This window comes from Saccopteryx bilineata, chromosome 4, assembly GCF_036850765.1.
Source record: "Saccopteryx bilineata isolate mSacBil1 chromosome 4, mSacBil1_pri_phased_curated, whole genome shotgun sequence".
NCBI lineage: Eukaryota > Metazoa > Chordata > Mammalia > Chiroptera > Emballonuridae > Saccopteryx > Saccopteryx bilineata.
The window spans coordinates 227,598,290-227,670,378 of record NC_089493.1 but is presented as its reverse complement, the minus strand read 5'-3'; the positions used below and the strand labels follow the sequence as shown (position 1 = coordinate 227,670,378).

The 72,089-nt window shown below is 39.7% G+C and overlaps 1 non-coding gene and 1 pseudogene across 1 annotated transcript; one reads left to right on the top strand and one right to left on the bottom strand.

Moving 5' to 3' along the window:
- The first annotated feature begins 46,295 nt into the window (after positions 1-46,295).
- LOC136335653 (zinc finger protein 596-like) lies at positions 46,296-70,539 on the top strand (annotated as a pseudogene).
- Positions 60,910-60,985, bottom strand: TRNAA-UGC (transfer RNA alanine (anticodon UGC)). Its single transcript has one exon. It is a non-coding gene; the product is annotated as a tRNA-Ala (tRNA).
- Positions 70,540-72,089: the final 1,550 nt, after the last annotated feature.

Below are 72,089 nucleotides of genomic sequence, written 5' to 3'. Positions count from 1 at the left end.
TTTTGGACATACCAGGACTTTTGATTCAACACCCACTTGCTCAAAACTCTCCCTTTACCCTATAAAATTCATCCCCCCAGCTTGTACTGGTGTCCTTCTTCCCGGAGAAGTGCCCCGGCAGGTGTTTCTCCTCTAATAAAGCCTACGCATCTGGTATTTGAGTGCCATCGCATTCTCACAAATATATTTTATCTGCCCACAAAAAAACTTCTAGTATCAGATATTAAACAAACATAAAAAGAATAGAACCTAATAGAGCTGGGGGCCTGACCAGGTGGTGGCGCAATGGATAGAGCGTCTGACTGGGACGCAGAGGAAACCCTGAGGTTGCCAGCTTGAGCGCGGGTTCATCTGGTTTGACCATAGCTCACCAGCTTGAACCCAAGGTTACTGGCTTGAGCAAGTGGTCACCGGGTCTGTTGTAGCACCCACCCCACCCCCACTGTATGGCCTGTAGTCAGGAGGCACGGCCATCATCACATCCACCTGGCCCATGCAGGTTCGCATTAAATTCGGACAGACAGTAATGAATCAATGGAGCCAAATACTGGTGAGCTATCTATCACCTTTAATCCTAGCTTGCATCCAGCGGGCAAGTAAAAACACACACTGGGCTCCAAAACCCACTCATTCAGTGCTCACAAAGCTACTGACTTATCCGAGTTTCCTAGGATCAAAGGCTTCTAGCTCACTAGCCTTATTCACCTATGTTCCCCATCTTCTTCTCTCTGCACAAACTGGCTTCTCTTTCAGCATTCTGCCATCTTGGCTGAATGCTCTCCTCTCCTCCACGTGGCCTTTATCTGCTCTCCTCTCTAATGCTAATCTCAGGAACTGAGAGAGCAAGCTTCCGGTCTGCCCCACTTATAGTGTAGAAACCAAAACCTTTAATCCAATACACAAACAAGGAAGTCTCTAATACAAAGTCACCTATCTGAGGCAGATGGGATTCCTCATGAGAGTGTACCACCCCACATCAAAAAGGGTGGGAAAGGCTTAGTCCCAAAACCAAGCCCCAGGCTACAAGGATCCTGCCTGCCCACAGTCCACCCCCAACATACATTAATATAATCACGCCCATCCCAAGCAAGAAGGGCAACCAATACCATCACCTGGGTGACAGGCTTCCACATGGGCAGCGCCATCTTTAACAAAGTGAGCATAATATATTTTATCTGACCAACACTTAGTCAAAGCACATATGAGAAAGCAATCAATGAATAACCAAGGAGCCACATTGAAGAATAGATGCTTCTCATCTCTCTCCCTTTCTGTCTGTCCCTAGCTGTACCTCTGTCTCTGTCACAAAGAAAAAAAAAAAGAGCTGGGGGACTTATAAAATATTGTATTTTTTTAAACAGTCAGTTATTTACAAAAAGAAAATACCTATTAGCCAAACACAAACGCAGCTACTTGAGCCCTAGGTCACTGGCTTGAAGCCCCAAGGTTGCTGGCTTGAGCAAGGGGTCACTTGCTCGCTGTAGCTCCCCCTTGCCCCTCATCAAGGAACATATGAGAAAGCAATCAATGAACAAGCAATCAACGAATAATTAAGATGCCGCAACAAAGAATTGATGCTTCTCATCTCTTTCCCTTCCTGTCTGTCCTTCCCTGTCTGTCTCTGTCACAAAAAAAATGACTTTTTAAATGACAAATATAAACATTTTCCATATTCTTATTATTTCTGAATGATTGTCAACTATCAGAAACCTCACGTTATAAACTCTTAATGTTTACATGTAAGATTTTGCATTTGCTGTAACAAATAAAATATAATAAAATTCAGAGCTTTCTAATTGAGATACGGACTGTCAATATACTCTAAGCTTTATGCCTCAAAGATAAAAACTATTATATTGTCTTTCTATTCTTTTTTTTCTTTTTTCTTTTATTATTATTATTATTTTGTATTTTTCTGAAGTTGGAAATGGGGAGGCAATCAGACAGACTCCCGCATGTGCCCGACCGGGATCCATCTGGCATGCCCACCAGGGGGTGATGCTCTGCCCATCTGGGGCGTTGCTCTGTTGCAACCAGAGCCATTCCAGCGCCTGAGGCAGAGGCCATGGAGCCATCCTCAGCACCCGGGCCAACTTTGCTCCAATGGAGCTTTGGCTGCGGGAGGGGAAGAGAGAGACAGATAGGAAGGAGAGGGCGAGGGTGGAGAAGCAGATGGGTGCTTCTCCTGTGTGCCCTGGCTGGGAATCGAACCCGGGATTCCTGCACGGCAGGCCGACGCTCTACCACTGAACCAATTGGCCAGAGCAATCTTTCTATTCTTTTATCAGAGAACTATAAAGTAAATAAAATCTTTATGTGGGCCAATGGTATTTAAAGAAAATAAAAATATCTTTTGGCAAAGGAAGCACTAAACTCTTATCAATTCGACCTTCTGAGCTATTATAATGCAACTTTATCGATTTCAAAATACTTCACTAGTCTAGGAGGATACAGTATTTGACCTTTATTATCTTAGAGAAGGGATAGCACAAGGCTAAAAAAGCATAGGCAGGCGATTGTCAGACTCTTGAAAACACAGAAAAGAAACAAACGGGAGTGTCTGAAGGCAAGGATGCATCCAAGCTTAAAGTGCTAAAAATAAGCCAGTGACAACAAATGAGTAATTGCACCACATTTCCTTATATTCAGTGGCACTTGATACATGGTAAGTAAAAGCAGCAGCACATTTCAAACTATCTTGAAGGTCAAGCTGGGTCTCTGCTACATTTTAGCAATTCTAAACACCCAGTAACAGGAATACTTCTCTTCCCTTATCATGTTTGGGGGCATGCTCAAATACCTTTTCGAAGATAACAGGAACCCTATTCATCACTATCCTAATCATCAGATAAAATAATTAAGAATCTTCTAATTTACTTCAATGTTGTATGTTAATTTTACTGTAATGAAAGTGAATAGCAGTCTCCACCCCCAGGCTTCAGTCTTCCCATCCTAATTGATTTTTCATAATCTGTATAAAAGCAACATCTCAAAAACCTGTAAAAGCCTGAGTTACTTTCTAGTGATCAAATGTAGATTTGTGTATGTAAGAAAAGGATCTCAAATTAATTTGGGATGAAATCAGTATTTTTATGCATTTCAGTTCTTCCTAGAGAAATCCACCCAAGAATATGTAGTTTGCAATGGCATGTTCAACTAATCCTATTCTGTTTGTATGTATCCCATTAACAAGACACCTAAATGGAAATCCCTCACAGAGGTTCAGAAAAAGCAGAGGAAGTAGCAAAGTGAGTCAATTATCAAGAAGTGTAGTAGACAGCTCCCAACTACAAAGCAGAAGGCTGGGCTTTTCAGGTTGTTTCTTAGATTTGTTTTCCTGAAGATTTTCAAGTTAATTACAACCTCAGGACCTCAGCTGCCTCATTTGTAAAATAAAACCTCTGATACTTTCTAATGTTTCTCCCAACTCTGAATTCCATACTTTTAAATTAGATAGACTTTGTAGTTCAGAGGTGTTGGTCAAATAAGTTTGTAAATATGATATATATGTTTGTTCGCTTGTGACTTATATTGGGTGTGGGGAACAGGCTATAAGCAGGCCAGGTAGTTATAGCCTAAGGTTTGGTTTTAGGACTGAGCTTTTCCCCACATTCTTGACTGATTGTACGATCTGGGTGGTGCACTCTCATGAGGAATCCAATTATGCCTTGGATAAGTGACTTTGTATCGGAGACTTCCTTGTTTGTATATTGGATTAAGGGATTTTGGTTTTCTACACTATAAAGTGGGACAGACCAGGAGCTTGCACACACAGTTCCTGCTATCACAATTGCAGGGGCTTCCCTGATCCCTTGCCCTTCATGGGAAAAACTGGTTTTCTGCTTTTCCCTTGTCTTCTTTTGTGGTTTGCCTGTCTTGGTGAGACACCAATAAATAGGATGGCCCACCATCCTCTGACTCCGCCATTTCTTTATCGTCTGCCCGAATCCAATGGAAACTCGCACGTGAATGGCCACGATGGCGGTTCCTGGCCTTACAACTGGCGTAGTTTCCGGCAGGATTCAGAGATTGGTATGGGGCCGCCACCCTTGATGGGTGGGATAGAGTACTGGTTGCTGCTCTGGCTCCCCATGGCTGTCCTTTTAGGGGCCATGGGCTACGTGTGTTTTACTCAAGAGGAAACCAGGAGTTCTGTGCGAGAAGCTGCCTGAGGTCAAAAGCTTCAGTATGAATTGCAAATAGAACGGCAGGAAAGGCTGGAATTGGAGTGAGCACTGGAGAAGGAATTACAGGTTCGCGAGTTGCAGTTTACCCTGGAAGCTGAACGTTTTCACCGGCAGTTGTTGGAGAAACAACTGCGGATTCAAGAGCTCAAGTCTCAGCTTCTGGCCAAAAGCCAGCAGCCACAGGAGCCTAAACGGTCACCAAAGGAGCAGCAGCATCCGTGCCGGTGGATTGGCTTTGAGTCAGCGGGAGCAGGCGCTTGCAACTCCTCTTCTGAGGATGAGAAGGCTCAGGCTGAAGCTGCCATATGCACACTGAGAGCCCGACCAGTTGTCGCCAAGAAGGTAAAAACCCAGCAACAAAGAGTCCCTCAGGGGCAGCCATAGCCTCCTGCCCAGGTAATGGAACACTCTGTGGTCTGGCCCTATACCCAGGCAGAGCTGATGGAGTTGGGGGCACAATTTAGGCAGAAACCTACTGAATCCCTGGTAGCCTGGTTACTACGATTATGGGATATAGGGGTGGATGGCATCATGCTCTCCGGAACAGAGATGGAGAAATTGGCCGCCATTACCACACACTCTTCCTTGAGGCAGCGTCTTCAGAACTGCCAAGGCAACCCAGGAGACCATACCCTATTAGAATGGGTGATGGCTGCCATTCGTATGGTCTGGCAGAATGCTGGAGAACTGCCGGGGGCAATGAGTCGGTGGCAGTGCTACAGTGAGTTAGTAAAGGTCCTTCGGGAACTAGGTATGAAGAATGCTGTTTTCAATCCTGGGTCCCATGGGCCAGACGAGGAAGTGTTTACAGCAAAAATGAGGGAATTTGTCCTTGCTAGCGCCCTGTCAGCCCTTTTTGGGTCACTTATGGCTATCTTGGGCCCCTATGTGGGGCAGCCCATCAATGCAGTCACACAGATGGTAGCAGATTTGGGAGAGCTGGAGGCCGCTCGGGATCATAAAGCAGTGAGGGTTGCTGCCTATGTTTCCCCCCAACTAGCAAGGGAAATGGGCCTATAAAGGTTACCCGAATGCAGATGTGGGTAGACTTGATTGCGGCTGGAGCAGATAAGGGGAAATTGGATGGCCAGTCTAATAAAATTCTTTTGGAGCTTTGGCGGCAGCTTAAACCAGACAGAAGTTCCAGCCACTGAGACGAAAGGCCCCAGCAGCTACCAATAAAATGTTTGGTGCACGCACAGCTCGGTTACAAGATTATATGATAGAGAAGGCCGAGGGACCCATCTAACGGGGATGGGCGGGAACCGGAGGCCACATGTGGAACTGGCTGTCCACTGGTCCCCTTCCAATGTACAACGGGTGTTGGCCTTGGTGGATACAGGTGCAGAATGTTCCCTTCTCTATGGAAACCCAGAGCGGTTTGCTGGGACCCCAGTGGCCATTGACGGTTATGGTGGCCAAACTGTTCAAGTGAAGCCAATAACTATTCCATTGGGGATAGGGAGACTGCCTCCTAAGCCATATAAGGTGTATGTATCTCCTATTCCTGAATATATTTTGGGGGTAGATGTCTTGCAAGGACTGTGGTTGGAAACTACAGCTGGGGAGTTCCGGCTGCGGATCAGGGTTGTGAAGGCAGTATTGCGGGGACATGCATCACATTCCCCTTTGCAATTACCCGTCCCTCGGCATGTGACTAACACCAAGCAGTATCGCCTGCCAGGTGGGTATAAAGAAGTCACAGCGACAATCCTTAAACTAGAAAAGGTGGGGATCATCTGGCCAGCACACAGTCCTTACAACTCCCCAGTATGGCCTGTGCGCAAAGCAGATGGAACCTGGAGAATGACAGTAGATTACTGGGAACTTAATAAAGTTGTTCCCCCTTTGCACGCTGCTGTTCCCTCGATAGCTAACATGATGGATCGGCTAAGCCATGAGTTGGGGACATACCACTTTGTGGCAGACTTGGCCAATGCTTTTTTCTCTATTGATATAGCCGCAGAGAGTCAAGACCAATTTGCCTTCAGTTGGCAAGGGAGACAATGGACCTTTACAGTGTTACCCCAGGGCAATTTGCATAGCCCCACCTTGTGCCATGGGCTGGTGGCTGCTGACCTGGCTAAATGGAAACAGCCAGAGGTAGTTTGCATGTACCATTATATTGATGATATTATGCTAACTAGTGATTCTCTTTCAGAATTGGAGCAAGCAGTCCCTACCCTGCTATCCCATTTGAAAGCATGTGGCTGGGCAGTTAACAAGAACAAATTACAAGGACCTGGGTTATCTGTTAAATTCTTGGGAGTTGTCTGGTCGGGTAAGACAAAAGTTATCCCTGACGCAGTTATAGATAAGATCCAAGCATACCCCGTGCCCACTACAGTAAAACAGTTACAGGAATTCTTAGGTTTGTTGGGGTATTGGCGAACATTTATACTGCATTTGGCTCAGTTACTACACCCCTTGTACAACCTTATTCGAAAGGGGGTTCGCTGGGATTGGACTGAGCAGGTGCAAGGTTCATTTGCAGCTGCTAAGAGAGCTGTCAAGGTGGCACAGGCCTTGAATGTGTTTGATCCTGCCAGGCCCTGTGAGCTGGATGTTCATGTAACCTCGGAGGGGTTTGGATGGGGCTTGTGGCAGCGGACAGAGCGCCTACGGCAACCTATTGGATTTTGGTCCCAATTGTGGAAAGGTGCTGAAGTTCATTACTCATTAGTAGAGAAGCAGCTGGCAGCTGTGTATGCTGCCCTCCTGGCAACTGAGAGTATTACAACCACAACACCAGTTACAGTCAAAACAACATACCCTATAACTGGATGGGTGAGAGATTGGGCAACTAAACCACATAGTGGTATGGCCCAAATGTCTACCCTGGCCAAGTGGGGTGCCTACCTGCAACAGTGCTGTGCTCTTAGCACCAGTCCATTGAGGGCAGAACTGCAAGAAGTCTTGGGTCCAGTCACCTATGCGACCTTAGAGTCAGGTGCAACTGGGGCTCAGGAGGCAGAACCTGAGGTCAGTCCCTACCAGGAGGGACGGGTTCCCATCCCCGAGGATGCCTGGTATACTAATGGGTCCAGCAGGGGCCAACCTGCCAAATGGACGGCCATAGCCTTCCATCCGGCCTCTGAGACTATTTGGATGGACATGGGTACAGGCCAAAGCAGCCAATGGGCAGAATTAAGAGCTGTTTGGCTAGTTGCCCATAATGAACCTTCACCTCTGGTGATCTGTACTGACAGTTGGGCTGTCTATCGTGGACTGACCCTTTGGATTGCTACTTGGCACATTAACCAGTGGATGGTAATGCACCATTCATTATGGGGTCAGGCCATGTGGCAGGACTTATGGGAAATAGGACACCAGAAGCAGGTGACAGTATATCATGTCACAGGGCATGCCCCTCTAGCCCATCCTGGGAATGATGAGGCAGATACGTTGGCAAGGGCGCGATGGTTGGAGACTGCACCTGCAGGTGATGTGGCACAGTGGCTCCACCCGCACCTGCTCCATGCAGGACAGAAAACTATGTGGGCTACGGTTAAGGCTTAAAACTTGCCTGTGTCCTATGCAGAGGTACTTGCAGCCTGTGAGCAATGTGCAGTATGTTCCAAGGAGCACCCTCGGAGACCACTGATGTCACCAGGACAGATCCAGAGGGGTCATGTCCCACTGACACGATGGCAGATAGACATCATTGGACCCTTACCAAAGTCAGAAGGGTACCAGTATGCAGTCACTTGTGTAGATACTGCCACCGGGCTGCTTGCTGCTTACTCCGCTCATAACTCTGACCAGAGGGCAGTCATACAGGCTCTGGACCGCCTAAGTGCTGTATTCAGGTGGCCACGAGTCCTTGAAAGTGACAATGGTACCCATTTCACTGGCTCAACGGTGAGGCAATGGGCTCAAAAGCTGGGGGTGGACTGGAAGTACCATGTTCCCTACCACCCCCAGGCTGCTGGTATCATTGAGCGTTATAATGGACTCTTAAAGCAGGGACTGCGACAGGAGGGGGGCACCGGCTCTCTTACTGGATGGACACGCCGCTTATGGACAGTACTTCGGATTTTGAATGAGCGACCTCGACGGGGAAGCCCAGCTCCAGTAGAGGCCCTCTTGCATCGGACAGCTGCCCCTATTCAGTTGCAGATGCGCACCAAGGACATTTTACTCAAGCCAGGTTTCGGACAGCAGGGCAACGTGCTCTTGCCTGCTCCAACAGCCCTTCTTAAAGGACAATGGCTTCAATGGACTTGGCCCTGGACTGTACAGGCCCCCCATCTAAGATGGGTGGCCTTGTTGGCACCATGGGGAAAGAGGTTAGAGGTGGACCTCCAGTTAACTCCTTGGGCAACCAGCACCTGGCCACCTAAGGTAGAAGTGTATTATCCCTTGAGTGCTCAAGGGGACAGCATTTTGAAGGGCACCTTTGTAATTTCTTTATGGCCAATAATGAGTTCTCCTATTTTACTACACATAGAACCAGCAGATGCTGGTGTATTGGCCAATAAGGTTTGGTATGCCTGCTCAGGGCGGCCTCTGGTGCCAGCTACGGTGCTGTCTGCAGACAAAACTCTGGCCTGTATTCTGCCAGAGGGAAAGGATTTGCCTCTCTTGGTGCCACTGACAGCTCTCTCATTTCGCCCATAGTTTTTGATCTGTTAATCCTATTGCTGTAGTTGGTACTATTTCTGTTTATGCAATGTATCCTACTCCTTGCACAGTGACCATCATGGAAGATGCCTGTGGTTTAGATTGTAAAGCGAGCAAAAGGGGTGGAATGTTGGTCAAATAAGTTTGTAAATATGATATATATGTTTGCTCGCTTGTGACTTATATTGGGTGTGGGGAACAGGCTATAAGCAGGCCAGGTCGTTGTAGCCTAAGGTTTGGTTTTAGGACTAAGCTTTTCCCCACACCCTTGACTGATTATATGATCTGGGTGGTGCACTCTCATGAGGAATCCAGTTATGCCTTGGATAAGCGACTTTGTATCGGAGACTTCCTTGTTTGTATATTGGATTAAGGGATTTTGGTTCTCTACACTATAAAGTGGGACAGACCAGAAGCTTGCACACACAGTTCCTGCTATCACAATTGGAGGGGCTTCCCTGATCCCTTGCCCTTCATGGGAAAAGCTGGTTTTCTGCTTTTTCCTTGTCTTCTTTTGTGGTTTGCCTGTCTTGGTGAGACACCAATAAATAGGATGGCCCACCATCCTCCGACTCTGCCATTTCTTTATCGACTGCCCGAATCCAATGGGAACTTGCATGTGAATGGCCACGATGGCGGTTCCTGGCCTTACAAGAGGTTACATTAAAAACTATGAAAAGTCATTTCTGATTATACAACTGTTAAAGTAACTTTCAGTTCTAATTTTATGCCAAATTTATAATTTGTTTATGTATTAGCTATAATTACTGATTTTTGTGCTTTCAAGTATCACACTCAGGTCAAAGAAAAGAATGGAAGTAAAAATTTTAACTAAAAAAATACTAAAATAATGTCCTATTAAAATATAATTTCAAACTGTTTATCAAAATAGATAACTGTTGGTCAAATAACTTTGTAAATATGACATATATGTTTGCTCGCTTATAGTTTGCATTGGGTGCGGGGGACAGGCTGTAAGCAGGCAGGGTTGTTATAACCCTAAGGCTTAGTTTTAAGACTAAGCCTTTCCCACCCTAAGTGACTTTGTATCAGAGACTTCCTTGTTTGTATATCGGATTAAAGGTTTTGATTTCTACACTATGTAAAGGAGAGCAGAAAAAGGTCATGTGGAGGGGAGGAGAAGCAGCCAAGACGGTGGAGTGCTGAAGGAGAAGCCAGTTTGTGCAGAGAAGAAGATGGGGAACAGAGGTGAATAAGGCTGGTGAGGTACAAACCTTTGATTCTAGGAAAACGCAAATAAGTCAGTGGCTTTGTGAGAGCTGGAATGAGTGGGTTTTGGAGCCCAGGGTGTGTTTTCACTTGCCCACCAGGTGCAAGCTAGGATTAAAGCTAACAGCCCACCAATTTATGGCTCCGTTTTATTACCATCTCTCGGAATCAAATGCGAACCTGCACGAGCCAGGTGGCTGTGATGGTGGCTACTTGCTATACAATAACTCATTACCTAAATTGTGTTTTAACTCTTGTAATAATTCCCTTTCCATTTCCTTGGAAGACAAATTATATATGCATATACATATGCGTGCATATATACATACTATAAATATATATTTAGTTTATTTAAAGGTTCACATATATAAATATTATTTATATAAAACTACATACAGCCTGACCAGGCGGTGGCACAGTGGATAGAGCTTCGGACTGGGATCCAGAGGATCCAGGTAGAAACCCCAAACTGGCCGGCTTGAGCGCAGACTCATCCAGCTTGAGCGGGCTCACCATCTTGAGTGCATGGTTGCTGGTTGTCCCAGCAGAGCCAAAGTTCTACGTCGATCAGGCGTCCCTGATTCTACTTCCCCATGCAGTGGGACACTCCTGCTTATCAGCAGGCGGGCAGTCTCTTCGAGACTACTCTTGAGGCAGCTATGAGGATGCTACTAACCAGTGCTGATACTAACTGCCACCAGAGGAAAAGCAGGAGACGGACACACAGAGTTAGTTGCAAGAATCACACAGGCAATTTATCACTCACAATCCTTTTGGCGTGCCTGGGTACAGCTTAAGGGGTCCCTGTCAGCGTGCTCCTCTTGGCTGTCTCTGGTCAGAGCTCGGAGCAGCATGGAGACAGTCCATGTTCACGTTGGAGTCTGGGAGACTACCTCAGCAGGGGGCCCCTCAGCTTTAGTAACTTTTCTGGTCAATGCCTTCTAACAGGTGTCAATCTACAAGATTATCACCTCAAACCACCTTTTTGGGAGTTCCTTGCAGGGAACCCCTTTTATGTTAATCTACTAAAATGTTACATCAAACCACTTTTTACGATGTTCCTATGTACGTTAACTTACAAAGTTATGACATCAAGCCCCTTCTTCTCTATGTCTAACTTCACACACACACTCACTGGGCCCTGCTCAAAGTCAGAGTCTGTTTATCACATCTGCACCCATTATATCAATTCCTATCCAGATGGCATAACTTTATTTAATTTCCTAATTATTTTTAATATACCTTAATTACTTTTATATATCTCCCATATTTCTGTTTTTTATATTTCTTTTTTTTTAACATGTATGTCTTTTTTTATTTATTTATTCATTTTAGAGAGGAGAGACAGAGAGAGAGAGAGGAGAGACAGAGAGAGAAAAGGAGGGAGGAGCTGGCAGCATCAACTCCCATATGTGCCTTGACCAGGCAAGCCCAGGGTTTCGAACCGGTGATCTCAGCATTTCCAGGTCGACGCTTTATCCACTGCGCCACCACAGGTCAGGCTGTTTTTTATATTTCTATATATTTAATTACTACAACATTATATTACTGCAACATTCCACCCCATGATCCCAGCAAGCTATATGCTGCAGGGATCATTATAAAACTATTTTTTATTCCTTTTTAAACATATATTGCAAATGGGATTACACACCTTTAATCTAAATACAATCACAACAAACAGGCATATAAGTATTATTATTTCCTTAATTCCCATCCATATAGATGTAAAGGTATGAATACCTAGTTCAATATAATATACTGGATTTAATAAATTCCATGTTGGATAACAACTCAGGGTTGAAAATATAGATCCTATAGTCTCTATAAAATGACATGGTTTACCCTGTCTCTTTGCATCATGGGTTAAGATGATGCTCATAGGTGTCTCAGTTCCTTTATAACGTTCTGTTCTTGTCCAGCTTTTGAGATAAGTCTTTTGTCTCATTATGGAGTACTTCAAGTTTTTTGAAGGTTTGTCCATAATATTTTTCCCTGTTCATATGTTCTTCCTGCAGTTCGCTGAACGTGGTTGTTGGTAAATATTTCAATGTGCCGTGAATTGCATATGATGAGTATATGGTTTTTCCATTAATTGTCACGTTCATGGTGTCGGTGATTAGTTTGCAGGTGTCCACTGAGTTGTCTGCGATGTTATCCATTGTCTGACTCCCCGAGTTCGCAGTGTGGTCCCAGTAGGTCAGGTTGATGTTGCAGTGTACGAAGGCGAAGTTTCCTAAATTATGATATAAAGTGCTTCCCTCAGGGTGGTTTCCACCACAGGTAGATAAAAAATGTTTATGACTAGCTGCTGTGTGGTTAGTACATTAGGAAATTTAAAGGTAGTCACAATATTAGTAGCAGTAATAGCATTATTATTGTTAGCATTATTAGCATTATACCCTAATATTACATTGACAACCAGGATGAACCACCTCGTGATCATATTGGATGATTTCATTCTGGTTTGGCCAGTTTCTGGGTTGTCTCCTAGGCACTCTATACAAGTGTTCTACTATTTTGCTTTCCTACTATTTTCTCCAGAATGTCCTGTGGTTTAAAATGCAGAGTATTATTATTAATTTGAGAGCAACAGAATAACTGTGTTCCGTTACTCAGGCGATTTCTATTGGCACACCAGGTTATATGTAGAATTATAATCATATAAGGTACGATCATAAGAATTACTAGGATCCAGATTAACACTTTTACTAAATTACACATTCTCAGTCATTTGATGTGAGGTTATCTATTTACTGTCCACACGGTGCTGTATCCTGTGTTGCAGATTATTTCCTGTTGGGATAGAGATGCACCCTTAGGGGACTTTACTATTATTTTATAGGGTGGATTTTTCTTAATTTTAGGTGCACTTCCCATTTTAATTTCTGCTTGTTCTAAATGGGGTTTACTCAGTTGTTCCAGGGAAGAACTTCTGTTTATCCTTGGTCTACTATTTAGGGCAAAGCATGCTTCGTTAAGAAGTGCTTGTAATTAAAATTAATAAATTTTTTTTAAAAAGTGCTTGTAAATTGTTAAGTTTTCTATCTGTTAATGTATGACATTTGGCTTTTAATAGTCCGTTATGTCTATTATTCCTGATGTTGTTGGGTTATATGGCATATGAAAATTCCAATCTGTATTATTTATAGCAGCAAAAGATTGTACTCGGCTGGCTGTAAAACGGGTTCCTAAAATCTATGATTTTAGGAGTTCCCAAGAATGTTTTCCACATATTTAATGTCTTAATTGTAGTGGCTACTGATCGGTGTTTTACTGCCAAGGCAAACATTATTCATGTATGTACGTCAACCATTGTACATGCATACTTTTGTTAGAAAGGCCATGGCAAGGGTCCAATAAAATCAATTTGGGCTTGAAAATTTGGTATTTGGGGTCTATCTAACCCTGGTGGCTCTGTTGTCCAAAATGTATATACATTTTTACAGGCTATACATCTATTAATGCCTCTCTTTATGTCTTCTGTTTGCCTTTAAATTTCTGGTTCTAAACAATTCTATCATTGCTGTTTGTCCTAGATGTCCTAATTGAACATGAATTTCCTTTATAAACTCTGGTGAGAAATCTAAGTATTCCTCTTGTATTTTATATTTATCTCCTTACCCTTTTAACTTGAATGTAGGTATTGGGGGTATTTTAAATTCTCCTGTATCTTCATCTTTTTCTAACCTTAACTTTATTCCATATGTTTTTGTTGTTTCCCTAATATTAATTTCTTTGCCTACCTTAATTCCTCTTGCTAGCTTATCTGCTTAATTCCCTAGTATGGTTGGAGAATTATCTGTGGCATAAGCTGATATATGGGTTACATAGAGCTTTCTGTGTGATGTTAACTCATCTAGTTTTTCCCAGTATTTTCTGGACCAGAGGTCCCTTCCATTAATTTGCCAATTATTTTGTTTCCATTTTCCTGACCATTCTGTTATTCCCTTATATACTGCCACTGAATCAGTAAAAACATATACTTTGGGTAGCCCCTTCTCCATAGCATATTCCACTGCCAGAAGGACTCCTATTCGCTCTGCACGTTGAGCTGAGTCAGACTTACCTTCCCTCGTGAGCACTGTATTTGTCGCCGGATTGAAAGCTGCTGCTCTCCATGTGGTCGAGTCACCGGCTACGGGGGCTGATCCGTCTGTAAACCAGGCATTTTTCAGTGAGGGGCTATATTTAGGCCCTACCACCCCTAGATTCTCGGGCACCCTTCGGTTCTCGACAATCTGTCTTGGGGGGTCTATCTCCAGTCTGGAGACCTCCTCTGTGAGAAGGGCTGGTTCGCCAGTGCTCGTTATTTCTCTGGAGTTTATGTACCATTTCCACGCCAGCACTTTCTCCTCAATTTGAGTACCTGCCAATTCTTCGGCCGACATTTTAAGCCATGCTTTGAGGAGTAGTAAGGATCTGACTATTACTGGTTTTTGTCCTGTTAGTGGCTCTGTATGGAGAAGCGCTGCATATAGTACCCATATATGTTTTTCATAGTGAATATTGTGGCAGTATGGAAATCTTTGGGACCAGAAACCTAATGGTGTTCTTTATCATTTGATCCTTTTTTATATAGGCCCCAACATCCATGAGTTCCAGTGAATATTATGTCTAATGTGATTGAGTCTCCTGGTTTTGTTGCCACTAATTTTTGATGGTGCTCTAAATATTCTTTTAATTGTTCCAAGGCTTCTTGTTGCTCTTTCTCCCATGTAAAATCTATTGCCTTCCTAGTTCCTTTATATATTGGCTCTGCTAATACTGATATGTATGGAATGTGATTTCTCCAGTATGCAAATAATCCCATTAACTTTTGGGCTTCCTGTCTATCACTGGGGGCCTTAATGCTAAGTATTTTGTTTACAACCTTTTCTGGTATTTTCCTACCATCTGAGCTCCATTGAATTCCTAAAAATTTTACTCCTGTCCCTGGGTGTTATATTTTTTCTGGATTTATTGTCCATCCTATTCCTTTGTCTAAATTTCTCTGGAGGTTTTCTTTGTTTTCACTATATATTATTTTATCATCAATATATGTAATAAATTTGGATTGGTAATCCTTTGGATTTATGCTAGATGCTAATAAATTATGTGCAACTGCTGGTGAATTTTTGTATCCCTGTGGCAGCTTTTAAATTGATATTGCTTTCCTTGCCACGTGAAAGTTGTAATTGGTCTGGAATCTTCATGAATGGGTATTGCAAAAAACATATCCGAGAGATCAGTTGCTGCCATAAATTTTGGATTGTCCTTTTGTAAAGTGTTAATTACTTCTTGTGCATCAGGTAAGGTTCTAGCTATACTAGAATTTTTGTTGATATTTCTATAGTCTATGGTAATTCTATAGATCCATTTGGCTTTTTTACTTGCCACACTGGGCCATTATATATATGTGATCTCCCTACCTCAATTATGTCTTCATCTATTAATTTATGGCCTCTATCACCTCTTGATGTCCACCTTTTAATGGGTACTGTGGGGTAAAAGAGGCTTTTAAAGGTTCTGGTAAAAATATGGGTTTTATTTGCAACTGTGCTAAATTTGTTTGAAATTTATGTAACCTTGGTGTATATATTTTTAAATCTAATAACTATGGTAATATATCCATTCCTATATATTTTGAAAATTTGGGTTTACATAAAATGTTACTTCCTTTGTTAATTCTTTATAATATATAATTCCATCTTTTGCTGCTGCTATTAGTAAATCTCCTGTTATTCCTTAAACTCCAGTTAATCTGTTTGAATTATATATTACCCTAATAAGGAGCCTTGGGAACCTGTATCTATGAGGAATTGTGTTTGAAATTTTTTACCACTATCTGGGAATTTTAATTCAAGGGTAACATAAGGTCTTTTATCTCCTGGTTTCTGTATAATTGGACTGCTCAATTTCTTTGCCATTGCTAGTATTCGCCCCCCTTGTTGTTCCTCGGGGGGCCAATCCAGTTTTTTTACTGTTTTTGTTGGAATGGGTTATTTATATTTTCATTTTGACCAGAGAAAGGATTATTCTTGTTGTTTCTCCAATTTTGGGTTTGATTTCCCTGTTGTTCCCTAAATTTGAAAGGGTTATTTTGATTTTGTTGATTAAATGCATTATTTCTTTTCGTATAAGGGCCTTGGTTTTTTAAACAGTTGGAATTTCCCTGTTTAATAGGGCCCTGTATGATTTAAAGTTATTATTTTCACTATTTATTCTCTTATATTGGAACTTGTGGTTCTTCTCCCTAGGTTTGACATGGTTGTGTAATATGTAAATTGATTTTTTCCATTTAAATCCTCATGTAATTGTATCCTTTCTCTAATGTCCTCTGCTATGGATGCATGCCCCTTGTAACAAGTTTTGTAAAGGTATTTTATAATTCACGGGGGCTCCATGGATGAGTGCTCTGATAATCCTTGATGTCTTTTATTTTCCCATGGGTTTTCTAAATCATCCTCATATATACTTACTAAATGTACTAGCTTTCTTAACTGTATCTTTAAGTCTCCTATTTCTGTCCATCTAGCTGTTATTGAACCTGATGTTAGGTCTATTGTAGGGTATGATGTTTTCCATGCTTCCCTAATCCAGTTTCATAATGATGCTATTCTGTTCTTATTTTTGTCTATTAGCAATCAAAATTGGTATTTAATTTTTGGGTTTTCAATTGCATCTATAACTGCTTTTTTTTATTTATTGTGTTTATATAGATTCTACTATCTCCCTGAATGAACCGCCCTCCATATTCCACTCAACATCTCCCTTGCCCCTCTCTCAACTGCTCCCTCCCCGTTCCCTTCAGGTTTAATTCTGTTCCTCAGTTCACATTGTTCCTTGGATTCCTCAAATGAGTAAGGTCATATGATATTTTTCTTTTCTCTGTCTGGCTTATTTCACTTAACATAATAGTATCCAGGTCCATCCATGTTGTCACAAAAGGTAAGATTTCCTTCTTTTTCATGGCCCCATAGTATTCCATTGTATATATGTACCACAGCTTTATAATCCAATCATCCACTGACGGACACTTGGGCTGTTGCCAGATCTTTGCTATTGTCAGCAATGCTGCCATAAACATGGGGGTGCATTTCTTCTCTAAAACCGTGTCTAGGCTTTTTTCTTAGCCAAATATAGTCTGTCAGCCCCTTCCAGGCCTCAGGGCTCTAGGCTGGGATTCTAGTTTTGGGGCTAAGGACCTAAACCTTGCTGGACAACCCTCCCTGTCGCGAAAGTCCCTCTTGGCCTCCACTCACTCCCAGGAGTGAGGCAGCCCTTTCTGCGTCTCCGCTTTTCCTACCAGACTCAGTGTGGGTTCTTTGGTGGTCTTTGGCTGTAGAATCCTTTTAGTCCAAAGTTTGTCTTTCACGATGAGTGTTCTCAGATTTATGTTGTAATCCACCTTGGTTCTTGGAAGTGGGAGTTGGAGCATCTGCCTACTCTGTGGCCATCTTGAAACTCCTATAAATGCTTTTAATTCATCTGTAGATAGGATATGTATTCCCTGTTCATAAATTTTTATTAGCCAGTCTACATCTGTATTATTTCCTTGAATTAAAGTTTTTCTTAAATTTGCTAGCTCTGTTCAGGTATATGGATTAAATTCAAGTTTCCTCATTATTAGCATCTTCTTGTTTAATAGTTTTCTTTCTTATTACTGCTGGGTCTGCTTTGACTCTTGCTAATACATTCCCTGCTAATTCCTTGCCTATGTGTCTATCTGCATCTATTTGTTTGATGGTTGGGAGGAGAATTCCTGTAACTTCCTTTCCTTTTTTCCCTCTCTATAATAGGGTTTAAGTTGTTTGGGTTCTTAAGGTTGCATGAGATATTTTTTGTGACTGGAACCTTAAACCTTTTCCTTAGGGAGTCCTCTGTCCTCCTCCAAGGACTTTCTGAAGCAGTGTTATAGGGGTTCTTTTCTTTCTTAAAGATTTTTCTAAAGAAAGTTCTAATCTTTTCCTTCTTAATGCTAATTCCTACTCCATATCTTCCAAATAGGTAAAAATTTTTGGATTAGTATGTAGATATCTGAAACTAGTTTCTACTCTATAGTTCCTCCAGCACTCTCTTAGGCCTTTAGTTAGTTTTAGCTTTAAGCAATATAATATTTCATTAATTTTCTCCAGAGCTTATTTTGCAGATCCTCTTTTTAATATTTTTTATAATTTGTGGGCTTTAGAACGGTTTTCTCAGAGTTGTCTTTCAAGAGTGACAATCATCTGCTGAGTCCACCTTGGGATATTCGCTCTCCTTAGTATAGGCCAGTCAGTATACACCCCTGACTAGGTAAGACTCGAAAATGGGAGAATAAATTTTTGCCTCTTAGTATTGGCCAGTCGGTATACAACCCCAATTAAGTCAGACCTGGAGATGGGGGAGGTTTCCCTCAGCTTCCAGTGGACGACCTTAAAACTGTATGAGGTCAAAAGATTTATTCAGCTTTCGATGGGCGGCCACTAAACCATATGTAGTTTACAAATTTCCCTTTACTTCTGCCCTCTGGTTTTAAGCCAGAAATTTCCAATTGAAACTCTTTTTAAGGCTAAGTGCTCACTCCGCCAGTTGTCCCAGTAGAGCCCAAGCTCTACGTCGATCAGGCGTCCCTGATTCTACTTCCCCGTGCAGTGGGACACTCCTGCTTATCAGCAGGCGGGCAGCCTCTTCGAGACTACTCTTGAGGCAGCTATGAGGATGCTACTAATCAGTGCTGACACTAACTGCCACCAGAGGAAAAGCAGGAGATGAACACACAGAGTTAGTTGCAAGAATCACACAGGCAATTTATCACTCACAATCCTTTTGGCGTGCCTGGGTACAGCTTAAGGGGCCCCCGTCAGCGTGCTCCTCTCGGCTGTCTTTGGTCAAAGCTCAGATCAGCGTGGAGACAGTCCACATCCATGTTGGAGTCTGGACAACTCCCTCAGCAGGGGGCCCCCTCAGCTTTAGTACCTTTTCTGGCCAATGCCTTCTAACAGGTGTTAATCTACAGGATCATCACCTCAAACCACCTTTTGGGGAGTTCCTCGCAGGCAACCCCTTTTATATTAATCTACTAAAATGTTACATCAAACCACTTTTTAAGATGTTCTTATTTACGTTAACTTACAAAGTTATGACATCAAGCCCCTTCTTATCTATGTCTAACTTCACACACACACTCACTGGGCCCTACTCGAAAGTCAGAGTCTGTTTATCACATCTGCACCCACTATATTAATTCCTATCCAGACAGCATAACTTTATTTAATTTCTTTAATTATTTTTAATATTATATCTTAATAACTTTTATATATCTTCCATATTTTTGTTTTTTATATTTCTATATATTTAATTACTACAACATTATATTACTATAACACTGGCTTGAGCATGGGATCATAGACATGACCCCCATGGTCACTGGCTTGAAGCCCGAGGTTGCTGGCTTGAGCCATGCATCACTCGCTCTGCTGTAGCCCCACGGTCAAGGCACATATGAGAAAGTAATCAATGAACAACTAAGGTGCTGCAACAAAGAACTGATGCTTCTCGTCTCTCTCCCTTCCTGCCTGTCTGTCCCTATTGTCCCTCTCTCTTACTCTGCCTCTGTCACAAAAAAAATAATAAAACTGTATACACATATCTATTATTTTGTGTAAAGTGCGACATGGCAGAAAAATTAAAAATTAAACCAGTCAGTCGTAGAACCTCTATGGAAAGTTCTATCTGAAGATATTTAGAAATATTATATTACTACCTTTTATGCATCTCTATCGTGGTATACATCAAAGTGCATTGCAGCTTTTTCTATTAATTTTCAAAATTCTTGAGATCAAAAACCATGTTTTACTGGGGGCAAATACCCAGAAGAAACTCATTAAATGTTCATGGAATAAATGAATAAATAACTGCATCTGTATAGATATGCAGGCACTCTCGTAGTTATAAATATTCAATTTACAAACATCTGGATGCCTACTGATTCTCTCTGTTCTTCAGAATTATCCAATTACCTTTTTAAAAATGACACACCGATTCAATTTATGTTACTGATATTTACTGAGCACTTATTAGGTGCCAAGTATAGTTGTAGGTGCCAGAGATTCATCAGTAAATAAACATAATAAATCACTGAAACATATGCTATATTAGAAGAAATACAGGGATGTTTCAGAGAGACTGTGCCACTGAGGTTGACATTAGAGAGTACATGAGGAAATCAGGTGTGCTGAGTGGGTACTGAAATTTTTAGAAGAATGTAAAGAGAGGCCTCATTCAGAAGATGGCATGCAAGCAAAGACTGAAAGCAAAACCATTTCTGTTGAATTTCCTTAATATTATTCTTTATAATCTCTGATTTTCAGTGTTGTGATAGAAATTTTAAAATGTCTTTGATAGATGCACAAGTCTATAGAAGTTCTATCTATATAGGATTCGTCACCTGGAAACTGACAGGTGTTAACTACCTACCCATAAATTGTTTTAAAACTTTCAGGAAAATAAATTTTAAGTTGTTTTTATTATTTTGGAAAATGGAAAGTTAAAAACAATTACTAACCACTTGATAATAATATTAAATTTATTTTTATTTCTTAGATCTGATTTAAGCTTTTCTCTGAACTTGGAAGGTTATATCTAAATATTTCCATATGGCTGACCAGCCTCTAAATATGGACACAAGAAAAGTAGTGTATCACATAAACAGTTTAAATTTAATCATTTAGGGAAGGAACAGGAAAATCTTAATTATCCCAAGTGACTTTTATGGATAACAAGAAAATTTCTCAATTCTCATGTCCCTTAAGCATACGGAACACAAGTCAGGTTTAAACATACTTATCAATTTCTCTTGACTGGCAATGGCTCCATGAAATGTTGTGTTGAGAAGAATTCTGAAGCTGGATCTTAAATCTCTGAGAACAGGGTTGTAAGTGTTGGAAATGCCTGCAGCACAGGACGTGGAAAGGGTCGCCCTCATGCTGTACATCATTGGCTTGACCTGCGTTATGGAGAGCAGCTTCCATGCCGCATCAAATCCATGTCAAACATAAGTCAGGGTTTTCTAAAAGGGCTTGTACTTCTATACTGGTAAAATTTGAACTGTGACTCAATAAGCAGAAATGGATTAAGTCAGTAATCTAAAAGGTTCACTCCTAAAGAAGCCAAGGTACAGCCTACTCTCTACAGCAGGGGTCGGAAACCTATGGCTCACGAGCCAAATGTTGGTCTTTTGATGGCTGCATCTGGCTCGCAGACAAATCTTTAATAAAAATAATAATAATGTTAAAAATATAAAACATTCTCATGTATTACAATCCATTAATTTCCTACCGCTCATGTTCATGGTTGCAGGTGGCTGGAGCCAATCACAGGTGTCCTCTGGGACAACACCAAATTTTTATTGGATAATGCATAACGTACATGGGTCATTGTATGGCTCTCATGGAATTACATTTTAAAATATGTGGTGTTCCTGGCTCTCTCAGCCAAAAAGATTCCCGATCCCTGCTCTACAGCCTATGTTGTAAGTTGAAAACATGGAATATTTATAGGCAAACACAATATATATACATGTATTAGAACCTGTGAAAACAAAGAAGGCAACAATAAATAGGGATCTAAAGAAATGTTTATTAAATGAACCAAGTGGAATTCTGCCAGCAGGCGTTTCCCAGTCATAGTGTCACTTTGCATGTGGCTCTTATACCCTTTCCCTTGCTCTCACGTCTGAGGGGCTATGCTCAGTATCAGGCACTAACTTATTAGAATTGCAAAATGTTTTTCACGTGTGATTTTGATTTACACACCTCATCAAGTCTGCTTTTTTGAACCTAGTTTATACATATATAAATTCTTTTTTGTTTCCCATTGATTTGAAAGAGGCAAAGGTAGAGTGAGAGAAACATCAGCTCATTGTTCCTTTTATTTGTTCCATTTAGTTGTGCACTCATTGGTTGTTTCTCACACGTGCCCTGAACAGGGGTCAAACCCATGACCTCGGACACCAGTACAATGCTTTATCCACTGAGCCACCTGGGCAGGGCCTGAATCTAGTTTAATTTTTTAGAGGACAGAACAAATATGTTGTTAAAGAGTGTGTTCCTGTCATAATAAGTCCATGAAAAAACTATTATGTTCAGCTGCAAAGTAGGGCATTTCCAAGAAGGTCTAGGAACAGGAACAGAAAGGCTGGGAAGTGATGGGACTATGCCAGAGTCACAGTAATTAGAGACACTAAAGCAAAACACAGCATGTTCCCTTTGTGGGCAAAGAGACAGGAAAGTGATTATGGGTTTCTTAAGTTAGATGATGAAATGTATTTTGACATATTTTTAGAGAACAGAATCTATTCTTTTTTCAGCCTCAGTCCTCTTGCCAAGCCTAAGAACTGGTAACTCCATCTTGTCAAATCTAAATGCTCCTTCTTCAAAATCATCTTCCTGGATCTCTCCATCACATTCACTTCTATAGAGAAAACATGTTGTATTGTTTTGTTTTGTTTTGAATGAGATGTCTGGTTCTCCTGCCCTTACCCTTTAGAGTCCTGCCCATTAGAGTCTCTTTAAATTAACCTTCTCCTGCCCTTTATGTTATTCAAGGCCTAACCAGCTCTGGCCAATGCTTAGGACTTGAAAGAATTTCAGTCTTGTTAAGGGTCTTATTTGGTGTTTTATCTTACCAGCTCTAACTTGTTTAAAGACAATAATCACAACTTCTCATTATAAAATATTCTGACAATTCTAGAAATGGAAATAGTACCCAGATCACAACTTCAGCATAATTGATGATGATGAATATACAGAAAAGAGATCCCCTCACTATCTCTGCAGAAAAGATATCTTGTTTCAGATCTCACCTCATTAAAAACTTGCCAATTAATACTAGAGCTCAACATGTAAATTAAAGCTTTGCTCAATAATTTAAATAAATGTTAATAAGTGAATGTCAGTGACTATGATGAGCCAGATATTCTGGCTTATAATTTCCCCCCCCCAAAAAAAATGTGTTCATGTTTTTAAGCTGGAGCTAAATATATAATCCCAGTGGGTCCTCCCTTGACAGAATTTTCATGTCTTTTTAAAATATTTTTTTCATGTCAAAAGCCAAAATGACAAAATTCAAAAGTCCAGTTATATCTTCCACAATATAAAGAAAGACAAAGCAATGTGAATAGCATCTTCCTCTTGAAACAAGCTAAGCAGTTTCCAAAGACTTCTTTAAGAATTACGGCCCTATTTCCGCTTGCCTTTATGTGCTGTTCTAAGTGGTCTTTTCCATGAATCCAAATGTTATTTCAACCTGACCCATGATTAATATAAGCAGAAGATGGACAGTCTAGAGCAGGTCGATATGAAACTGTTTTAAACTTGCCTACTGAACATATACCCATTGCTCCAATTACCTAATGCTATATAACAGTCCCCAAGTTTAGTAGCCTAACAAAAATTTATTTTTATGTCTCATAACTCAGGGAGCTTACTGGGCTTTGCTGGGGGGTTCTCCCTTGGGATCTGTCATGCTTTATATAGTAACAGTCAAATGGTGGCTGGGGCTGAAGTCATTTGTAGACTCAGTCAGCCTGCGTGTCCAAGAAGGCTTCTTTATTCATGTGTCTGCCACGTTAGCTGGGACGGCTGGGGCTATTAGAGGCTGTCCAGGCCACTCTCTCCTGATGGTATCTCTTCATAGCTAATGACAGTACTTTTATGTGTTCCTTCCACCAAAAGCCAAAATGAAAACATTCTATGTTTGTATGTGGTTCCAAATATAGAAGAAAATAAAGCAGTATCAATAGCATCTTTCTCATGCTCCCTGTGGCCACTGAGCTTCCTTACAACATGGCAATCTCTATACAGTTATTTTTTATTTATCAATTTTTTTTGGCTGACTTCCTCAGAATGCACATTGCAAGATACAAGAAGTTTGGCCTAACCTTGGAAGTCATGTAGTGTCTCTTCTGCTATTTTCTATTGGCTGCAAAGAGACAGCCTAAATTCAGTGTGGGTGGGGCAGCCCAAGACCATGAATATCTGGATGTATAGTTCACTAGGAAGCCATCTTTGGAGACTTATTACCAACCTGATGCAGCTATGCATAAGGCCATAGCCAAAGAACAATCTTTATCTCTAAATGTCATATGAAGCAGGTAGCTTCATGTGGGACTTAAATCCAGCCAGTGAGAGACACTGAAATGCTTGGTGATCAATAGGAGTTACAAACCACAACCAGCATGGCCTCACACCCTTCAAGGAATGGTGGTATGTTTGATTTACTGAAATGTGTGTGGAGGTTTTATTTATAAGCATGTTTGTTGCATATTTATGAAGGTGAAAAATTGAAAATAACCTTTTTGCCCATTTATAGTAGCTTAATTATGAAACATCAATATAATGGAATACAAGCCACCACTAAAACATCCTTAAGATAATTAAGTACATGGCAAAATAAATGCAATACATAACTAAGTAGAAAAGGACTACTATTGTCTAATTCTATAAATATATACAGTGTGTCCATAAAGTCATGGTGCACTTTTGACCAGTCACAGGAAAGCAACAAAAGATGATAGAAATGTGAAATCTGCACCAAATAAAAGGAAAACTCTCCCAGTTTCATACCTATTCAATGCGGTTCGATGTGGGCTCATGCACAGATTTTTTAGGGCTCCTTAGGTAGGTAGCCCATATAGCCTCTACAGACTCATCACTGACTGATGACCTACCAGAACGGGGTTTCTCCACCACACTACCAGTTTCCTTCAACTGCTTATCCCACTGAATAATGTTATTCCTATGTGGTGACACTTCCTTATAAGCGCACTGATATTCACGTTGCACTTTGCTCACGGATTCGAATTTAGCGAGCCACAGAACACACTGAACTTTCCTCTGTACCACCCACATCTCGATTGGCATGGCCGTGGGCTGCTCCGCTGTATACACGGTGTTACGTCATCATCTGCGCATGCGCACATGCTGCCACATCATCCTACAGAAACTGGGAGGGTTTTCCTTTTTTGGTGCAGATTTCACATTTCTATCATCTTTTGTTGCTTTCCTGTGACCGGTCAAAAGTGCACCATAACTTTACGGACACACTGTATTTATGTGTTTATATGTACACACAAATATATACATGCACACTTAAATGTACAAAAAAAGACTAGAATTAAATATCTAAATATGTACAGTAATTCCATTTGAGTGATAGAATTATGGATTGTTTTTAATCTTCTTCCATGTACTTTTCTGTATTTTCTAAATTTTCTACAAATGTTTATTACTTTTATGTACTCAAAGAACTCTTTAAAATAATTCTTTATTGCCAGATCTCTTGATGTCAAGAGAAAAGGAAAAAATAAGGCAAAAAGCTCGATCTTAAAATTTGTTTAGAATTTTTTTTTCACAACTGAAAAATTAACATTTTATCAAAGTTTACCTTCTCTTTCAGTCTACAATAGAGTATAATTTGGTAGACTGAAATGATGTTATGCCTGAAAACATTTAATACATTTCAAAATGTGAATAAACTTTCTAGAAAGCAGAATAAGACCTCAATTCAGAGTTTCTGGCTTCATGACTAGGATGGCAAGCTGTTGACACTCACCCATCTCTCCTCCCTCCTAAAATTCCACTAAAATGACTGAATATTTACAGGGAAGAGATGTGGAAAGAATAGAAAAAAACCCAAGTTTGGCATTGCAGACCCAAAATTTTGATATCTCATTAATAGGAAGAAATTAAAGGAAGTCTGAGGAAGCTCAGTCTAACACATCAGAAGCAAGCAGGACAGAACAGAAAGTACATGGTATAGAGCCTGAGCTATAGTAAGCAAATCAATGCATGACAGAACTATTATGGCTGCTATTAGTGCATTATGTCATTGCTGTTCACTCTTGCAAGTATCCTACTGATATGTAATTTCCTCTTAGACATCTCCAATTGGAGGACACCTAGATATCTCAAATTCAATATAGTCAAAAAACAAACTCATCAGCTATCCTCCCAAGACTAGCCTCTCCTCATGTGGTCCTGATTAGCCCAAGTTAAGAACTTTTTGTACAATCCTTGCCATCCCTCTCCCTTAGTTACCACATTCTACCAATTGCAACTTCCTAATTACATATGTTTCCATCTTTACTTACCCATTCTTATGACTAAGTTTAGGTCAACGTTACCTCATAGTAAGATTAAAGTATTCTCCACACTTGTTCCACAACAGTCTATTTCCTATTTCTTTATTTTTTTAAATTTCACCTTTGCTCCTTATATTTATTTTTCATTTCACAAGTAAAATGCAGACGCATCTCATATTAAAATTAGAATAATGTAAATGAAAGAACAAAACTTTATTAAATTTAAGTTCATGGGAGGAGTTTCCAAAGCAGAGTCAGCCACAGAGAAGTCAGAGGTTTTGTGTAATGGTGCATCCGTGCCTAGCTTCATTACACAGAACTCCTTGCATGAAATTGAAATTTGATCTTTCATTTGTATCCCAGGCCACTTTTGCCTGGGATATATCTGTGAGTCCCACTTTGCGTTAAACCTGCTTCTGCAAGCCACCCGACCTCCACTTCCACATTGAATGTCCAACCACAATTTATGAAAATCACCTAAATTAAACCTGAGGCTCAACAGTTAGCTATATTCACCTTCATTTAACTAATTCAGAACAGACAAGTCAATCACTTTTACTTGTGAGTATAGGTAGCTATTGCCTTTATAAGCCCTACCCCTAACCTTGGTCTGAGAAACTGTCTTCATGGATTATTTCCTTCTTATAAGCCTACACCAAGTAAATCCTCAACGTTTTACACTAATCGTGAATTGTTGGTTGCATCTTAATCACTAAGTGTCTTTATTTTCTTTTCTTAATAAAAAGCTCTGATTAGAGAATCCCTTCATATGTTTTACAGAGCTGTGAACATTATAAACAGACTTTAATTTTCAGCCTCTGACCACTTCCCATGCTAACCCTTGTCGATCCCCAGGTATCCATTAACACTTGATTTTTATGGCCATTGATTGCTACAATATCACTTCCTCTGGTTTCCACTAAAACCACTTAGCTTTCTCAGTGTGAAAGCAAGCAGTTTCTGGAGTTATACTTGTTGCTGTCTTAGTATATAGCACTTTTAATTAGATCAAATTAAATATTGTATATAATAGTATTTAGAGAACTGTAAAAGGAATATGCAAATGTACTATATTACTGTCACAGTTAAGTTTTAGAATCCTACTATCAAGTATAGAGAAATAAGAGAAAAGGTGAATAAGTAACTAGAATGCTATCATTTTAATTGTGAATACCTTAGCTCTATGACACTGCTGCATTTGTTTCCATGGCTTTTCCAATATGACCGTAGTCACACTCTCAGCGGAATCTCCATACTAACATTATGAGCGATCTATTGTCCTTCCTCCAACCCACAATTATGTAGCAGATGGTAAAAATGACTCGGAATAAATTTGTTGGATCAATTTTCAGAGGACAAAAACAGTTAACCAGACTGTTGACTACTTTGGCATTGAGCCTTGTGGATGGTTAGGAGGAATTTTCACTGCATGAATATGCAAATAATTAAAATTAAACTATGCAAGGGTGGAGAGGATATTTTGAATCATTAAATGTCTCCTCCAAGCTTCTATCAATATCTTAATAGTGCCACTTGACTTCATTAAAACGGAAGAGTTTTTGCATTCCAATTTTTCTTACTTTCTTGGTCGCATTTTCCTTTAACAGGTTGAGCAATGACTGTCAGCATAAACCAACAATTTTTAGAGCTCTAAAGTACCGCAGAGATTATTTTATTCTAATACTTGTAGAAGATAAAAATCAGCAGGCGAAGGAAGATTAATAAGATGAGGTGACTTGCTCACTTCACACAGAACCTTTCCATTCCAAAGGTCTTTCTAAAATCATCTCTACCTAACTTGAATAATTTTTATTAAAAAATACTAAGTCACCATGGCCAGATAGGTCAGTTGATTAAGAGTGTCGTCCCAATACACAAAGGTTGCCAGTTTGATCCTTGTGAGGGCACATAGAGAAATTTATCTTTCTCTCAATCTCTCTCTTCCCCACCCCCTTTCCTCTCTAAAATCAATAGTTGAAAAGTATATATATTAAGCCATTCTTTTTAGCAGAAACATAGCACTTAATTTCCAACCTTTATATCTGGGCTCTATTTACCTATAATAAATATAATTAAGAAATGTATAAAATATAGTTATTGGTTAACTTTTTGAAATTATCTTCAAAGTGTGACCAGATAACTCCAAGATAATTTAAGGTTTCCATACATATGAATAACCTAGGAAAGGAAACAAAACTCTTTAGTTCTTGAGTGAATAAGCTATGGGAATTTCCAGGAATCTACCTTCTCACATCCAAGATCCTTAGGATCACAGGTTTTAGGCCTCAAAAGGATTACCATCTTGATGCCTAAAGCCCAAAGCCATAAATGTACAACACAGTTTCTTCTCATTTATATTATGGTCAACTCTGACAGGTACAGAGTAGAAGTGTAACAGTTATTCCTTAGGAACTCTATGTCTCCTTTAAAAAAATAGATCCGCCTGACCTGTGGTGGCGCAGTGGATCAAGCTTCGACCTGGAATGCTGAGGTCGCCAGTTCAAAACCCTGGGCTTGCCCGGGAGTTGATGCTTCCTGCTCCTCCCCCCTTCTCTCTCTATCTCCTCTAAAATGAATAAATAAATAAAAATTTAAAAATTAAAAAAATAGATCCTACATGCCTTCTTATTAGTTTCCCATTGCTTCTATAACAAACCACAGATACAGTGGCTTAAAAGAACACAGATTTATTTACTTACAGTTCTACAGAGAGTAGTCCCAAATTAGTTTCATTGGGTTTATTGTAAATGTGTCAGCAGAGCCAGTTCCTTCTGGAGGCTCTAGAGCAGGGGTCCCCAAACTACGGCCCGCGGGCCACATGCAGCCCCCTGAGGCCATTTATCTGGCCCCTGCCGCACTTCCAGAAGGGGCACCTCTTTCATTGGTGGTCAGCGAGAGGAGCACATTGACCATGTCATTAGCCAAAAGCAGTCCCATAATTCCCAATGAAATACTGGTCAGTTTGTTGATTTAAATTTACTTGTTCTTTATTTTAAATATTGTATTTGTTCCCATTTTGTTTTTTTACTTTAAGGTCAGATATGTGCATAGGGATTTGTTTATAGTTTTTTTATAGTCCGGCCCTCCAACGGTCTGAGGGACAGTGAACTGGCCCCCTGTGTAAAAAGTTTGGGGACCCCTGCTCTAGAGGAACATCTATTTCCTTGTCTTTTCTCATTTCTGCAGGATGCCTGCAAATCCTTGACTCATGGCCTCTTCCTCCATTTTCAAAGCCAGCATAGTAGCTTATTCTATCTTCTCTGACTTCTGCTTCTACCCTTGTATTCCGTCTAAATCCAATTCTCCTGCCTTCTTCTGAGAAGGATCCTTTTGATTACATTTAGTCCATCCCATAATCCAGGTCAATCTCATTTTAGCATCCTTAGGCACAACTGCAAAGTCCCAAAGTAACAGATACACAGCTTTGAGGGATTGGAATATGAGTATCTTTGCAGAACCATATTGACCTGACACACATGCTGATATTCTTAAAAAATGTTTGTCTTGATTCTGGAAAATTATAATCTGTATTTTCTAAAAGAATGTGTGGATCTTGACCTTAAAACTATCCTGCCCACTTTCATCCTTCTCATGAACCAAATCAAGCCAAGACAATATCTAGGAACTTGTATGTCAGAGGACAACACGGAATTAGTAAGAATAATAGTTAAAAATCCTCAAGAAGTGGGAAGAGCGAAACCAACAGTCAGAAAGGGGAGTCAAGTCAAGAAGCCAAATGGCGCACTGGCCAGTTTGCTCAGCAGTAGAACATTGGCCCGGCGTGTGGATGCCCCAGGTTCGATTCCCAGTCAGGGCACACAGAAGTGACCATCTGCTTCTACACCTCTCCCCCTTCTCTCTCTCTTCCCATCCTGCAGCCATAGCTCAGTTGGAACAAGTTGGCTCAGGCACTGAGGATGACTCCATAACCTAACCTCAGGTGCTGAAATAGTTCAGTTGCGAGCAATAGAGCAACGACCCCAGATGGGAAGAGCATCATGCCATAAGGGTTTGCCAGCTTGATCCTGGTCAGGGTGCATGCAGGGAGTTTGAATCTCTGCCTCCCTGCTTCTCACTTAAGAAAAAAGAAAAAAGCCAAATGGCTTTTCAAACCAAAGGGAATGTGTGGTGGCCTAATCAATTGGAAGAGATTTATGATAAAGGTACAACAGAATCACAACATTGAGCCCAACTTGGGTCAGATGTGCAGAGAAGTTGTATGTTCTTTATTCTGTTTAAAACTCTTTGTCTAATATAATGAAAGCTGAGACCACATTAAGTCTTTAAACAGTAGCCCTATATGAAATGCTCAGTCCTTCAACACCACCTTTCACTTTTAATTATCTCCTCAAATGATATACAGACATATAAAATATGGAAAAGGTGGTCAAAATCACCTTCTGAAGTTTGAGGTGAGAACTTCTTGACCTTGTACTAGTCTTAGGGCACATAATGGTGGGCACACCCTCCTATCCATGATAACCATTTTTGCTAGCAATCTTGGTTAGAATTAGCATGTGAGGGGATAATTTTCTTGCTTTGTCATAGCCTGATAGTGCTGTTTGCCTAACCCATCTTGACCTTACTCATCCTGGCTGGAGGCCCCTCTGTAAGCCTACAACATTCTCTAGTTGGCTCTCTAGCCTAAGAACCCAACTGTTCTCTGTCACTACTATGACATATCTGCTTGGGCTTCACTCACCACCTTGCTAGGCAGGAACTGAGGGCAGCAAGCAAAAATCCAAACCACAGGTCTCTTTCCATTTGGCCCTACTGCATAACTCAGTTTAATATGGCTATAACTCTGTGTTCAAAGTGGCTTCTGGTTAGAGTCTCAAATAAGAACCTGCTGTCCTCATTCATCTCAGCTCATCTGGTATGCACAAACACATACCTCATTCTGGGCTGAAGGTGAGAGGAGGAAATTGGGAGACAGGTATCTAATCATCTCATCCCCCCCCCCCCCGCCACTCTGCAAGGATAGAAAAGGATATATAGTTTTGTTGACTTCCTCTACTTAATACCTTTACTTTTCATGATGCCAGTCAAGCCTTAAAGATACACAGGAATAATTTCTTATATGCATGGGAGTCTTACATGACATGAGTATCAAAGTTCAGTAATCCATGTTATAACTGATGGTATATAAGTTTAGAAAAAATCTTTTTAATATCCTAGTTAACATGTCAGAAACTAAATGTTGTTAGTAACATTCTTCTCATTACTTTTGTAACAAATGCTGATAGAAAAAAGGCTCAGTGAAATAGTGTCTTAAAACACTCGAAAAGCAGAAGAGAATAGATGAACTTTTTGTACATTAAATTTCAAAATCTACTGTCTCTAAAGTCAAACAGAAATAAAAACAAACTCATATTCTCAAATGCTTATCATTTTCCTGTTTTCCACAAAGGAATATCATTTTAGTTAGGAAAAAAAGTTACTTTGGGTGGTGGGCACACAATGCAATATAGATATCATGTATCATAGAAATATACACCCAAAATCTATATGACCCTATTAACCAATGTGACCCAAAAAAATTTAAATAAAAAAAAATGGTTTCAAACTTGATCCCTAATAAAGGATGTTTTTATTTCCTCTGAAAATTTATCAAAGTTCACGTCCTCTGTGAACTGTCCTTTGATATCCAATACATCTGCTATAATAGGATGCAGAGGGTAGTTAAGCTGTGGTATTCTTCCCTAAAACCAAAGTTACAGTCTAAGCATGAGAACTGCAGACAAACCCAAATGAGGAGTACTGAAAAGTAGGCCATGAAATTCTCAAAGTCATGAAAAAGTGTCACAGACCTGAAGTGACAACTAAATACACTACAGTGGCCTAGATGGAACCCTGAAACCAAGAAAGGAGATTAAAGAAAAAACTGGTGAAATATGAGTCAAGTCTTGAGTTTAATAATATTATACTGATATTTGTGTAGAACCCATGTTTCAAGGGCATGATATCACCAGTAGACAGCAATCAAGGGCCTAAGGCCTACCAGCAGTCACACAGATAAACTTGAAAGTGGATTTTCATCTAATTAAGCCTTAAGATGACTACAGTCTCAGCTGACACCTTGATTTCAGCCTTGTGACAGACTAACTCTAAGTCAGGAGCATCTAAGTTACACATAAATTCCTGACCCATAGAAACTGTGAGAAAAATGCCTATAGTTTAAAAAGAATTGAATTGTCAAATTTAAGGGCCAATCCAATGAAGGTGACCAATAAATTCCTCAGTTATCATAAAAAAAAAAAAAGAAGGGGAGTTATTAGAATAATAGCGCATGTATAGAAGGTACAAAACAAGTAAAACCTGGTTAGGAAGAATAAATATAATCAAGATGGCCATATTACCCAAAGCAATATACAAATTTAATGCAATTCCCAACAAAATTCCGATGACATTTTTTAAAGAAATGGAACAAAAAATCATCAGATTTATATGGAACTATAAAAAACCCCGAATAGCCAAAGCAATCCTAAAGAGAAAGAACGAAGCTGGGGGCATTACAATACCTGACTTCAAACTATATTATAGGGCCACGACAATCAAAACAGCATGGTATTGGCAGAAAAATAGACACTCAGACCAATGGAACAGAATAGAAAGTCCAGAAATAAAACCACATATATATGGTCAAATAATTTTTGATAAAGGGGCCAACAACACACAATGGAGAAAAGAAAGCCTCTTCAATAAATGGTGCTGGGAAAACTGGAAAGCCACATGCAAAAGAATGAAACTCGACTACAGCTTGTCCCCTTGTACTAAAATTAATTCAAAATGGATCAAAGATCTAAACATAAGACCTGAAACAATAGAGTACATAGAAGAAGACATAGGTACTCAACTCATGGACCTGGGTTTTAAAGAGCATTTTATGAATTTGACTCCAAAGGCAAGAGAAGTGAAGGCAAAACTTAATGAATGGGACTACATCAGACTAAGAAGTTTTTGCTCAGCAAGAGAAACTGATAACAAAATAAACAGAAAGCCAACTAAATGGGAAATGATATTTTCACACAACAGCTCAGATAAGGGCCTAATATCCAAAATATACAAAGAACTCATAAAACTCAACAACAAATAAACAAACAATCCAATAAAAAAATGGGAAGAGGACATGAACAGACACTTTTCCCAGGAGGAAGTACAAATGGCCAACAGATATATGAAAAGATGCTCATCTTCTTTAGTTATTAGAGAAATGCAAATCAAAACTGCAATGAGATACCACCTCACACTTGTTAGATTAGCTATTATTAACAAGACAGGTAATAGCAAATGTTGGAGAGGCTGTGGAGAAAAAGGAACCCTCATACACTGTTGGTGGGAATGTAAAGTAGTACAACCATTATGGAAGAAAGTATGGTGGTTCCTCAAAAAACTGAAAATAGAATTACCTTATGACCCAGCAATCTCTCTACTGGGTATATACCCCAAAAACTCTGAAACATTGATACGTAAAGACACATGCACCCCCATGTTCATTGCAGCATTGTTCACAGTGGCCAGGACATGGAAACAACCAAAAATCCCGTCAATAGATGACTGGATAAAGAAGATGTGGCACATATACACTATGGAATACTACTCAGCCATAAGAAATGATGACATCGGATCATTTACAGCAAAATGGTGGGATCTTGATAACATTATACGAAGTGAAATAAGTAAATCAGAAAAAAACCAGGAACTGCATTATTCCATACGTAGGTGGGATATAAAAGCGAGACTAAGAGACATTGATAAGAGTGTGGTGGTTATAGGGGGTGGGGGGAGAGGGAGAGGGAAAGGGGGAGGGGGAGGGGCACAAAGAAAACTAGATAGAAGGTGACGGAGGACAATCTGACTTTGGGTGATGGGTATGCAACAAAATTGATTGACAAGATAACCTGGACATGTTTTCTTTGAACATATGTACCCTGATTTATTGATGTCACCCTAGTAAAATTAATAATAATAAAAAAAAACAAGTAAAACCATAAATTCTGGCATTTCATTATAATTATCCAAACCTACCTTTCAAGGACAGGAGATATGAATAGATACTAAAAACAGAAGCCTGCTCCCCAATTAGTACCCTACAATAATCATTACTTTAAGAGGCATAACTGGGCCCTGGCTGGGTGGCTCTGTGCATAAAGTGTCGGTCTGGTGCATCAGAGGTCGCGGTTCAACCCCTGGTCAGGGCACATACAAAAGGCAATGAGTATACAACAAAATGGAACTAAGTGAAACAAGTTAATGCCTTTCTCTCTCTCTCTCTATCAATGGAAAAATAAACAAATAAATAAAAGAGGTATAAATGGAGAGTAAAAGAGCTAACAAGAATTTAATGCTAACTATATCTGTACATTATGCAAGTGCTGTGACAAACCTGACATTGTTTGAAGACCTGTTTATATACAAAAAACACTTAGAAAAAATGTTATACCAAATACTCTTTATACATTTTTCAAAAACATATTTATTATTCAAATATTCTTTATAATTTTTTGAAACGATATTTCTAGATTTAGTCTTGCCATTTACCATTAAGCTTGATCTTATAGAGTTATAACAGAGGAAGTTGAAATTTAGTGCAATTTCTTTACATCAGTGGTTTTCAACTTCTTTATACTTGGGGATCAGTGAGAATAGGAGAATTATTTCAGGGACTACTAAGGTAGAAATTACCCTGAGCATAAACAAATTCAACTAAGGTCCACGGCTCTATAATCTTCATAAAACATCAGCGTGGGTAACTCTTTTTCAGACCAGCAGGAAACTTCTGGCAGACCTCACTGGTCTGTGGATGAGCAGTTGAAATACACTGCTTTACATAGTTTTTACTTTGCAATAATTAAAATTGTGCCTTTATAAATACTGATGAGACCAATTTATTTCATAAAAGTTATAACCAAATCAATACTAAATTTGAAAGTTTAAGTGTTCTGGTGGAAAGTTTTACTTTATTCCTAATTATCAGTGCCCAGAATAATTTAGTCTACCCTAAGAGTTAGTTCTGTTCATGATGTTTAATAAATGGTCCCTTTTCCTTTAACACTAATCTAGGTTCTATGTAATCTCTGGCCACAGCAAGTAAGAAAAAATTGAATTCTTTAATATAGAAAAAAGTGAGCCTGATCTGTGGTGGCGCAGTGGATAAAGCGTCAACCTGGAAATGCTGAGGTTGCCGGTTCGAAATCCTGGGCTTGCCTGGTCAAGGCACATATGGGAGTTGGTGCTTCCAGCTCCTCCCCCACTTCTCTCTCTCTCTCTCTCTCTCTCTCTCTCTCTCTCTTTCTCTCTCTCCCTCCCTCCCTCTCTGTTTCCCCCTCTCCTCTATAAAATGAATTAAAAAATTTAAAAAAAAAGTGAGCATAGATTTAATAAGAAATTAAATTGGAAATGTTGTGATTCAAGTAAAAATTGAAACCAGGTATTCCCAACTTATCAGGAAAGCAATTCAGTATTTTGGAAAATAGTAGAAAAACTGAAGGTCTATCATCAAGAACATAATGACTCAATGGGCAATTTTATAATCTGCATCAAAAATTAAAATTCACTAACACATTGAACCAACAATTAAATGGAAATTAATGCCAAAGAAGCATACAAATCATATAAATTTACATATAGAATGACACATTTATTGCATTAGTTGTACCAGAAAACAATGAACATAACCAACTGTCATGAATGAGTCACTAACTGTGCTACCTATACAAAGAAAAAGTTAGAAGACTCAATATTTACATTTATTTGACCTTAAGTTATTGCCAGGTAATAACAGAGCATGGTTTGTAAGTACCTATATGTTTTTAGTGACTCTTTATATTTCATTTGGGTTTGTACCTTTTTTAGACCTGGTTAACTCATGTTTTTAAGATCTACTGCCTGTTCTGGGAAGCCTTGCATACATTTGTGAAATGTCACCAAGTTTGTATCTTTTATTATTTCAGTCCCTCTCCAAAAACAGGATGCCCAGAAAACCATTCCCTCACCAGCCTTAGCCTTATTCTTACTTATCCATTGTAGCAGAAACTTTTTTTGTGTGTGCTTACTGGGATCACAACAACTCTTGGTGATTTATCTGATAACACATTTTTCCAATTTTCATTCTTTAAATTTGGTTGAGAGTAGTTCACATACTAGAATGCTTTGTAAATCAGTTGGGACTTTGCTGACAGAGTTTAGAAAACTGTGATTGTTTGTACAACTTTATTCTGTCAATAGAATTCAGCCTTGACCTGCAAAGCAACGTTCAAAATAGTACAAAAGTCTAGTCCTCACAACCACTTAATCTTTGGCCTCACTACTAAGGCAACTAACAAGGTCACCAATTAGTGGTAGATCTGAAAGTGGATTTAGACAGCTTTTACAAACTCTGTAAAAGATCAGAGGCAGAAATAAAAGAAGTGGGGAGAATGTCTCAAGGTTATCTCTTTGATGAAAAATAACAAGTTTTCTCCTTCAGGCTTTTTACTTTCTATTACAAGAAATAAAAATAAAGAAAAAGAAAACTGAAAGAGAAGTTCCCAGTTAGTTGTACACTACTTCTGTTTTGTAAAATACTTGTAGACCTCTTCAAATGACTAATGTTATCTATATTTTATCAGTTATTAGTAATATTATAAGGCTATATCTCTAAGTCTTCCTTCTAAATATCTTCTAGTTTAGGGTGTACAGAAAGTATTAAAAAACCAAAACCACTGAAATATTTTACCTCAATCATTATCCTATAACCAGGTTGTGAGTTCCTTTACTTTCTTATTTTCTATTCACTAGAAGCCTGTTTTGTTGTTTTATGAAATATATGTCTTTTTATGGACAAGAGTGTGGTGGTTACCAGGGGTGGGGGGAGGGAGGACATGGGAGGGAGGGAGGGAGAGAGTTAGGGGGAGGGGGAGGGGCACAGAGAACTAGATAGAGGGTGGCGGAGGACAATCTGACTTTGGGCGAGGGGTATGCAACATAATTTAATGACAAAATAACCTAGACATGTTTTCTTTGAATATATGTACCCTGATTTATTAATGTCATCCCATTACCATTAATAAAAATTTATTTAAAAAAAAAAAGAAATATATGTCTTTTTTCTTCTATGAGAACCTCTCTTTGATAGAGGCAATTACTATAATTATGAAGTGATGAAAATATATCCTGAAACTGAAGAGGCTAGAAGTATGGACATTTTATTCATTTTTCCTTCTTGCTTTTATTTCAAAATAGAAAAATTTATGTGGAAAAAATGCTTCTTCATCCTAATTCTACTATGTGTCCTTGGGCAAATCATCTACTGTCATTCAGCCTCAGTTTGTTCATTTGCCACTCCTGGGCTGAAATATTATCTTGTCTCTAGGTCGACTATAGCAGAAGTAAATCCTTAGCAGTGTTATAAAATTAAAATATGAATAAAATATATAGAAAAGTAAATGACTATAATGTATTAAAGCAATTGTAAAGTAATGATGCTAATAAAATATGATAGTATACTATATTTTACAACCACTTCTTTGTATTATTATGACACCTATTAATGTGGTATCTCAGGTAATAACACAAGACTGTAATATTTCCTTATGAACTCTATTTTTCTCTGCAATTTTCTGAAATGACCAAAGGTGCTTAAATTTTAGTCTTGTGCTACATAAATATGCAATAAGAATATTGCAAATTAGAGGTAAATAGAAGTTATGATTTTCTTAACTACCTTATACCATCATAGACAGGATAATTTTATATAAAAGTATACATATTATTTTAAAGAAAATACCATCACAGCTAAAAAACTGCAAAATTTTTTCAAAGAGACATATATGTCTTTGGTTTGAAATCTAAAATTAATGATTAAGCAAAGAAATGACCCTCCAATAGAAAATTAAAAGTCTACTTATGATGCATTGTTAGAATGCACTACTCTAGTTATTATTTTTGTAAGGTAATATCCCTGCCTCTCAACATCTAAGATATAGAAAACTTTAGGTACAGGGTTTATTCCCCCACAGCTGCCTTTTCTGAATCAAGGAAAGATGTTGAGGAGAGAACTGATATATAACCCATGACATATCTTTGGTATTATGATTTATCTAATGTCCAGCCTCCATTTCCCCTTGAAATCCTTGTGATAGCTTTCCTTATAGTAACTAGTGTTAAATTCACAATACCTGTGTATGCAATGAGATAATTTACTGATTTGTGTTTGCCTTTTCAGGAGTCCCCAATTCATTTATATTCTTTTGCCTCACATTTTCCCCTGGTCTCTTAAGGCAGAAATCAGAAGTTCTTTGAAACGAAAGAATTCTCCTGTTTTAAAATGTTTATAGTATGTTCCCAAAAAAGGGAGAGAAAGAGAAACGTGTGTTAAGGTAGCATATGTGGGCAGAATTCAAGACTGCAAGCAGGCCTGCAGTCAGCTGGTCTCCAGTACCTCAAGACTCACATCCCATTCTGCGGAAAAAGCTTAGGGAGGACCGCAGAAACTCACAGAAGGATTGGATCACTTAGAGATTCTGGACACCAGAAATGAGAGTTTCCAGCACAGCACAGCATTTTGTCAACACTTGGGGATCTTTGCTCAATCTGGGAAACATGGGGTAAGAAGTCACATAATGGCTGAGACTGACTCCCTTCATCCCCAATGAGGTGAGATGAGTACTTGGATTTGGATTATATTTAAAGAAAAAACAATTCTCCATACATCTGTGACTTCAATATCATACTTACTGAAATTTCTTCATGTTAAATAATAATCTCTTACTCCATCTACTGGTTAGCCTTCTATTCAATTTCATTTCTTTCTGCATTGGCTCCTCAAAGGACAGTCTTGTTACTACTGCCCCTCTTTACACATCCCAACAATTTCTTTCTTCTCTCTCTTAAAATCAGGTTCTACCTCAACACCATAATGAAAAAGGCATTTATGATGTTCACCACTAATCTCCTACTTGCCAAAACCAGTGGCTCTTCCCCAGTCTCTAACAGATTTTTTGTTGCACTGAATCCTTCTCCTCCTTGTCTTCTTTCTAGAACTTCTCCCCAATGACTCTCACTCTCCTCCTCTTCCTCTCTCTGCCCCCTATTTGTTGCTAAGCCCTAGGATCCTTAACACTTTTCTTATGTGCACTCACTCCATATCTGATCCCATTGGTTTCCATGACTACTTCAAACATTACTTAAGTATTGATATGCTTAAGTATGTAAACACATAAAATCTTCCTGTTTCCTCTCAACATCAAATCATATATGTATACTACTTCCAAAAAGATATCTCCAATTTAATCCCTTTCTGCCTTGTCAAAAAGAGCATGCTCCAAATTGAGCACATGTTTCTCTTTTTGGAGTGGCTTCTTTCCTCTCTTCATTCCATTCAGTTAATTAGAAAGGACCTTCTAGTGAATGTCATATGTAGGGTAATGTGCAAGGCATATAGAGACAGACTAGAGTGAGCTTACTGCAGGTCAGTCCAAGAACTATATTCTGGTTTTCTAACTTTCATACCTCCACAACTTGTAAGAACTTGTAAGACCCTCCATTCTTTCTCTTTCTGCCAACTAGAAGTCAGTTCCCAGGGCGACTTGATGAGGCACTAGCTAATGGTTGCGCTGTTCAATAGCAGAGACACTGTCAGCTCAGGTTCCTGAATAACTCTGTGGTGACTCTCCCATCTTTATTATGCTAAACCCACTAAAAGTCCAGGATTTATCCATTACAGAATTAGTGTTAGCCTAACAAATATAGGTAATAGAAAAATAAATACTAAGCACAATGAAATAACTTAAAAGATCACGTAGCTAACTGAATCAGAACTTGAGTTTGTAAACAGGTCCCACTGATTCCAAAACCTATTTTCCTTCCACACTAAGCAGAATGACTCATCAATTTACATAACAGATTTTCACATTGCTACCTACATATATTTCATCCCAGTACAGGATCCCTTTAATCAGAAAAATACAGTAGCTCTTCTCCCATTTTCTGATGTTCTAGCACCTATTAAAAGCGAGCAAACAAAATAGGTAAAACAAAATAATTAAAGTACTGACATTAATGAAACATGAACAATGAAACATACTATCTACTTGAGCTTAATTTTCAAATATGAATGACTCTATATTTGAATTATTTGGGATGCTTATTTAAAATAGCCTTCTGGGCATCATCCTAAACCCACTGCTTCACAATCTGTGTTTCGTTTGTGTTTTTAAGTCCACATCACAGGTTATTCTGATACCAATATTGGTGTCGAGGCCCATGTTTCAAGGGCGTGATGTCACCAGTCGACAGCAATCAAGGGCCTAAGGCCTACCAGCAGTCACACAGATGAACCTGAAAGTGGATTCTCATCCAATTAAGCCTTAAGATGACTACAGTCTCAGCTGACACCTTGATTTCAGCCTTGTGACAGACTAACTCTAAGTCAGGGGCATCTGACTAAGTTACACATAAATTCCTGACCCATAGAAACTGTGAGAAAAATGCCTATAGTTTAAAAAGAATTGAATTGTCAAATTTAAGGGCTAATCCAATGAAGGTGACCAATAAATTCCTCTGTTATCATAAAAAAAAAACAACAACAACAAGGGATCTGTGTTTCATTTGTGTTTTGAAGTCCACATCACAGGTTATTCTGATACATACCAAAGTGTAAGAACCAAAACTCTAAGTAGCCTAAATTTCATCCCCTTATCTAAACAGCATATGCCGGGTTGAACCTCATAAATCTAAGCAGCCAAAAAAAATTTTTACTTTTACATTTTAAATCTTAATCCTCACAAAATTTGAAATTTAATGGAAGTGTTAACACAATGAATTATTTTAAAAATGTTTCTTGCACCAGAATTGAGGTGCCTATTTCCTGCAGTACCACATTTCTTGTATTTTATTTTCTTATTAGCTATTTATGCATTAGTTAATAACTATTAAACATGTGATATATATATATCCATGTGAAGAAACTTGCCCCAAATGAAGTTAAGAAGAAGGTTTTCTTCTGGAATTCAACCATCCATTTAGCAATATATTTTTAAGTGAATATATTTGGCACAATTTAGATTTTGGGGTTCTTTTTGTGTGTCTTGTTTTCTGTGAAGGTAACCTAGCTAACACATAACATAAGCAAACATAAATATGATTAGGATTTTTTGTTGTTATTTATATAACTAATTTAAAGCCCAGGTTGTTCATTTGCAGTATATGTGCTATACCTTAGATATATTTGTCTTCACTTTTCAAAATGCAAAGAAAATAAGTGCCTTTTGCATGGCTGCTAAACCATATACATAAAGAAGCACAGTCCAGCTGCCTTTCTGCTCAATTGCCACAGACCATCTGGTTGGCATTTATTCCACATACAGAATGCCAGCACAGACCCTAAATAATAAACATTCACATAAATATATTTTTTTGCTCTGGGGAAACTGGAATTTTAGATATGCAAACCAACTAGTCTCTTACAAAAGTGTTAATCTATGCAAACTGGAAAACTTTCACTTAGATCTCACAGAAGCTGGATATGTTATAGAAAAGTTTACAGAAAGAGGTTGGGGGCTGGGTGTAAACGGTGAAAGGATTAAGAAAGCAAGCTCATAGGCACAGACAACAGTGCGGTGACTCCTGGAGGGCAAAGGGGGAGGTGGGGTAGAAGAGGACAAAGTGGGAAATAAACGGTGACGGAAGAAAACTTGACTTGGGGCGGTGAACACACAATACAGTGTACAGATGATGTCTTATGGAATGGAACACCTGAAACCTATGTAATTTTATTAACCAATGTTACCCCAATAAATATAATTCATAAAACAAAAATAGAACAAAAATTTTTGTATGAATTTATTTTTCTTGACTTTGAGATGGGGGTGGGGAGAGGAGAAGCGGGAAGCATTAACTCATAGTAGTAGTTACTTCTCCTATGTGCCTTGACTGGGCAAACCCAAGGTTTCGAAACAGCAACCTCAGCATTCTAGGTCGACGCTTTATCCACTGCGCCACCACAGTTCAGGCAGAACAAAAAAATTTAATAGTGTTTAAGAGTCATGATCCTCATGGATATTTAAAATAACTGCCTTGCTTTTTTTGGGGGGGGCAATTTGTAACAAAAATATAGATTTCTCAATCTAAAAGTCTAATAAACTGTTTACATTGATACTATCTGTTAATCAAAGTTGTATAAGATTGCTTTCTGAATAAAAGGCAGTCATTTTTTCATAAGTAGTTTATTTACATAGGCTAGATATGGACAAACTTGAATTTATTAGAATATCCACATAAGACTCTACATTAACCAAAGGGCGAATGTAGAATCCATCAACAGAGGCACAGAAATGACCATGTTAGCATGATCCAACCACGCTTACATCAGGTATCAGTCATGTTTACTTCATTAACTGAGAGGATACCAGAATAACATAGTTTGCTAACACTTAAGTTAGCATTTGTTTGGGGCTAAAAATTAACATAACTAAGAAATAGCAAGTATTTTCCTTTTATTGAGGAGCTACAACAACTATAGAAAAGGAGTTTTACATTAGGGGTTTTACTCACATGTCACCTACTTTCTATCAGATTATTTTCCCTATATACTAGTTTAAAACTCTTTTAATACACTATCCATATGCCATTAAAAAAAAACACAACGAACAGAGAGGCACCAATTGGATTGTATTTCACAGTCAGAGTGCTTAGAATTGGCCTACTCACATATTATCTGCCTTCACTTTTTACCATCTTCGCATGTTCATCTGCGTGGTTCTGTCATTCACACACGTGTGACCAGATGAAGACATGATTCCAAGTGAATGTCAGCCCATTATATCATGTGTCATAAAACTTTACTTGGCCTGATTCAACCAAGTGAACTTCAATCAATTAAACTTGAAAAATTAAATTTGTATTGAATACAAACTTTTAAAATTTATCAAATTTTCTTCTAAGAAATAAAATAATTTGTTCCTAATTATAAAATATATACAGTATATAACTATTTTTTCTCTGATCAAACAAATGAGACTTAACAGCAGCATGTGTTCCCTATATATGTAGATGTTTGGCGATTTGAAAATGACTATAAAAATATTTATATGGAATATGTGATATGATAATTATTTGGTAATGAAAATTTGTGTTGTATATGGTCATTCAACTAGCTAGAACTGGGAGTATTTTAAACACTGTGGACCTGAGTTTTGCCATCTCTAAAACAAGAATGCTGAACAAAATCTCTCCATTTCCTTGAAACATTGATATTCTAAATTTAAAGATGTCTAGCTATAAGATCTCCAGAAATAATATTTATCATGTTACTTAAAACAATGCCTGGCATACTAGAGTTCAAATTCTAGTTTGAATCCCAATAAAGAAATCTCTTACTCCGTAAATATATATGAAGTTATTCTGAAATACTCAATTGAAAGGAAAAAAATTAAAGTTTAATCAAACATTCAAAGTTCTACTCTTTTAACCATCTCTACCCTCTGACACACAAAGGATTAAACATATGTTCAATACCAGAATTTATGACCAAGTATACTATAAAAATGTGGCACTTCAGAATTGAGTATGTGAGGACTCAAGAAATCTAAGTCATTTTTTTGGCTTGACAACTGTCTTACCCATGAAAATAACTGAGCTGCCATATTGTATGATGAAATACACAGACTCTTCAATTATTGTTTTTTTCTAGAAAAACTCATTTTTTAAGAAGTGGTAGATTGCCAAAGATAGCATCAAAAGGCTCTTGAAAATATTGCCCTTAAACTCTGCTTCCCTTAGCTCTGCTGGTATGTGCTACATAGGAGCTATTTGTAAAGTACTCACTTTTTATTATGTACGTTCATAATGCTTTATCTAAACCAAGATCCATGAAATGCTTAATACGAGTCAGAACTGTACAAATCTGGCTGTGATTTAGTGGAACTAATTATAACCCACTTCCCCCAGACTATATCACTCAGCCAGCAATGGAATCTTTTTTTTTTTTTTTTTTATAATTTATGCTACCCAAAAATTTGGGGGCACTAACTCAAACTCATTAGATATCCTTATGAGAAGTTATTTCTTTTCTCAGTATCTTCAATACTTTGCTTCCTTAATAAAAGATAAAGTTCAGCAATGTATTTATAAAGATAGGAAAGAATGCAGCCCTCTAGGAAGAAAAATGACCTGATTTAATGCGCAATATTCTGTCATCTCTGGTTGCAACAATTCAGTGACACTACTTGGTGAAAATTTCCCTTTTATACTTTGTTTGTTTACTTCCTCTCCCCACCTTTTTTTTATTCAGCCCCAGTTCTACCAGGTGTAAAGCAGTCATGTGGAAAAACTCTAGCTTTACAATCCTCAGACCTGGTTTAAAAATCTCAACCTAATCACTTACTTGCCAACTACAATACATTGGCTATCTAATGCATGGCAAGTATGTAATAAAAATATTATCATTGTGGGATTGAATTATTCTTTCATTGGGTATAAATCTTAGGCCATATTCTCAGATGTTTTAGAAATATTTACTTCTAGCTTTTCAGTCAACGAAATTAAACTTGAACCCTAAACACTGTCCAACCAGAACAGCAAGAAATTCAATCTCAGGTTGTTGTGACTGCCCTGCACTCCTTCAGGTTCACACAGAAATCCCTTTAGGATCGCACCACAATTATGCAGTTCTGGAAGAAAATGGGGAAAGAGTTTAATTGTCGTTATATCACAGACTTCACTGACATTCTCTAAGGTTTTCACACAGTTTCTTGAAGTAAACAGTTTTCAGCTTTTCTTCTATGTGCAGAGAATACTGGAATCTGTTAAATTTGGGGGAAAGATGCCCAGTTTCCACTCCAGCTACTGTTTCATAGGTTTTGCACCTTCCCAAAGCACTATCCTGTGCTGCGCAGGTCCCACGGGACTCTAGAAACCATGGCTGCAGACCTATTCACTCTCATTTCGAAACTTATGCTTTTCCCCTTCATTTAAAGATGCTACGACCTTCCTTTCAGGACCCCTAATATTATCTTTCAATGGACTTGCACTTTTACATTAGACCAATAGTATTATTGCCTTTACATTAAATGGTTCTCTACCCTGAAAGTGTGCCCGATACAAAGAGAGTAGTTGCCTGCCTATAACATGAAAGGAAGGAAAATAAAATCCAACAAATGATTCACACAATTTTTTTTTTAGTCCTGTTATATAACAGTCTTGGAACTTCTTGTAATCAAGAAAATATTTTTAAATTTTGTGAGTGTTTGTATCCAAGCACATAGCACAATGTCTGGTATATTGTGCTGAGTAAATTAATAACTGATATCTGAATCAGTGAGTAAGCAAATGAATGAGTGAAAGCAAGACACTATTTTGAGATTCTACATTGAGTGGTTGTTTTCCATGAAAAAATATTAATGTGGTTCTCAATCCACTGGATTTGTGGCACTTATTGCCTCAAAGGGAAACTTGAATAATCTAAAACAAAGAAGCCAAATACACTAAAGAGTTTTTAAAACTCATAGCAGGCACATAAAAACAAGGTAACTTATTTAGAAATTAAATACTTAAGATATAAACGGATATGTTATAAATTTCAAAATCTCCTGACTTGGAAGATCAAACCTAAAGGTCTACAGCAGTGTAGTCCACAAACATTTCCTGTAAAGTAACAGTTACAGACCCTATGACCCACAAAGCCTAAAATATATCTATCAGAACTATTCAACTCTGCCACCGTAGCACAAAATCACTCATAAATAAAACATAAATTAATGAGTATGGCCCTGTTCCAGTGAAGCTTTACAAAAACAGGCAGGAGGCCAGATTCAGCCCACACACTGTAGTCAGCCCAACTGGTCTAAAGCATAGAGCTTATAAACACTGACCATAGAAGAAAGAAGGAGGTAAGACTAATAGAAAGAAGGAGTTCCACCTCAAAGGCGATAAAAATAATCGCTTCCTGGACTGTGGACGTGCGTAGAGAGAAAGGGAGAAAAGAAACTCACTTTAAAAATACTTTTTAAAATTATTGCAAAATTAAGAGATGAGTGTCCTTAAAGGTATTTTTGTGACCTCAAAACTCAAAGAAGATCCAGAGAACAGAGGTATTTCTCTCATGAAGCTCTAAGGCAGAGATGCTGCTATATACTCCAGGCCCCAAATTATGAGGCTGCACTAAAGTGCCAATGGCAGAAGCTGTTGCTGTGACGCAGGTGGAAAGGATTCCACAGCACCCACTTGACCCCACAGGCTGGGGCTGGGAATGGATGGCGATGAAAGATAAGCAGTACCTGTGAGTGCTGAAGTCTCATGAGCAACCGCCATACACAGCCAGTTCTGAGAGAACAAGCCACAAGCCACCTAACCAGGACACAAACTGCAGAAACAGGATTATATACAATGGGAAAGAGGTGTCCCTCAGCCTCAGTGCAGGCCACTGAAGATCAGACACCTCTTCCCGCTGCCCTACTGTATTTATAAATTACTGCTGCACCCAGGGGCCATCTTGGGAAGGAAAGGAATATTCAAGACAAGACAGCTGCTCTGAAAGGGCATGGTATTTGGAATTGATTGGGTACAAATCTTAAGGGTAAAAATGGGAGCTTCTGAAACAGAGCTGTTTACAGTTATAGAAATAATAAAATCAACACCCATGTCATTTACTGAAAGAATGCGCAGTTAGACTGCTGCGGTTTGCTTTCCCAGCAATGCTGCCGGAGGCCGGCTCAGGGCATCCTTGCCAACCCTCTACTGCAGCTACAACAATGCCAGCTACGAGTTCTTATATGTTGTCCACATAAGATATACTAGTACTGCTCTACTGTGTGTATTACACATTCATTCGTGTAACTGGCTAACAGCTAGATGCGATGAATACTAGTATTATGTCCCTTTATTAGGGATAATAATTTCAGGCATAGAAAAGTTAAAAATGTTTGCCCAAGTGTTGGGGACCGAATAAATGAACGGTATTTTTGCAATCTGGACAGAGATGCTGGGCCCAAACTCCACCCCATTTGCCTAGTTAACAAAGAGCTACACCTGATTCTCATTTGTCTCGCCCATGTTCTCCGGAGGAGGCTGGAAGCTAGTTTATTAGTGTAAAGTAGATTTGGATGGTATGGTGGGGGTTGTCTTTGAGTTGCCTTGGAAATTTAATTGAATTGCTGATGGACCACATTTTTTCTATGAATAACAGTGGATGTGTTTCTGGGAGCAAACACGTTACAGCTAAGGAACAGTCGAGACTGTTTGCCGTGGCGTCCTCCTGAACCCATCTGTGTGTATATATCTTTAAGTCTCTATCATTTATTTCAATTCTATACCTTTTCTGGTTCAAAGACCCCATAATAGACTCATCGTAGCTGGACTGTGACACGCAAGGTCACAGAGCTAGTGAGTGACAGAGTCAGGATTTCACCCAGCAGTCCATTATTAAAACATCTCCAGAGGAGATGCACCTCCTTCTTGGAGGACCCACGGGAGAGCTCTGTTTTCTTTCTCTTTCTGATTGTTCCAAGAACAATGCAGCTTTATACTGACCAGCATTCCTTGCAGGTCCCTGAATTCAGATAGTCACAAGAATTAGAAACCATCATGAATTTTGCTTCATATGCCCCAAACAACAACTTTTATGCAAGTCAACCCTTAGATTTAAATGATTTAAATTGTTAGCTTTTAAGCAGAATAAACTAAATCTAGTAACAACCCTAAGTTTTCCATAAAACTTACTGTATACTTCAGAACCAATTGCTGTAGGATATGAGTGATGAAATGAGACTCAGGGAAGCAAGCAGACTTCCCCCAATCTGTCTCACTCACAACCACTCAGAGCAGAAAGGGAGGCTGTGGCCACATGGTAACAAGTGCATACCCTGGCACACAGTCAGCTCCTTGGAGTTCAAAACCACCACTTTCCTACAGTGAGTGAAGTGTTAAATGAGGTGCAAAATATACGCAATTAGTACTGATTCTGTTACTCAGATCTGCTTAGTGTAACTCAATCTATATAGTAGGCCTTAGTGGCCCCTTAAAATTTCAGTATGGCCTTACCCATTCCCTAGTCCAAGCAGTCTGGTCACTGCTGGTAATGTAAAGCTCACCACCAGGGTCAGTTTGCAGGTCTAGTTCAATTTTAAACCACTGGCTCTGTCTTAGAGCAGGGTTTAGTTACTAAGAAACCAGGAAACACAAATTTCTATGAGCCCTTGGATATTACCCTAAAAAAGAGCAAACAAACTTCATTAATGTTAATTCCAAAGAAAGATATCAAGTTCTAGTTTCTGAGTAGTTTTATCATCTCATAGGATGAAAATGGTAACTACTTTTAATTGTACTTATTTTTAAAGCCAAAATATTTTAAGGCCCAAGGACTCTACTCATTTCAGTGAGCTGACCATCTTAACTTCACAGATCTAAAATAATGCTAAAAAACAAAACAGTCTCATTCAGTATGTGTTTCTCCAATGAACATCACAATCCAGTAGAGATTTCATTTCCAAAGGAAATTAAGCAATCGTTTCTGATCTATGTATACTGTGTATCACCACTAAACACCTTTTATAGACATCATCTTCAAGCAAATTATCTGGTAGTCGTCATAGAAGGCTCTTCCTAGAAGGATTTAGAATCAGGTTAAAAAGAAAATTAGAGATGAAAGAATAATGCTATGCAGTGGGCTAAAGAGACCTTTTTAAAGAATATGCTGTCTTTTTTACATCACTATAACCCCTTTTATGAGTGGCAATGGCTCTGTGAGTGCTACTCAGACAAAAGGGTACAGTAAATCTCACTATTCTGAGGTCCTACAAGGGCTTACAGAGATCCACATGAAATATGAGCTACAGAGGAAAGTTCAAAGTGCTCACACTGGGAGGGTAGAATAGGAGCATCGTGGGAAGGCATTGCCTGTTCTTATGTAAGATTGTGAAAAATCCTGCAACAGCCTTATCCATTGCACTTTTACATGTTTTCTCTTCATAAACTTGTAGCATAAGAAGTGTCTGTGCATTCTATTATAATCAGACCTTTTCCACACTTATAAAAACAAAAATAGATAAAAATATATATGCCTATATAAAAATAAGCATACGGGAAAGGCAGGTGTTAACTTTACTAAGAATTTAAGTTACCTACAGTTCATAAAACTAAATTGTTAGGTTAGCATTTATTGTTATTAAAGTAAGTACCAAAAAATAATACTCTATAAACATAAACCAATAGCCAATTACAGATTGGTCTAGCAGGTCAGGCTATGGATTGAGTTAGTCCTAGTTAGATTTGAATCATAGTCTATGAGGTGTGATGTCAAAGAGATAGTGACACTCCACTTGTTTATAGAGAAAGAAATAAAGAACATGGGGGAAGGAAGAGGAAAGCAGGAAAAGAGGAAGAAACTTTGGAATTAAAAAAGGTGTTTTTAATAAAATACGTAAGAGAAATTTGGAAATAATCATGTTGTATTAGTTGAGATTCTCTAGAGAAACAGAACCAATAGGTTGTGTATATGCAGAGAGAGGTTTATTTTAAGGAACTGGTTCACGCAATTATAGAAGCTGACATACCCAAAACCTACAGGGTGTGCCAGCAGGTTAGAGACTCAGGAAGAGCCAATGTTGCAATTTAAATCCAAAACCATCTGTTGGCAAAATTTCTTCTTTTCTTGCTCAGGGGAGGTCAGTATTTGTTCTTTTAAGCCCTTCAATTGATGGGATGAAGCTCACCTACATTGTAGAGGGTAATCTGCTCTAATTAAAATTCATGGATTTAAATGTTAATGTCATCTACACACACACACACCTCTCAGAAACATCCAGAATAGCGTTTGACCAAATATCTGGGCACCAAGGCCCAGATAAGTTGACACATTAAAATTAACCATCAGACACTTGTTTTAAGAATAATTTTATACCTTCTAGTTATAGGTATCACATATATGAAAATAGTGGTATGTGTGTGAAATAGGTAAAAAGGTTACTAGAACTTATGATTTTTTCTTCCAAAAATTAACTTTGACTTGTGTTCACTTGCTTCTTCATTTATATTAGAAAATTATTATAATTAAATGTTAATTTGAAAATATACTCTTCTTTTTCTTTTTGAGGTTATTATTTCTAAAATAGTATAACTTTGCCAGCAGGGATAATTTACTGATCTACATGAAATATTTAGAATCCCTGCAACTGTAAAATGACATATTGTCAAGATCAGTAAGGTCCTTCATCTTTCTCAAGTATGCAACATTCATGTGAACATGTTTCCAGTGACTTAACTTGAAATATATTTTTCTGGGTATTTAAGATGTTATCACAGCCCAAATTACTAGTTAGCATTCACACTTCATCTTATTTTTACATTTAGCAGCAGGCTTTTTTACATGTCATTATTAATCAACTCTAAGTGTTTGACATTTGTCCTTAACAACACCTTGTGAGAGGTCAGCTCTGTTACTGTCATTCCTATCTTCCCCAGAGCCTAAAAAGTATTCCTCTTGACACAGACTACAGGATATCTCATACATCACCTTTCAAGCCAGAATCACACCTGCCTGTAGTCTTAGCACTTACAATTGACACTATCAAAATCTAGAAGATGTCTGCCTACCACAGTTGAGGTTGCCAACCTGAACTATAAATGGAATAATTACTTAGAGTGTCTTTAAAGACTTTATCACAGATTGGGCTAGCAGGTCAGGCTATGGAATGAGTTAGTTCTAGTTAGACTTGAACTTCCCTGATGTCAAGGTGAATCATAGTCTGTGAGGTGTGGTATCAAAGAGATAATGACATTACACTTGTTTGTAGAGAAATAAATAAGGGACGTGGAGGAAGAGGAAAGCAGGGAAGGAGGGAAAGAGGAAGAAAAAGAAAAGTTGGTTGGAAGAAAGGTCTTATCTCAAGATTGATATTCTGTCTAAAAGCTACTTTTTTTATTCATTGAATTCATTGGGATGATGTTGAGTCATAAAATCATACAAGTCTCAAGCACACAACTCAACAAAGCCCCACCTGCACATCACATCGTGTGGCCCTCCCCACCCCAAGCAAAGTCGTTCCGTCCTTATTTCCCCTCCGCTTTGCCCACCTCCCCCGACCCCTACCCGCTTCCCTCTGGCTATCACCACACTGTGTCTGTATCTATGTTATGTATACATGTGTTCTGGCTAGTCCCTTTACCTTCTTTCATCCAGTCTCCTTCCCCTTCCTCCTCCCCTCTGACAGCTGTCAGTCTGCTTCATGTCTCCATGCTTCTGTTTCTATTTTGTTCAGTATTTTATTTTTATTTTTTGTTCATTAGATTCCATATATAAATGAGATCATTTGGTATTTGTCTTTCTCTGACAGGCTTATTTCACTTAGTATAAAACTATTATTTTAGCATTTCAGATTAAAATTAAAATCTCCATGGTGGAAAGTAATATTTACTGTCATTTAAAAGTAACTGTAGCCTGACCTGTGGTGGCACAGTGTATAAAGTGTCAACCTGGAACACTGAGATTGCCAGTTCGAAACCCTGAGCTTATCCAGTCAAAGGCACATATGAGAAGCAACTATTAGGAGTTGATGCTTCCCACTCCTCCCCACCCCTACCTCTCTTTCTCTCTCCCCTTTCTGTAAAAAGTTAATAAATAAAATATTTTCTTTTGAAAATTATAAACTTACAGTATTAAGATTTTGATTACAAAAAGCTATTGGGTGCCCAATGAAGAAGTGCTGAGGAAGTGTTGGGCAGATAAAATGTATTATGCTCATTTTGTTAAAGATGGCACTGCCCACGTGGAGGCCGTCGCCCAGGTGATATTAATGTGTGTTGGGGGCGGGCTGAGGGCAGGCAGAATCCTTGTAACCTGGGGCTTGGTTTGGGGATTAAGCCTTTCCCACCCTTTTTGATGTGGGGTGGTACAATCCAATCATGCCTCAGAGAAGTGACTTTGTATTAGAGACTTCCCTGTTTTGTATATTGGATTAAAGGTTTTGAATCTACACTATAAAATGGGGGCAGAAGGGGAGCTTGCGCTCTTGGTTCCTGAGATTATCATTAGAGGAGAGAGCAGAGAGGAGAGCAGAGAGGAGAGCAGAGAAAGGCCACGTGGAGGAGGCCAGGAGAAGCAGCCAAGATGGCAGAGTGTTGAGTGAGAAGTCAGTTAGTGCAGTTTATGCAGGGAGAAGGAAGGAGATGGGGAACAGAGGTGAATAAGTCTGGTGAGCTAGAAACCTTTGATTCTAGGAAACTCGGATAAGTCAGTAGCTTTGTGAGCACTGAATGTGAGTTTTGGAGCCCAGTGTGTGTTTTTACTTGCCCGCCGGGTGCAAGCTAGGATTAAAGGTAATGGCCCATCAGTTCTTGGCTTCGTTGTTTCTTTACTGACTGTCCGAATCCAATGCGAACCTGCATGGGCAAGGCTGCTTTGATAGTAGTGGCCCTGGCTGCTGGCTTTACAGGAAGAAAGAAAGCAATTCAGAGAGAATAGTAAAGAAAAATTTACTCATTTCACATTTATGGTAGGAGAGGAAGTGAATTCTCTCTAGACATGCAGATTCTCACCAAGTGTCAGTTTGTACTGAAAGATATGCAGGATCAGAAGGTTTGACCCGATGGCAGATTCCATTCAGGGTCAGTCTGTGTAAGTTAAAACGAGACAAGGATATACTAAAACATAGGCACATTAGACATCATCAGTAAATGAACCAGGTAGAGCATTTCTCACTATATGTACTACACTTCAAAATATATGCAACTACCTTAGCAATTAATACAAATTAAAATTAATATTTAGGGTGGCAGTATGATATAAAGAGGTAAAAAAAATAGTTTGAAATAAACCTGGGTTTGAATTCCAGCTTCATCACTTACTGTGTGGTTTGGGGCACATTATGATCCCTCCTGTTCCTCGGTATTTTAGTATTAAAAATGAGTATATTAGTGTTGAGTATTAAGTGTTTTAAGGTTGTTCATAATACTATATGAATGCAATCAATTTTTCACCACTATTATGTATCTCTCAGTTAATAGATATTAAAAGCACTACTATGAAAGAAGATATTTTTATAATTTTAAAAATCCCATGTTTATTAAAGGGTTGTAAACTACTAGTATAGAAAAAGAAAGCTAAAAACAGACATACACACAATTTATTGATAATTTTTATACTGTACAAGCAGCGCACACGTTTTGAAGTCTGTACTTAGTATTACCTTGCTGTCTCTTTGCAGTGATCTTTCACTATATAAAGTAAACCTCGGGCTGTCAATTATATGAATATAATTTCCTTTACTTTAAAATAGAAATGAAGTTATATGACTGAGGAAAATTTAATTAATCATTATAATTCTAAGATTTATGTTTGAGTCTTTCGCTTCTGCGACTTCAAAAATACTCTCTCCTTTTGCCTTGAAATTGGGTAAAGGGAATCATTTTAAATTCTGCTCAAATCTTGAGTTTCCTCCCAGTATGCTTAAAATGACTTCAGATAATGAAATTGGAGAAAGAGGTGAAGACAGATTCACCTGATATCAAACCATTCTCATTTTTAACTGCATTTTCTTTTTGTCTCTCACTAGGAGGGGAGGAAACTTAGGTTAAAACGTGTCTGACTTCGTATGAGATTGTTAACGGAATCATTTTGAAGAGATAAAAGAGAGGGGTTAAGCATTTATGTAACAGCAAAGGTTATATGATCTTCATTTAGAAAAAGGGAGAACTTGGAAAACGGAGCACATGTCATTCACTGAATTTCTATCCTGAATAGGAAAAGTGTCCTTGTTCAATAAGGTAACTTATTTTGCCAGAGGGACATGGCAAATGTTATTCTAGATCACCTAGAGAACAAAATCCTAAATGAGTATAATGACTTTTCATAAATATTCATGAAACCAGGCAATTATAAGCATAACCATTGCTTTCTGATTGTTTGGAAATGGACTGATTATCATATGAAAGCCATTCCTTCTCCAGAATTCTTTCAATTTAAGAATTAATATTTGGCACAACTCCTCTTACAGATGTATAATACCTAATTTAAAATTCAATACCATCCATTTGGTGAGGGTGGAAATGTAATTTTTCCGAAGTAGTGTCATAAAGTTACAAGTAGTGGCCTAGGAAGTACAAAGGCTATCAAAAACAAGGGTGAAAACATACTCATGTAACCATGTACAAGAGTTTGGGTTGCAACATACTCTTCAATGAAAGATCCCACATTTCACCTCAGAGCATTATAATTTTACTTATAAAATTTCATTAACTGTTTCAACTTATACAATTTGGGCTAAATTTTAAAGCACTAGAGTATAAAAAGAAAAAAAAAGTCTTTAGGAGAACCATTTATGTCACTCTGATGTCTTAAGAGTGCACAGAGACATCTTAAAATTATTTATTCACTCATTTAACAAACATTTCTTTAATGTCTATTAAAAGTAGACATCACTATGGTAAGCTGTATCTCCTATATAGTGAAAAGCAAAGATTATGAGCCAGAAAAAGATCAGAATAAGGCAGGCCAATGAGAAAAGCACCTTGGAGTAGACAGGTATTCTGCAGAGTGGGAAAAATATTCATCATATAGTAACACGGAGAAAAAGCTATGTTGAAGCCTACAGTCTCCTAGGAAAATCGTAGCAATCAATAATGTTCCATGACCAAACACCAGTAAAATGAAAATAAATCAGGGTGTATGTTGTTACTAGATCAATCTATAATAAAAAGTAAATGTACTTAAATCCCCATCAGACTTAAATTCCTTCCAAATAAAATCTAAATTTATTAGCATGGTATATATAATTTTATTTTCTCCTAGTCATAGTCCAGTTACCACCAACTTGGAAGAATAAAGAACTACTCTGACACCACCATATCTCCAACCACCATATCTCCAACCACCATATCTCCAACCACCAAGGCAAGAAGTTGAAAATAGGAATTTTCTCCCCTATGTTCACTGCAGCAATATTTAAAATAGTCAAGCTATGGAAGCAACCCCCGTGCCCATCAATATATACAATGGAATGTTTACTGACCATAAAAAAAGAACAAAATCTTACCATTTGCAACAGCATGGATGAATCTAGAAGGTATTATGCTAAGTCAGTCAGAGAAAGGCAAATACTACATGATTTCATTTATGTGGAATATAAAGAACCATATAAACAAACAATACAGAACCAGTCTGAGCCCGAGAACAGACTGATGGTTGCAGAGGAGAATTGGGGGGACTGGCTGAAAAAGATGAAAGGATTGAGAAATACAGATTTGTAGTTACAAAATAGTCATGGGGATGTAAAGTATAGCACAGGGATTATAGTCAATAACATAATAACTATGAATGGTGCTAGGTAGGTACTGGAAATGTCAGGGAGAACACTGTAAAGTACATGATTATCTAACCATTATGCTGCACACCTGAAACTAATACAAAGTAATATTAAATGTAAACTGTAATTTTTAAAAATAAAATAAATAAAAAATACATTTAAAAAAATAGGAACATTCTCAGCAAACCTGCATGAGTAAAGGTGTACCAGGAATTGACTTGGGGGAAATGTCTAATAAAAGAATAGGATTTACCTGAAAAAAAGAGACACTGCCTTCAGGAACTAAAATTTTAGTGGCTCTTCATTGAAGCGAATTATTTAACTGAATGGGTTATCAGACAAAAGCGAGTAACCTGAACTAAATGAGATACCCTATCTAGAAGCCAAAGCGAATGGCTACCTAGCATGAGAAATAAAAGAAAATGCAAGATTTAAAAATATATCTTTATACATTTATTTGAAGCCTAAAAAAGTAAAATTAGATCATTTAAATTTTTAATAATAACATAATTTTCCTTTTACTGGCATTCCTTGGCAACCTACCTATCAGAGAAAGGGCTAACTTGTGCAAGGAATAACCATGATTGACACACAAAACCATAAATACAACCACACAGAATATATAAAGGAGGTAATAAAATCATGTTATTAGATATCAAGGAAATACTGCTATAAATGTAATACTATGACATCTCTGTCCACTAAATCCATATATTCACATTTTCCTCTCTACCAACTTCTGTCCCCACTTCTTCTTAGTAGCTATTCTCTTTTCATTCCCTCCTTTTGCTGAACCATTACATCTCCCTCCTGCTATGCTGATAGACCATGACTCCAGCTCGAACTTCCAAAACACATGTCCGAAGCTGAGCTCATCATCTCCTCTCCCTTCTGCATTCCCCATCCCAGAAACATTACACCATTTGCTTAGTGGACCAAGACACAGAGTTCAACCTTGATTCTTCCTCCTTTCTATCTAGATGAGCCATTACATTCCTCAATTTTGCTTTAGTATCTTTCAACACAACATCTCTCCAGCCTTAATGCCATCACTTGGTGAAGTCTTCATCATCTGAAAACAGTCTCATACTACCTATCCCTAATACCAGTAATGCCTTTATTCAATCTACTTTTCATATTTCTTCTAAGTCAATCTATCTAAAATGCAAAGAATTATCTTGATTATAGTGATGGTTTCACAGGTGTGTGTGTGTCATATATGTGCATGTCAAAACTTATCAAGAGTGTATATTTTTAGTGTGTGCACTGCACTGAAAAGTATAGAGTACAGCAAAAGTAAGTTTAAGTTGTGAGTACATAAAACAGTTTATTCTTGTATTATTCTTATTTTTCATACAAACAATTGTAAATCTACCTTTGCCCCACCCTGGACAGTACACTTCAATAAAACTAACAAAACAACAACAACAACAAACACATATCTCATGTCTCTGCTATCCTTACAATCCTTCAAGATAAAGCCCAAATTCATTACAAGGACCACAAAGTCCTTCATAGCAGATTTCTGTCAAACTCTCTACCATCATCTCTTGCTACTCTAGAACAGGGGTTGGGAACCTATGGCTCACGAGTCAAATTGTGGCTCTTTTGATGGCTGCATCTGGCTCACAGACAAATCTTTAATAAAAATAATAATAACGTTTAAAATATAAAACATTCTCATGTATTACAATCCATTCATTTCCTACTGTTCATGTTCATGGTTGCGGGTGGCTGGAGCCAATCACAGCTGTCCTCTGGGACAACACCAAATTTTTATTGGATAATGTGTAACGTACATGGGTTGTTGTATGGCTCTCACAGAATTACATTTTAAAATATGTGGCATTCATGGCTCTCTCAGTCAAAAAGTTTCCCGACCCCTGCGCTAGAAGCTGTTCTATATTGCTGGTGCAGATAATTTCTCAAATGTGATGTTTTTCTCTCTCTCCTTTTTTCCCTCTCCCCCCCCCCAATATTTTTTAGATGCTTTTCCTTCTAGTAGGGCATATTTCCCCTCCCGCCAGTGCTGCCTCACTACCTCCTCCTCCTCTTGCAGAATGTGGTTTAGGCATCACCTTGGGAAAGGTTTCTCTGTCCTCTCCGTGTCATGAAGTGCTCCTCCTAAGAGCTCCCAAAGCTCCCAAGGCACTCTTTTCTTCAATAAGCCATTGACTGTGTGCTTTTCTCTCTTCATTAGAGTTTCACCTCATTGTCAGGGAGTTAGTGCTCTTCATCTTAGAATCCTCAGTTTCCAATACACACCTGACACAGAGCAGATGTAGACTGCTTGTTAAAAGAAACATGCATTGAAAACTGATTTATGGTATCAATTTGCACTAAGTGAAAGGAAAAACTGTGACTCTGCATTAGAGTAATTATACTTAGATTCTAAGAGGGATATAGACAAAAGGCCAAAGAAGAGACCAATGATGACACTAGAAACAGTCCATAAATCATCCAGGTAACTCAGAAAAGTCTGACCCTGCCTCACTAGGTATAAAGGTCACAGCAGTGGAATTAACACATACATACTTGTGCTCAGACTTCTAATATCCTAGCTGTTTTTTTATCCCCCTCTGGAAATATTACCGGATGGGCGAGTATACTTAGAAGGCATATGTAAGCACATTCTACAGACTGTCTTTAAGGCCATGTTTTCATAGATAAGACTGGGGAAGAACATAGCCAGTGAGTGCCTATGTGGCTTCTTGTAAAAACAAAAAACCTAATCCAATATACCTTTAAGTATTCCTAAGCAAATTTTAACATAGTAAATAAATGATTATTAAAACAAATGGACCCCTGTTCTGATAAAATCAGGTCTTTCTCATGGAATTTCCTGTATAAGAAACACTATATAGATGAAGATATCCCTTTGGCTGATTCTTCTATAGATCTGTTTTGATAAATTTAGAGTGCTAAGCAATGGCCCAGCAAGGAAAGGAAGTCCCTCAGAAACATTCAAATGTGAAAGAGGGCCACATTATTCAGTAATTTATGGATACAGTGCCACAGTTACTGCCTTTCATAGCCTAAATTTTCATTTCTGCTTGCTGGTAGAATTCTTTTTTTTTTTTTTTTTTTTTTGTCTTTTCTGAAGCTGGAAACGGGGAGAGACAGTCAGACAGACTCCCGCATGCGCCCGACCGGGATCCACCCGGCACGCCCACCAGGGGCGACATTCTGCCCACCAGAGGGGGATGCTCTGCCCCTCCAGGGCGTCACTCTGCCATGACCAGAGCCTCTCTAATACCTGGGGCAGAGGCCAAGGAGCCATCCCCAGCGCCCGGGCCATCTTTGCTCCAGTGGAGCCTTGGCTGCGGGAGGGGAAGAGAGAGACAGAGAGGAAGGAGGGGGTGGGGGTGGAGAAGCAAATGGGCGCTTCTCCTATGTGCCCTGGCCGGGAATCGAACCCGGGTCCCCCACACGCCAGGCCGACGCTCTACCGCTGAGCCAACCGGCCAGGGCCTATTTTTTTTTATGAGACCCATCTCTAATTCTATATTTAAAGAATCAGAGTAGAACTTTCCTTTCAGCTCTTCTGTAACAAAAAAAAAAACCCAAAAAACAAAAAACAACCCTAGGAAGAACATTAAATTTCAGAGTATTTCTTAATAAAAGGAAATCAAAGTCATAATCAGTAAATACTTATTAAATGTATTCACAGATATTTTACTCTTTGATGCAATTTTAAATGGAATTGTTTTATTAATTTCTTTTTTTTTTTTTTTTTTTGTATTTTTTCTGAAGCTGGAAACGAGGAGAGACAGTCAGACAGACTCCCGAATGTGCCCAACCGGGATCCACCCGGCACGCCCACCAGGGGCAACGCTCTGCCCACCAGGGGGCGATGCTCTGCCCCTCCGGGGCGTTGCTCTGCCGCGACCAGAGCCACTCTAGCGCCTGGGGCAGAGGCCAAGGAGCCATCCCCAGCGCCCAGGCCATCTTTGCTCCATTGGAGCCTTGCTGCGGAAGGGGAAGAGAGAGACAGAGAGGAAGGAGGGGGGGGTGGAGAAGCAAATGGGCGCTTCTCCTATGTGCCCTGGCCAGGAATTGAACCCAGGTCCCCCACACACCAGGCCAACGCTCTACCACTGAGCTAACTGGCCAGGGCCTAATTTCTATTTCTTACACTTTGTTGTTAGTATATAGAAAAAAAAGATACTTGTATATTAATTTTGTATCCTGCAACTTTACTGACTCCATTTATTCTCACAATTTTTTTTGGTGAAGTCTTTAGGATTTGCTCCAGCAGGGATCTAGCCAGCAAGCACCTACCAGGCAATGCTCTGTCCTTCCCAGGTCATTGCTTCATTGCTTGGCAACCAAGCCTTTTTAGCACCTGAGGTGAGGCCATGGTGCCATTTTCAGCATCTGGGGCCAACTCGCTTGAACCATTTGAGCCATGCTATGGGAGGGGGAGGGGGGAGAGAGAGGAGTAGAGAAGCTGCTTCTCCTGTGTGCCCTGACTGAGAATCAACCCTGGAACTTCCGCACACCAGGCCGATACTCTACCACTGAACCAACTGGCCAGGGCCCATTAGGATTTTCTATATATAGTATCATGTCACCTGCAAATAATGACAGTTTTACTTCTCTCCAATTTAGATCATTTATTTATTTATTTCATCTAAATGCTATGGCTAGGACTTCCAACAATATTGAATAAAAATGGCAAGAGAGGACATTCTTATCTTGTTCCTGTCCTTATTGAAAAAGCCTTTAAATTTCACCATTGGGTATGATATTATTTGTGGGCTTGTCATATCTGGCCTTTATTATAAATTTTTAAAAAACTTGTCTTGAATCAAATAGACCACAACTAATATATCTAATGGCATTTTACTATAGCTTCTAAGATATTTTATAGCGATCATAATTTGTGAATGGTGGAAAACCTTTAGTCTGTCATGCATATGCTTATGTTATAAAATTTACATTGTCTTATAAGTCATCAGATTTAAAAGAGTTCTGAAAATCTATTAACTGTCCACACTTCATTCCAATTCTAAAAAACATTGTAATTTCTTAATATTTGCAAACACATCTTTTTTACATTTTAGTAATATCTCCTATATGGAAATCCAAATAAGACAGTAGTAGATAAGAACATGGGAAATGTATTATAGGCATGTAGGAAAAGAGTCTATAAAATTACATCTTAAATTTTTTGCATGGGTAAATTAGTAAGTTTTGTTTCTTTTTTTTTTTTTCTGAAGCCAGAAATGGGGAGAGACAGTCAGACTCCCGCATTGCACCCAACCGGGATCCACCCGGCACACCCATCAGGGGGCGATGCTCTGCCCCTCCGGGGTGTCACTCTGTTGTGACCAGAGCCACTCTAGCGCCTGGGGCAGGGGCCAAGGAGCCATCCCCAGCGCCCGGGCCATCTTTGCTCCAGTGGAGCCTCGGCTGCGGGAGGGGAAGAAAGAGACAGAGAGGAAGGAGAGGGGAAGGGATGGAGAAGCAGATGGGTGCTTCTCCTGTGTGCCCTGGCCAGGAATTGAACCCGGGACTTCTGCACGCAAGGCCGACGCTCTACCACTGAGCCAACTGGCCAGGGCAAATTAGTAAGTTTTATATTTAATTTCCCATGGATTTTATTTCAACTATTATATAATCCTTAATTATAATGTTCAATATATACCATTTTCATCTGTAGGAATCTACTTTAAAAAGTGCTATGGGGCCCTGGCCGGTTGGCTCAGCGGTAGAGCGTTGGCCTAGCGTGCGGAGGACCCGGGTTCGATTCCTGGCCAGGGCACATAGGAGAAGCGCCCATTTGCTTCTCCACCCCTCCGCCGCGCTTTCCTCTCTGTCTCTCTCTTCCCCTCCTGCAGCCAAGGCTCCATTGGAGCAAAGATGGCCCGGGCGCTGGGCATGGCTCTGTGGCCTCTGCCTCAGGCGCTAGAGTGGCTCTGGTCGCAATATGGCGACGCCCAGGATGGGCAGAGCATCGCCTCCTGGGGGGCAGAGCACCGCCCCTGGTGGGCGTGCCGGGTGGATCCCGGTCGGGCGCATGCGGGAGTCTGTCTGACTGTCTCTCCCTGTTTCCAGCTTCAGAAAAATGAAGAAAAAAAAAAAAAGTGCTATGGGGAGGGTTAGAAAGATGGCAACGGAGTAGGTGGATGTTCTGACTGCCACCTCCCAGGACCAAATTGGATTACAACTTAATTTAAGAATAATCATCTTAAAAACCCAACTTTAGACTAAACTAAGAGGAATCTATAACCAAGCATCACTGAAGAAAGCACACTGAGACTGGTAGGAAGGGCAGAGACGTGGAAAGGGCTGCCCCAATCCCAGGAGTGAGCGGTGGCCTGGAGGGACACTCATGGCAGGGTGGGCTATCCTGAGAGGTATGGGTCCTCAGCCCCAGGCCCAGAGCCCCAGCGCCTAGAAGAGGCACCCAGACAGCATTTAGCTGTGAAAAGAGCTGGGTTTCTGTCCATGAGAAAGACAGAGCTCTCAGACAGACACTGATTCCATTTTAAAGGGCCTGCACAGAAAACCTAATTTACAGCCACTTACCCAGGACTCTGGCAGGTGAGAGCTGAGAGGACTGGTGTTGCAGGAGGAGAGTGTAAAGTTAGAGGCCCAGGGAGAGACACTGTGGGGGATGGCCACCAGAACCCCTGTGCTGAGTCATTCTCCAGCACTGCAGTCACCATCTTTCTTGGGGGGAGCCATCCCCGAGTGGCAACAGCCTGGGGAAAAGCAGCTGCTCTGCCCTCGGGAGTCTCTCCTACCCCAGGATAGCTACGGGTCATTCTGAGAGGCCAGGAAGCAGAGGGCATGTCAGTGACTCAATGTTCTGGTATTGAGACCGGAGCTCCCCACCACACTCTCCCGAGTGTATGACTGATGCTTCCACCTCAACGAAGACTCAGTTGAATCTGTTTGGAGAGGGGGCAGACCACACCTCTGGGTCTCAGAGGCCACACCCACCAGACTCCTGGGTCCACACCATACTGAAGTCTGTGAAAAAAGTCTGTACAGACTGACACCTGGGGCTGAGGGGCAGAGTAGCACCCACCACCCTTCCTAATCGCTGAATTGCTGCAGGCTCTAGACTCTAGCAAAGGCTTTTTCAGTGGCTGAGCCTAACAAGCAGCCAGCAGACAAAGGCTGCAACAGGCAGGACTTAGGGAAACTTAGCCGTTTGAGCGGACTTTCCTGAAAGACTAGAGTGGGTAAAAGCCAGCCTAGGAGCAAAGCTAGGTATTTCCATGTACAGCTGGGCCTAGCAGAGGCAGCCACAAACTCTGAAGTGCTTGTAGCTCCAAGAAGGTTGCTGATGGCCAGTCACAGGCAGTGTCTCCCAATGGTTTACGCTGGGCTCCTGCTCAGGAGGCCCAGGGAAGGCACATCCAGGAAAAGCTGCAGAAAGCATCAGTTCAGAACCTAACAACCCTTACCAGAGTGGTATCCTAAGGAAAGGCACCTCACACTTGGCCCAGCTGAGGCAAGTTCCACTCTCTGAGATCAGCACTGGCACAGAGGCTCATGTGCATTGGATAGGGTGGAGCTTCACAGACAGCAGACCTAGGTACTGGATATTCTGTACTGCTAGGCTAGATTCCACAGAGGGAGGGAGAAAGGCTTAGAGTATGGACATTTAAAGTGTAGGTCCCTGTGACTATTGTTGAATCTAGTTGAGGGGCTTAGCCACCTTCAGGAGGGGCAGAGTCAGCCCTAGGACAGGACTCTCTCAGTCTTCCTCCCTAAGAACAGGATCTCACCAACTGTAAGAACTTCTGCAGAGGGGACTGTCAGCCATACTTGGTCTGAACCTGCTGCTCACATTGCTGGGGCGAAATAAAATTTGAGTATCCAGCAGTGGCTGAAGGATCAAGCTCTGGAGTAGGGGCCACATTCCTTGTACTGAGCTCCTGACCAGACATTCCTAAAGTAGGGGTCCCACAAACATTGTTTTCACAACCTCAGCTGCCCTAACCCACCAAGTGTGCATACAACCTGTAGAGGGGTAGGTTAGGTGAGGGCAGTCTGAGCCCACACTACAGTCTTACTACAGAAGACTCTGTGGGAAGTCCAGGCAGCTGCAAGAGGAGGAGGAGGAGCTGAAAAGTGGAGACAAATCTTACAGAGATTGGGGATTTTATGGAGCTATTGTCATCTCTAAGCAGGAGGAAGCTGATCCTTATACAAAGGTTGGCTTCTCCCACAGTACCCAGATACAGAAAACACAGACACAAACAGTGAAAAGTGCAGTAGCTGCAGATTGGTAGCCAATAGTGGGTTACAAAAAATAGCTGACACCAACCCAAGAAGAACTAGAGCCAACACTACTGGTAGTGGGTGGGAGACAGCATCAACCCTAGACTCAGCTAGCTACACAAGCATCACACACAAAGGAAGAGTCCAACAGGCACCAGACACTGTGGAGAATAAATACAGCCAACAGGACAGACATTGCACAGTGTGTAATACACATAATCAAGGTTGACCCTTAGAGCCAGCCAGCCTGAAGGGATAAATGTACCCACAAAAAGACCAACTGCATCTAATACGCACATACAACAAGAGTGAAAATAGTACCCTCAAGAAGCATTCCAAGAACAAGGAAAACAGTGGCCTGGAGGGCAGTACCACCAAGCCCATCTTCTTCATAAAGACCACACAAAAATTTCAAAGTCAGACAGTGCTACCTAATACACAGACAAAATGGGCAGAGAAATGCAACCCAAATGAATCAACCAGAGAATTCCCCAGAAAAACCAAAATACCAGTTGAGAGTTTAAAACAATGATTTTTAGGATACTCAAGGATCTTAGGGCAACAATGGATGGACATAATCAGCACCTAAATAAAGAGATAACAATCATCGAAAAGGACACTGAAATCATAAAAAAGAACCAGTTAGAAATGACAAATACAATATCAGAAATGAAGACTGCACTAAAAGGAATTAATAGCAGGCTGGATGAAGCAGAGGATCAAATCAGTGATTCAGAGGATAAGATAAATGAAAGCACAGAAACAAAGCAGAAAAAAAAAGGCTCAAAAAGTCTGAGGAAACTCTAAGAGAGCTCTGTGACAACACAAAGAGAAACAACATCCACATCATATGGGTTCCTGAAGGAGAAGGGAATGAACAGGAACAGAAAACCTGTTTGAAGAAATCATAGCTGAAAATTTCTCTAAATTGATGAAGAAAAAAAGTCACACAAGCAAAAAGCACAGAGAGTTCCATTAAAGAGGAACTCAAGGAGGCCTACAGCAAGACACATCATAATTAAAGTGTCAAAGTTAAGAGAAAAAGAAAGAATAATAAAAGCTATAAGAGAAAAGCAGTTAATTACCTACAGAGGAGCTCCCATAAATATGACATCTGACTTCTCAACAGAAACAACTGAGGCCAGAAGAGACTAGCAAGAAATAAAAAGACTTAGGATAGCTGTGTGGGTAAGAAAACAGGACCCATACATATGCTGTCCACAAAAGACCCACCTCAAAACGAAAGAGACACATAGATTAAAAGTAAAGGGATGGAAAAAAGTATTTCACGCAAATATAAATTTAAAAAAAGCTGGGGTAGCAATACTTATGTCAGACACAATCAACTTTAAAACAAAGGCTATAGTAAGGTATAAAAAAAGTCACTACATAATGATAAAGGGAGCAATCCAACAGGAGGATATAACCATTATAAATATGTATGTACCTAACATAGGAGCACCTAATATATGTAAATCAGATTTTGATGGACATAAAGGGTGAGATCAACAGCAATATTATAATGGTAGGGGATTTTATTACCCCACTAACATCAATGGATAGATCTCCAGACTGAAAATTAACAACAACAAAAAAAAAAACAGCCTTAAATGACACACAAGATCAACTAGATTTAATAGATATCTTCAGAAGCTTTCACCCCAAAGCAGCAGAATATACATTCTTTTCCAGTGCTCATGGTACATTCTATAGGATAAACCACATATTAAGACACAAAACAAGTCTTAATAAATTTAAGATTAAAATCATATAAGCATCTTTTCTGATCACAATGGCATGAAACTAGAAATCAACTACAATAAAAAAATTGAAAAAATTTCAAACACTTTGAAGCTAAATAGCATGTTATTAAATAACGAATGGGTTAACAATGAGATCAAGGAAGAAATCAAAAATTTTCCTGAAATAAATGAAACCAAATAGATAATAACTCAAAATTTATGGGACACAGCAAAAGCAGCCCTGAGAGGGAAGTTCATAGTATTACAGGCATATCTTAAGAAGAAAAAGCTCAAATAAACAACTTAACTCTGCATCTAAAAGAACTATATAAAGAACAACAAATAAAGCCCAGTGGAAATGAAAGGCAGGAAATAATAAAGATCAAAGTGGAAATAAATGACATACAGGCTAAAAGAAACAATACAGAGGATCAATGAAACCAGGAGCTGGTACTTCGAAAAGGTAAACAAGATTGATGAACCTTTAACCCAGTGTTTTTCAACTAGTGTGTTGTGAGACATGGTCAGGTGTGCCGTGGGGAAATTAAACATGGGTCCCCAAACTACAGCCTGCATGCTGGATACAGCCCACTAAGGCTATTTATCCGGCCCGCCACCAGCCGCCTCCATCCGAACATAAACATTCCCCTCACAATCCCTCCAGCTATCAGCGACAGGAAGAGTGGAGGCACAGGGAACACTCACTGACCAATCACCTTCTAGGATTCATCCCAAACACTAGCAATGAACCAATAGTAGGCCGCCTCTCATCCACACCCAGGAAGGTTCCCGCTCGGGCTGCTGCGCATTTGTCATTGTGTGGCCGCTGCAAGTAGTTGAAGCTGCTACTCCTCCACATGATCCCGATTTCTAATCCTGGTCAGGACTGGAGGTAAATGTTGCCACCACTAGATGAAGCCTCAGCCTCAGCTGGTTATGTCTATCCTGATGGTGTATATAGATATTTGACCTTTTTCTTTTTAAAAGAGGCCCCCGCGGAGGGTGATATATAATACATCACAATGCATCACAATGTTATCTATATTTTATATGGCCTCCTGAAGGGCCATCTTCTTAAAGTGCTCAAATCTCTATATACACCATCAAAACAGACAGAACTAAGGCCCCTGCACCCAGTTGACCATGGGATTTGAACCCACAACCTCAGGGAGAACTCTAGTATTTATCAGAATCCTTACCTAGGAAGCAAACTTCTCAATCGGACAGTAGAGATGCTCTGAGGACTTATGATGTTATAATTTTCTAAAATTGATTTTGTCCAGCCTCTATATAGAGTATTTGCCAAATTGATTTGAACCCACAACCTTGATGAAAGCTCCAGTATCTATTAGCAGGACTGTATATATGAGGGGATACATGGGACTATATATATGAGGTTACATGGGACTGTATATATGAGGTTACATGGGACTGTATATGAGGGGATGTTACGTGGGACTGTATATATGAGGGATGTTACATGGGACTGTATATATGAGGGATGTTACATGGGACTGTATATATGAGGGATGTTACATGGGACTGTATATATGAGGGGGTTATCCTTTTTTATTTAACTTTTTTTTAATAAATGTAATTTATTTAAAGGACAGTTTGGGATCTCAGCAAGACGAGCAAGTGACAGTGATGGAGAAGTTTTTGAGAAGGGAAAATGCAAATGCCGAACAGGGCCCTGGACAAAATTCTGACCCAGATGAAGGTCGTAGTATGAGTGGTCGATAAAGAAAAAAGACAAGACGGTGAGCTCGAGGCAATATAGCGAAAGCTATCTTCCATTTGGATATACTTTCACCAGGGATGAGACAGCACTGACTCCACTGTGCTTGGTGTGTGGGAGAAGCTTAATAGTGCCATGGTGCCAAGCAAGCTTAAACGCCATCTCCAAATGAAACACCCATTCAAAACAAGCCAAAGGACTATTTTGTACGCTTACGTACAAACAATGAGAAACGGGCAACTTTTTTGAGAAAAACCACAAAGGTAAATGAGAGAGCCCTCAAAGCTAGCTACCTTGTTGCTGAACTCGTAGCTAAATCAAAAAAGTCCCACACTGTGGCAGAAACATTAATACTGCCAGCTTGTAAAGCCATTGTAAATGAGATGCTTGGCCCTACCGCGGCCAAAGAGATAGTTAAAGTACCTCTCTCAGATAACACAATTGCCAGACATATTGATGACATGTCTGTGGACATTGAAACTGTTGTTTTGGAAAAGGTGCACATCAGTAAGAAATTTGCCTTGCAACTTGATGAGTCAACAAATATTAGTGGACATTGTCAGCTCTTGGCCAACGTGTGTTTTGTGGATGGAGAAGCCATTAGAGAAAACTTTCTATTTTCCAAGGCACTGCCAGAAAAATCAACAGGAGAGGAAATATTTCGGGTCATGTAGGAATATCTTGATAAAGCGGGCTTACATGGGAAAACTGCACAGGTGTCTGCACTGATGGAGCCACAGCCATGGTCGGACGTATCAAAGGCTTCGTAAGTAGGGTCAAAGAAAGAAACCCAGATGTTATTGTTATGCACTGTTTTTTGCACCGTGAGGTCCTCGTTGCAAAGACCTTACCAGCAGATCTAGCTCCTGTGTTGGATGATGTTGTGAGCATAATGAACTTGTGAAGACACGACCTTTAAGATGTCGCTTATTTGTGTCTTTGTGTAAAGAAATGGGAGTAGAACATAAAATCTTATTGCTCCACATGGAGGTCCGGTGGCTGTCGTGTGGCAAAGTGCTGACCTGTGTGTATGAGTTGCGAGAGGAACTTAAAGTATTTCTGACAAGCGAGAGGTCCGATTACTCAAAGCTGCTTGCAAGTGATGAGTGGTGTGCAAAACTGGCATACCTGGCTGATATATTTCATTATCTGAATGAACTGAACACATGGATGCAAGGCCGAAATGAAAACCTGCTTACAAGCACTGATAAAATGAATGGATTTTGTTTAAAGGTGCAGCTCTGGCAACAACATGTACAGCGTGGCAATCTTGAGATGTTCCCGCTCACCGAGAAACAGCATGATGGCAACACTGCTGCAATGTGCAAGGTGATTGGCAGGCATTTGAAAACTCTTGAGAAGATGCTGTCATTTTATTTCTCTTCAGCCTTCACAGAATGCCTTGACTGGGTTAGGGACCCATACAGCTCAGTATCCGTTGCTGGAAAGGACATGTCTTTAAAGGAGCAAGAGGAGCTCATTGAACTGAAACAAGATTGTGGTTTAAAGCTAAAGTTTGCTGATCTTCCTTTGGACAGTTTTTGGTTATCTGTAGCCAAGGAGTTCCCCATTCCAGCCAACAAAGCTATTTTGACATTGCTCCCGTTTTCAACCACATATCTATATGAGCTGAGCTTTTCAAGCTTGACTATGATAAAAAACTAAAAACAGAGAGAGACTGAGAACTGTTGAGGAAGAGCTTCGTGTGTGTCTTTTTACCATTCCTGCCGGGATATCCCTTTTGTGTTCATTGAAACAGGCCCAGGTTTCACACTAAGTGAGTATAAATACATTTAGAAACTATATTATTAACTATATGTATAATATGTACTGTGTTAGAGTGTCATTTTGTGTCATTTTGGTAGGTGGTGTGCCCCAGGATTTTGTAAATGTAAAAAATGTGCCGCGGCTCAAAAAAGGTTGAAAATCACTGCTTTAACCAGACTCAGGAAGAAAAAAAGAGAGAGAACTCAAATAAATAAAATTAGTAATGAAAGTGGAGAAGTAACAACTGACACCACAGAAATACAAAGGATTGTAAGAAAATACTATGAAGATCTGTATGCCAAAAAATTGGACAACTTAGGTGAAATGGATAAATTCCTAGAAATTTATAATCTTCCATAACTCAATCTGGAAAAATCAGGAAAACCTAAACAGATCGATTACAACAAATGAAATCAAAATATTTATCAAAAAACTCTCAGCAGGCATTTGTTCCTAGGAGAAGAAACTAAACCGTTGGGACACTGGAAAAAGAGGAACCGGCTGCTCTGTGGAACTGACCTCAGCATCCATCTGCCTTCACCGTCTCCTGCAGGGTTGGGCTCTGATTTGCCTGCTTTGTGCTTAGACCATCTGTGAGTGAAAACCAAGAGAAACACTATTGGTAACTGAGATATCTACCATGGAGACACAGGAGTCAGTGACCTTCCAGGATATAGCTGTAGACTTCACCCAGGAAGAGTGGGCCCTGCTGGACGCATCCCAGAGGAAGCTATACAGAGATGTGATGCTGGAGAGCGTCAGTCACCTGGTCTCTGTGGCGGAGATCTCACCCTCCAGAGGGTCTTACTGAATGCACTGAACTATTGAATCTGCTCATCAATGTGCCCTGACACAGTGTTCATTGACTCACGTGGGAAAGAAACCTGAGGTCGACCAGCAGTGTGGAAGATCACCTAGTGAAGAGTCCTCCCTCAGTACACACAATCAGACTCACACCAGAGATAAATCAAATGCATGTCATGTATGTGGGAAAGTCTTTAGCAACTTCTTTAAACTTCAGCAACACAGGATGATTCACACTGTAGAGAAGCCATTTCAATGACATCTTTGTGGTAACGCCTTTGTACAAGGCTCTGACCTGAGAAACCACAATCAGATGCACAACAAAGAGAAACCGTATAAATGCCAGCAGTGTGGGAAAGCCTTCAGTCAAAGTTCTTACCTTAGACAACATGAGAGAACTCACACGGGAGAAAAGCCATTTGAATGTCACATATGTAAGAAAGCTTTCAATCAAAGATCGTACCTTAGAAAACACCAGGTGATCCACACTGGGGAGAAACATTACAAATGCCACCAGTGTGGGAAAGCCTTCAGTCATAGCTCTAACCTTAGCCAGCACAAGAGAATCCACTTTGGAGTGAAACCACACATATGTCTCATTTGTGGAAAAGCGTTCAATCAGGGTTCTGAACTTAGGCAGCATAACAGAACGCACACAAGAGAGAAACCATATAAATGTCAGCAGTGTGGGAACACCTTCACTCAACAGAGTAACCTTAGACGGCACGAGATGATCCACACTGGAGAGCAGCCATACACCTGACGGCTGTGCGGGAGAGACTTCACACATCCCTTTGCCCTTAGATGGCACAAGAAAACCAAACACTAGAAAGGAAATCATGAAAGCCTTCAGAGACATTCTGACCTGGAAGGACATGGCGCTACAGAGGACAAGACTATGGAAGAAACACCAATCATAGCTTTAGCATTAGAAAGCACCAGCAGACACACGCACTGAAGAAACACTCTGCAAGCAATGTGACAGATCTGTTTGTCATCATACATTGCAGTCCAGAAAGCATTTTATATATGAGGGCGGCCGTAGGGATGGTCCCCAAATGCGAAAGCCTTCACTCCTGTTCTGCTGTCACACAAACTCACTGTAAGTGTTCTCATATAGATGGTGACAGCAACAACTCCAGACCGGGAAGGCAGTTGAAAATAGTTGCAGAGAAGATAACCTGTAATGCTTCATTTATTATATATTCGTAATATAAACAAACTTCATATGAGGGAAACCCTAAGTCCGTGATCACCCTTAAATAATATTCAGCCCAGTACCAGGCTTCATATCCACCAGAATCTCAGGGAACTAACAGTAACATGGGGTCAGATGGAGACATGGCTGGAGGAAAACCAAGGATTTCTCAATGACCCCATTGGGGTCATTCAGGGTAAAATCAGCAAAAACGTTTTGCTCCTAAACAAGGCTGTGCTGAATGTGAGGGCTCACACTGTACAAACACACTCAGTGTCAGGAAGGCAAGTCCTTCAGGATCAAACTGCTTAGTCAACCTGAAGAGTCCCCCCCTGAGGAGACAGCCATCTAAGAATCAAAGCAGAGACAATTTCAGTTTCATCTTCTATAAGAAAATACGAGTGTGTGCATGAAAATTAGTAAGTGAATCCTTTAACATACAACTCTGCAAAGAATGGAGACTTTCAGAAATTACCTAATTATAATTTTGTGGAATAAATTGTATGAAAGTAAAATGACCACAGAGAAAAAGATGGCAGCGGAGTAGGCAGATGCACAGACGCCCAACTCTCACCACCAAACTGGAATACAAATCAATTTAGGAAAAATCAGCATGAAAAACCAACTCTGAACTGCAAGAACGGCTCTCAAAAACCAAGGAGCAAAGAGGAAATCACAGGAGTCCTGGTAGGGAGTGCCTGAACCTCCTGTGCTTGCCGGAACGGGGGGGGGGGGGGGCTGAGAGCCCAGAGAGGATCTTGGAGGGAGGGAAGCAGAAACTACTGCTCACAACCACTTGCCTGGCGACCAGGGAGCGAGGTTCATTGAAAGGACCAGTTTATCTCCCAGGTGGAAAGGACAGGGAGAGGGACAGACTGTGAGGGGATAAGGAATGCAGGAGAGAAGCTAAAAGGGCTGATTCATCCGTGCTGGAGGCGGCCATAGCTGAAGGAGGGACTGAACCTTTCACAAAACAGAGCTGAAGTGCTTCCAGATCAGAGACCTATGGACAGCTCTCCAGCTCCAATCAGCGCAACAAGACACAGCTGAAAACAAGAAGTGAGGAGGAGGGGCAGTAACTCAGGTCTCCATGGAGATCTGAGATACACCTCCCCCTACTGAAGCTGAGAAAACACCCTGCCCCCAGTGAGTCTAGCTGGCTAAAGAGGCCTTCAGAGTCT